Source organism: Peromyscus eremicus, chromosome 3 (genome assembly GCF_949786415.1).
Source record: "Peromyscus eremicus chromosome 3, PerEre_H2_v1, whole genome shotgun sequence".
NCBI lineage: Eukaryota > Metazoa > Chordata > Mammalia > Rodentia > Cricetidae > Peromyscus > Peromyscus eremicus.
The window spans coordinates 52,829,580-52,901,073 of NC_081418.1; the positions used below are offsets into that span (position 1 = coordinate 52,829,580).

A 71,494-nucleotide genomic window follows, 5' to 3' on the forward strand; every position below is an offset into this window, starting at 1 on the left:
TGAATAACATGAACACTGTTTTGCCTTTTTGACACTTATTTTCTAGTAAGAAAAACAGATGTTAAATAAGTGTAATAAAGTGCAGCTCGATAACATACAAAAGAAAATATAAATGATCTAGAAACAAAATGAGCATGTTCTAATTTCCCTCTAGATCAGGGATTACACACACACACACACACACACACACACACACACACACACCAGATGTCTTTAAGCGGAGGACAATAAGATAAATAAAAAGTTACAAAGATTGAAGGAGAATGGGCACAGACAGTAAGAAAATCTGTAAAGTCACATCAAAAGGGAGAAGTACTACCCAGGAAATAAAAATTGTTCATTTGATGAATTACATTCAGAGGGAGAGAGATGTCCCCCAGCAGCTGTCACAGCTCAAGCCAGGAGCTGGCTTACCAAAGACCATCGTTGGAGGCAGAGGTTGCATTTGACAAACAAATTTTGGATCTAGTGTAGACTAGGGGCTGGAGAAGACCAGGACCATGTGCAAACAGAACAGGTAGAAAAATGATCCCGCCTCGCAGAAGTAAGATGCTGGTGGCCTATTTTAGAAGAATGGCAACCGTGTGAAGAGGGGAAACAGTTTTTCATTGCTTCTTTGAGTATTGACATGGGGTCTCACTGTATAGCCCAAGCTAGCTTTGAATGTACACGTCTCCTGTCCCTGCCACTCTCTACTGAGTTCTGGGACTATAGGTGTACACCATTACACTTTGCTTTGGAAGGGTATTTTCTAATGTTACAATGATATGAAGTTGGTCTATACAGTATATCTCATGAGAAAGAAAAAGAACTGCTTTTCTAATATATCATACTTTGATATTTTTAAGAGAAATGTGCTCATCCAAATGCTTGGTCACATTGAAGATATCTTTGGAAGTACACATAACAAAATTTTATTAGTAATTACCAGAGAGAAGATATATAAGGAACTGAGACAGAGGTAGAAAAATTCATTTTTGTGTTTAATTATAATTAGTTACTCTAAAGAAAAGTAATGGACTTTCTATCCATTGGTTTTGAAAGTGCTGGATATGAGAATTGAGACAGAGCATTAAGGATGATGCCCAGAGCTGTGGTTTAAGCAATCTGGCCTGTTATCCTTACACGTAACTTGGTTGAGAATACTGGTAGAGGAGAAGGTTTGGTAAGGAAGAAAAACTGCTCAGTTTAAGACATGTTGAGCTTGAGGTGTCTATAAAATACCCAAGTAGAGCAAGTCTAATAGTTGAGCATCTAAGTAGTTCCTGCCTGGAGCTCAGAAGACAGGGCAGGGCTGAAGATAGGCCCTTCTGAATCATGAGCTTGGCCATCTACTATGTGGTGATCTACAGTAGTAAGTGGGACTGCCTATGTAATGAGAAACAAAGAGCCCTGGTGAGCCAAAATTACTTTAGGGAGTGGTAAAACAAAAACACCCAGAGTGGTAGGAACGTGAAGAGTGTTGAATAGTCTGGTGTATTCTATAGAGTTAAAAAAAAAAAAAACTGAGATGATTAAGTGGCTTTACCTTCAGGGAGATAACAAGAGTGGAATCAGTAGCATGGAGAAGACCAGATCAAATCACAAAGGGTTGAGAAATCAGTGGAAGCCAGTAGATAATGGAATCAACTCTTAAGAAGTTTGGCTTTGATCGATAGGGCAGCTGTCAAAGGGAGAGGTGGTTTGGAAGGAGGGTGTTTAAAGAGTTCAGCGTGCTTCCTGGCAGAGGTGATGGAGGAGAGGTTACAGATGACACAATGAGAAGGGCCAGAAGATGCAGTGATAGCTCCCTCGCTGGCATCTGAGAACGCAAAAGAAACTGGATCTGGAACCATTTAGAACACTGATGGAGTTTAACTACACAGAAGATGGATGTGCTTCCACTGTGAAAGAGAATAAAACCGAGTCATGATGACTCGGCCCTGTATAGTTCCAGACCACCAAAGGTATGTGTACATATCTGTGATAGTTCACTGTTGGGCATACAGCTTTGACAATGTGTATTGGAATACACTTGTCTGAAATTTCCCAAATCTTACTTATACGTTCACTGTTTCCAACAGCACGCTCAGCTTTTCGACTGAGATGTTGATTGGAGTGAGATGAGACATAAGTGTTAGAGACAAGAAAGAGGCTATACATCGGCCTCTGTGATGGGTGCTCTGGATACTTGGCCCAAAGTTCCCTCCAGGTAGGAATGGTCAGATCAGCATTACTGCTGTTCACTTCACAGCACAGTATAAAAGTAAAGGGAGAAAGTTGTGGATCATGGCATCCTCAAGATAAAAACAGGAGCCTGTGTTTTCAGAATCAAGGATGATAACTTGCAGAGGATCACCTAAAGGATAGAGCAGAAAAGGTTCTATGGAAGAATTGATTGGACCATTCAAACAAAGGAAGATATGCTTCAGCTCTCGTAAAACATATCAGGATACAAGTGAGATGCAAACACCTCAGACTCGGAGACTCTGGAAAGAAGAATGCAGTACACTGATAAAAAACTATTCCATAAGTAAGAGCATGAAAAGAAATTAATATCCATAGACTTTGGGGAAAAACAAATCAAAACTACAATGAGAAAGCATTTCACACCCACTACCAGGATTTATAAAATGCTGAAGGCCATTATGGAGAACAGTATGATAATGTATCTAAAGAATTAAACTTGGGTTTGCCGAGTGATCCATCAGCTCAATTTCTAGGCATATAAACCCCACCAGCACCAATTAAAATCAGGGACCTCTATAGACATGCACACTCTCATTGTCATTGCAGCAACATTCACAATAACCAGAAGATAGGAAAACCCATAAATACACTTTGACAGACAGATGGATAAACAAGTGAGGTGTGTGTACAGTCAGTCTCAAAAAGAAACGCAATGCTGATACCTTTATAGAATAGAAGAAACCTTGAAATTATTATACAAAATGAAACAAGGCAAGCACAATGGGACTGGCCTTGTACAATTCCACTTAGATAAAGTGCCTACAATAAATTCCTAGGCAGGAAGTAAAATAATGGTTATTGAGGACTAAAGAGAAGCAACAGTGGAGAGGTATTGTTCAGTGGATAGGAGTTCCAGTGTCTGAAGATGAAAAACTTTTGTAGATGAATAGTAGTGATGCTTATACAATAGTCTGAATGTACTTTATAGTGAACATAGTTAAAACGACAATTTTTATGATATATACTTTTGACATAAGAAAAAAATTAAAGGAACTTTTCTTGCTGTAGTTTTCTACTTGGGATTTGCTTGCTAGTTGGGCAGAGAGTCCTAAGGAGGGTAAAGAAAAGGAGGGAATTTAGCATCATGATGGTTCTTTTCACATGAAGCGTTGTGCAACCAGGCAAGTCTCCTGGCTTACTGCTTTCTGTCTTCTGTTCAAGGCACAAGAAAGATCGTCCAGATGTTAATCAAAGATGTCAGTGTCCTCATTTCATGTCCTCAGTTGCCAGTTTCTCAAGATATGAGCCTTAGAGGAACCCAAAAGGTATGTACAATAGATGACCACTGCCCATCTCTACAAATGCTGAAATGTAAAGGGTGATATATTGCCCCTTAAAGAATATTTTATATATACCTTCCCACAACTCACAACCATTAGTCAGATTCTTGCAGAACCAGGTCTCTCCCTTTTTCTGTCCCTCTTCCTCCCTAACCCTCTCTCTTCCCACATCTTGGCCCACCTGGGGCTAGTTCTAAAGTAGCAGGATCCTCTTTAGAAATGGTAGATCTCCTCTCCATCCCCCTCACCAAGGTCTAGTCCAAGATTCAAATGTCCCAGGGTATTTCGACGGAGAATTTCCCAGCCACGGTGGCTACTGCTGCTTAGGGATGTAGTCCTAGACAGAGGAGGTGTTTGGAGGACCACAGAGCCTCTAGCTAAAGTGCCAGTCTCAGTCCCAGAAGGCTGTTTCTCAGATAGCTGCTCTTGCACCTCCTCTTTGTCTGAAGATTTGAAGGCTTCCACATAGCGAAGTACTCGGTAAGGATTCTGGTCATGGTGGTACTCGACCCTGGGAGGAAACAGAAAGGACTCATGATAGCTGAGGAAGGTGGGTCGTAGAGAGAAGCAGAGGTGAACACGGAGGAAATGGGATATTAGGAAATAGAAGGAGGGACCAGAACTAAAGCAAGAAGAGCATCTAGAATGGAGGGGCCAGAAGAGAATGGAGTGAAAGTTCACCTGATAATGAGGTGAGAGAAGTAGGAAGTCAACTATGAGAGTAATGGAATGCAGGCTGTGCTGTATGTAGCAACATGAGAGAGAAAAATAGATCTGCGTGTCATGAGGTTTCCAGTATCCAATTCAAGGCGTACCAGTGAGGGATGAAGAGAACCAGGTCAGGGGATAAGGGTTGTCCATGAAGGAAGAAGCTAGAGTCAAGGCCAAAGTATATTGGAAGTGAAGATAAGGAAGTAACATGAATAGACACAAGTTAAAAAAAAAAAAAAAAGGACAACCCATATCTACACCTGAGCGTTTACATGTCTGTACGCATACCATTTCACACACCACTGCCCCGTAGTAAACACAGCTGGCTATTGTTTTCTAACCCCCCACTGACACTTCACCTCCCCCACTCTCCCAACAACAGACTAATGCAATTCCATGACATTTCCTGGTTGCTCGCCATCTCAGAGATTGCACCTGCAGGTTTCACATACAAACTGTCACTCACCGTAAGAACCAGCGGTCCCCCAGGCCGTACTCGCAACCACAGATACCGGATCGAGGCCACAGGAAACGAGGCATTTTCCTCTCCAGCATCACTGTGGTGGCCACAACCTGGAAGGAGATGAGGTAGCAAAAGATCTGAGAAAGAGCCACAAAGGACAGAGAGACACCAAGGCCACCAAAAAAGGAAACAAAAACCAATCTGCTCAAGGAAGACCCTGGAGGCCAGTGGTAAGAGCCACCATTGATCCACATCTAAGCTTGTCCCAGAACCATGCTAACCTGTTTATCTCATCAAAACAGGACAGAGGATATTTTTAAATAGAACAATGAGTTCTATATTATTATTCATATTCACAGAAAGTGAGTCATTCAAAACTAATGTGATTTCCTTCCTACCTCTAGTAGGAAAGCTCAGACCAATGGCACTGACTTAAATAAAATTATCAAATAGAATCTGTATGATGTCAGAAATGAAACAAGGCAGCTCCAGTTCAGGGACTTCCTAACAAATTAAAAATCCATATCTTAAGAAGGAAAATGTTTGATTAATGTCTGTGTACTTGGCAAGGAAGTTACTAGTAGTATGTCCCATGTTCTGTCCTTTGTCCTGACCTCATTAGTTGGCTAGATGAAACAGACATCAAGCTTATCAAATGTGCCCATGACACAAGACTGGGAGGGATACGTAATACGTGGAGTGACCAAAGCAATATAAAATGATTGCACGAAGCGGAATGCCTCTCTAAAGCCAGCAACACAAAGAACTAACAGAACAAAATGAGAAGTGTTCTTACCTTACTTTTAAGGAATTTAGCTCATTCGTGTAACAAAGATCCAAGGGTGATGGTTGATTGTGAGCTTAGAGTGGCCACTTGTACCTCTGGTTGACAAACTGACTCCATTGCACATGTTATTGACAGTAAGTAATGTTTCTTCCATAAGAAGAAGAAGAAGAAGAAGAAGCCTCTTCTGGGACTTTACCGCTCCCACCACATCAGGAACTATTCTAGTATCAAACGGACTTGGGTAGAGTGTGCAGTCCAGATGGGTTGGGGACAGGAGATTATTGATGAAGGAGCTGTCAATTCCTAACATAGCCAGCTCTCTGTGACATGTCTTTCTACGCTCCCTCATTGTCTTGTCTTCTCTTGGTCCCTTCATTGTACCAGGTTCTCTCCCACCTTCCTTCCAATCATTTTGTTCTCTTCTCCTGGATAGCTAGCCCTCTTTCCTCTGAAATGAGTCCTCATGGTTATTCTTCATTTAGCCTCCCTTGACCCTTTCGCTCTGGCCACAGAGCCTATTTTTTTTTTTTTCTAGATTACGATCTAACCACTTTCAGACACTTGGTTAGAGCAGATGGGGCTGCACAGTTAGTTGGTTCTTCCTAACAGACTGGAGAAGAGGGGACCTCACCTTCTTACTGCCACTTCGGCCTCCACTATCCAGCACTTGACCTTGTCTTAAGTTCAAAAATAAGCCTTTCACCTAAACTTTGTTATAGTCCCATGGAACTTAGAATTGTCTGGGGCCAAACATGCTTTTAATCTTATTTTTTGAGATATAGAGAATTCAACCCCTAGCCTTGGACATACTAGGTATAATAGTTTGAATGTAATCATCCCCTATAAGCTTATAGGGAGTGGCATTATTCAGAGATGTGGCCTTGTTTGAGCAGATGTGGCCTTGTTGGAAAAAGTGTGTCGCGGTGGGGGTGGGCTTTTAGGTTTTCTTTGCTCAAGCGTCACTTAGTGTAACATTCAGATCACTTCCTGTTGTCTGTGGGTTAAGATATAAGACTCTCAGCTCCTTCCCTAGCACCATGTCTGCCCGCACACCACCATGCTGCATCATGATGATACAGGAATAAACCTCTGAAAACATAAGCCACCCCAGTGAAATGTTTTTCCTTTATAAGAGTTGCTATGGTCATGACAACCTTCACAACTCTTCACAGCAATAGAAACCTTAAGACACTTGGCAAGCAAGGTACTATGCAGCTACATCTCCAGCCCAAAGGCATTCTTTTAAAGCCTGCATTGTTGGACAATGTCAGAAGAGTCAGAGGGTGCAACTGTAATGGGACCTATAGAATTGTGAAAAAAAGTATACCCTGCCCCTATTCCCTCAGGTGCCTTCAGCTTCTTAGAAGCTGTCAGCATGGGGTGGTTTATCTTAGAATAGAGAGTCAGGCTGAATGGGTAGAACAGGGAAACTGATGGGATGTGTAAGGTAAAGACTGGATTCTAGACAGATATCCAAATCTAGTTTGATGTTTTAAACTTCCCAGTTATGAGGATCAGTTCATCCACCTCCAACTCCTTACAAAAAGCTGTTTGGGTTTGGTTTATTTCTCTTTGTGGTCATGCAACCTCATTTATATAGACTCTGATTTGTACCTCTCCACTATTCTCTTCAGCTAGCTAGTCCTACCCATCTTTAGTGTCTCTCTTAAACATTTCTCCCTCGATAAAAACATTTCCTCGTTTTCTACTTTAATTCCTCATTTGCATCTCTTCTTAGCATGACGTACTTCTCTGTAGCAATTTTGCTTCTATGAGTTTTCAGCTTCCTATGAAGTGATTTACTTAGTGTCTGTCTTTTCCAGAGCTTGGCACTTCAGCTGGAGGACCTCCTATGTCTGTGATGGCTGTGTTTGTGTCCCAGCTCCTAGACACTTCCCTGCATATAACAGGCTTTTGAGGAGTATTGCCACATACACACTATATAATTATCTGAAGAGTAAACATTGGTTATATTCAAATATTTATATAGTACTCATGTGGAAAGATATGTGCTCTCTGATACATAGGAGGAAAAGTCTGAAGTTGGAGAGTAGAATTACAGCAACATAGGGTTTAGTTCACTGTAATATGGATGCTTCTGATAATAAACTTTTCACAATATGGAAAACTCCTATTCTCTGAAACCTTACTCAAATCTACAAAATAATAAGGTCGTAATTAGACTAAAGAATATACTGAATGACTCTCACACAGATACATAATTATGCTGAAAAGCAGCTCAATTACTTATCAGTCTTTGGAACATAGCTCGTAACTCTAGTATTTGATTAGCTTATTGTGATACAAAGAAAAGATATAATAGGGATTTAGGGATTTATAGAATCTAACAGAAGAGAAGCTCTAAATTTATAAACTGCATTATATAAAAACAAAATATTCTTGTTCTCTGTGGATTCAGACTTGCAGATCCACATTTTACCTATAATAACTACCCAACTGCTTGCTTAGACCCTCCACTCCATCAACACATGCTTCAGGTTTGTATAACTGAAACAATAGCCTCGTGGGGCTGTCCTGGGACTCCACTAAGAGTGGTTCACAATGAACACATCCTACTGTAATGTTTCCCTTCGGTTCCTGCCCCTTTGCAAGAGCAACACAAATGGACTCACCTGTGCTCTCCAGAGCTCATCCCTCTCCTGGGCCACTCGCCAGTGAGTGTCCCCCATCATGGCAATGAACAAGTTGAGCATGAGCAGGGTGGCAATGATGGCGAAAGCAGAATAGGTGAGGTTGTACATGAAGGGCAGATCCACGCTGTAGTTGGCAGGGCCATCGATGTTGGTGAGGAAAAGCTCAAAGGTGCTGAACAGTGCTGTGGGGTAGTCGGAGAATTCCCCCAGACTGTCTGGGTTCTCTGTCTGGAAAATGATACAGAAGGCTGCTCCGCCCAGGAAGATGCAGATGGGGAATGAAATTGTCACAATAAGTATGGACTTAGTTACCATTAGTTCTGTTTCTGATCTATATATCTCCATCAGTTTATACACAAGTACATATGACTGTGTATCTACAATACAGTTACCTTAGAACTGGCTAAACCTAAGAATCCTGACTAAGTTCACTGTTTTGGGTAATGATAACACTCAGCCATTTATCACAAAGAATTGTATGTGTGCACATATGCACAATAAGTTGCCTAACAGATTATTACCTTTTGGAAAACCAAATATTTGAAAGGTAAGTCATTAAAAGAATGTATTGAATCTCCTATGACTTTGAAGAGCAGAGCACATGATAAGGCTAAAAGAAGAGCACTTTTTAATCTTCAAGACTTCCAGAAAACCACCCGTCACTCTAGGCGAGCTTTGACCATCATGGAAAAGCTGTCTCACTGGTGTGCACCCTACCACATGGCAGGCTATTCTGGATCCTTACAACAGCACAGGGCCCTTTAAATGGCTTCTTTCTGTATGGTACTGAAATATGTGACAAGGTAGTCCCAAGAGCATACAAAAGAGTCTGTATGAAACACTTGCTTCTTTAAGTAAAATCACAAGGGCAGGGTGATCATTTAGGGGATCAGAGATGTAGGACATCTTCAGGAAATAACTGCTGTTCTGCTAATTGCAGTCTGTATATGGGTAAGCAATTTATGGGCAAGTAAATTTAGGGTAGGGAGAAGGAAGAGAACTTGCATCGGGCCTCACAGGATAGAGTATTCCATACAGACTGCAAGTTTGATCCTTTCACACTTAAGATCCTAATATATATATATATTCTATCGTTTTGTAGGGAACCTCATTGAACAGAGAAACTTCTAGAGATACTGATAGGGTTCTGTAATGATGGGGCAGGGTTCTTCAGAGATCATTTTTCTTGTGCATCCTCTTCTCTAATGGGTGACAGACACAGAAGATTGAGTTAGAATTGCAAGTTTTTCATGAATCAGACCTGGGCCTTCTTCCTACGAGTGCAAACTCTTTTGTGCCTGCCAGTGCTCCCCCGATTCTCTCAGCTGGCTTCTCCTTCTTGTGCTGGACTTTCTCTGCTTCTTGGCACTCCCCATTGCACTTGTTTGTCTCCATTCTCTCGGTCTCTCACCACAGCTCTTCTTTGTCTGCATTCTCTGCCATGTCTCGGGCTCTCCAAATTCTTATTATGTACCTCCTTTCTATAATCCTTCCCTTTTCTCCATACTTTAAATGACTACATATAGAAAGAGGGCACTTTCTGTTCTATTGCATGCCTTCTATTTCTTCTTCTGAACTATAAACATAGCAGAGTTCAACATGGCCTTGTCCCTATTTGCCAAGATAGTATTTAAAGTATCTACAACTCTTCAGTGTTCGATGTCTCTCTTTCTCCAGTAGTCCTTTAAGGGGCTTGTGGCACAGTTAGCAAAAATGAATCTTGATGGCTCAGAACTCATGAGTCTACCTTCCAGGCCAACCTGGATGGTTCCTTTCTATGGACAAAGGTGTATTTTTAGACTCAATTTCCAATAGGAAATGAAAACAAAAAAAAACAAGTGAAAGTGTGAACTGAGACAAGAGTCATCTTACTGAAGATCTGCCTCTAACAGTCTAGAAGTAGTGCTGTTACCTGAGGCAAATCCCAGGATGACCATAGCCATCAGCCAGCAGAAGCGTAGTAGGTCTCCAAAAATCATCTACAGGAAACAAAGAAGAGGAAGAAAGATGGGGTGACTCTTTCTCCACTGTCTCTGAGCAGCTGTTGCTAACAGATCTGAATGTCCCCATGATGCCTCCAGCTTGGCTCTGAACAGCATTTCTCTTTTCAGCTTTCCCCACTTATGAAGGTCCTGTATCCTAATCAGAGGGAGGTTTGGGAAAGCACTGACCTTCTGAATCATGATTGTGAAGGGGCCCAGCATCTGGAATCCTCGGGCAAAGTACATGACACTACACCAGCCCAGCACCAGGGCCATGGATATGGGCACCGCCTCCCCATTCACACTGGTAAGCCTCATCACCATGGTCACCAGCACAAGGGAGGCATAGGTGATGCTGGAGTGAGAGCAGAAAGCAAAAAGTGAGGTACGAGCTGGGAATACTCTGGATCTACTGTAACATGATAGTGACTTGACTAGCCCCTATGGTGATATTTTATTTGTGCTGAAATGTGATTTTATTTGTATGTTAATAAATAAAGTTGCCTAGGGGTCAGAGCTAATAGCAAGCCATAGCAGAAGCCAGGCAGTGGTGGCACACACTTTTAATCCGATCACATGGCAGGCATATTCTGTGTGTTCAAGGACATAGCCAGCTTGGAGATACACGCCTTTAATCTCAATACCAACCACAGAGACCTGGAGGTCTGTATAGACAGGCAGTGACGAGGAGGTCATGTGGTTGGGTTTACAACCAATGAGAAGGCAGAATAGAAAGTCAATAAAAGACAAACACACAGGAAGTAGGTCTCTTTCTCAGGGGAAGGACGCCAGCAGCAATGGGTGGTAAGAAGGTGGTCTCAGCCTTTGGCTACTGCTCTCTGACCTCTGGGACTTTTAACACTGCATTTGGTTCTGTGTTTCTTATTTAATAAAACCATTTAGAAATACATCTACATTTGGCACCCAACATGGGGTTCGAACCCACGACCCTGAGATTAAGAGTCTTATGCTCTACCGACTGAGCTAGCCAGGCTCAGTCCATTTTGAATTACCCCACACATTCAGGCTAAGTCTTAACAGATAAAACATAAATCCAAAGATTCGAATCCACTGGGCAGAAATCTCAGGAGTGTTACATCCAGGTCATATCCAGGTCTCAGCAAAGGAACTGTACACCTGTAAGACTCTAGTAAGTGAAATCAGGGCCTGAAAGAAGAAGACACTCACATGATGACATGGAATGGTCCCCCAAGAACTGTCTGTCCAAAGTAGCGAGAGGCACCAACTCTGAAGATGTCTGGGATCTAGGAAAAGATGATAAAGCAAAAAGAAAATATAGACTGCAATTCAATAGGGGACCTAGGTAGATTGCTTTATCCCAGACTCCCCTGCTCCTCACCTCTAGAAGTAGAATAACCACAGCCCCAATGACTGTCACCAGCTCCCCCACTAGCCGGATATCATCCTGGTAAGTCACATATGCTTCCTACAAAAGGAAATCAGAACAAGAAATATTTCTTAATGTGAGGAGTTGTAACCTTTGGTGCCCACTGTCTAAAGCTGTCAAGTTGTGTCCAAGAGAAGGAAAAGCTCTTTTTATCACTATCAACGTCAGCCCACTGTAACTTCCACTCTGGCTAATTCTGGGACCAGGACGTGAGTTTACGTGTCCAAGGTTTTCTTATAATGTTATATGCTAATGACTTGATCTAGTCTGTGGCAATGCTGCCTCCTTTATATATGTTGTGAGTAACAATTTCCATATGTATTGAGCAACTGAGACAACATTTCAAAGCACCAAAATGACCAAATAAAATACTGGGCATGGTGGTACATGCCTGCAATCCAGAGATTGAGACAAAAAAACAGAGCACAAATGCAAGGCCAGCTTGGGCTACATAGTGAAACCTTGTCTAATGAAATGCCAGAAGAAAACAAACAAAACAACAAAGCATGCCAAATGGGTAAGAGAGATTAGGAAATGGTGATGGTGGTTTCTGCCATGGAACGAATCCAACTGCTCCAATCTCAATGTGACTTCCACTCACTTTTCACATATTGTAAGCATATCTCAGAATTCAGGGGCCACTATGGGCCCAAAACTTACTAGCTCTAATGAGACCTTGAAGCACTGAAGACATTTGATCATAAGGCTTCTCATCTGGAAGAGGAAAACTCTAATGCTTATTTCCTGTAGATAGTGTAAAGGTCACAGTAGGTGTTGCCTTTGGAGTGTACTTTAAAACATAAAAAGCCCTAGAAATATTTATTGTAGTTTTACTGATTTGGTAATACAGAGTAGGGTAGAAATGGGCCTAGATATGGATTTTGGTTTTCTGGAAAGAGCCTGATTATCCTGAGAAGTCAAGATATTCCTGGGGTCAAGGTGGGTTGAAGGCCATCCTATTTCAAGAGTATGCAGACTTGATAATGGAATTCTTCATAAATGATCCTTACCTACTGAGAATCCATGACCTCATTTGAATGAATGCAAGAAAGTTTTTGGACTGCTTTTTTCGGGGGGAAAATTCATGTACAGACAATTTCAGCATGGAATTATACATCTGAGTTGAGCAAGTTAAAGCAGTGTTGGGCCTGCCCCAGAGTTCTTTGTTTGCTGGTAACTTGGTTTGTTTGCTTTTTATCCTCAGCCCTTGCAACTATATGAATTCACTTTCTTCTCCACTGAAATTCAGTTCACAGAATATGTCCTTTTGCTATTGATTACGTCTATTGCAACTATCTCTTACAGCATACCATGCCAATTCGTTTTTAGACAGTGGGTAAGTGGACAAATAAACAGTAAACACATTAACTTTAGAAATAACTTTAAATGTAGAAATTAGACAAGTGAATCTGTTCTTGTACAAATTTTGTCAAATTTCCTTTTGAAATTTTGTATCTTGGTGAGTGGGTCTAGACCAGTGGTTCTTAACCTTCCTAATGCTGTGACCCTTAATATAATTCCTCATATTGTGGTGACCTCCAACTATAAAATTATTTTCATTGTAATTTTGCTACTGCTATGAATTGTAATGTAAATATCTGATATACAGGATGGTCTTACGTGGCCCCTGTGAAAGGGTCATTTGATCCCCCAAAGGGGTCATGATCCACAGTTTGAGAACCACTGGTCTAGGCAATGCCATCAACTTTTGCTTGTTTCCGTTAAGAAGAGATGCCCAAGCCTGGTGGTGGTGGCGCACGCCTTTAATCCCAGCACTCGGGAGGCAGAGCCAGGCGGATCTCTGTGAGTTCGAGGCCAGCCTGGGCTACCAAGTGAGTTCCAGGAAAGGCGCAAAGCTATACAGAGAAACCCTGTCTCGAAAAAAAAAAAAAAAAAAAAAGAAGAGATGCCCAACCAAGAATGGCAGTAAAAGTTTGTAATCCCAGCAACTGAGAGGTGGAGGCTGAAGGATTGTGAGTTCAAGGCCAAATCCCAGCAACGGAGAGGTAAATTCGGGAGAGTTGGGAGCTCAAGCCCATTGTTTGACTATGTAATAAATCTGAGTCCAGCACGGACAACCTGAGACCTTGTTTTGAAAGAAAGGGAGCAGGAGGTTGTGAGCACTATGCTCAAGACAGAAGATGGCACAGAGCTATGAAGATCAGGCGCCCCTAGAGGCCAATGAAGCAATGACAGCATCTATGTACTTACTTTAAATGAAAAACAAGAAACTTGTAGGCAAAACAGGTGACCGATCTCCCTTGCTGGGGCTCCCCACCCAACTCCATCAGCCCTTCTTTTCCCATTCAGCAGATTCCTTTACACGGAGACATTCCCCTGCACAAATTCACAGTCAGATAGGCATCCAGAAACTGCAAACTTTTGCTTATAAGCTGCAGGCATGATGTGGCTGCCCTTTCTCTCAGAGTCCCCTCCCTTAAACCAGGCTACAGAGTATAGGGTCTTCTGTGAGTCTGCTTCTTCCTGTTCTTCAAGACCAGTAAACAAAGGGGTTTTGTTGTCTTCCAAAAAACTCTATTCTCTCTGTCTCTGTCTCTGTCTCTGTCTCTCTCTCTCTCTCTTTCTGTATGTGTGTGAAATGTGTCATAATAATAATTGTTTTAGGCACTTAAAGCATTGGCCTTTGATTGAAGAGTTTCATACTGACGAAATTCTTTTTATTTAGAACGTTTATTTTTATGGCCTTAAGAAAATGGTATTGCTTTAAAAATGCAGAGACCTTAGTTTTTAATGATACATCTCTGATTTCTCAGGAAGTGATGAGACATCTCTTTACTCTTAATTATCATTACTCTTAACTAACTATCCTATGCTTCCCTAGAATTAAACTCAGACAAATAATGAATTTGCTTTTTTATGTTTCAGAATTTTATTCTTTAGGGATTGTACTCCAGATGTTCTGCCTAAATTAAGCATCTAATTCATAGTTCTTTAGATTTGTGGTTCTTAAAAAAAGGGTTGGGGATCAAGGTTGTGTTTGGTAAACTGTTAAAGCTACACAGTCACTCAGTCTCAACTCCTGTTTGTTCAGCCTCCCTGTTCTTTCGATGCCTCATTTTCTTTCATTTCACAGGACCTCATGCCTTCAGGCAAACATAGTGCTGTCCATCATCTTCTTCACCCTGCATCCCTGTATTCCACTCTCCTCCAAGCTTTGAGACTACTCTTTTGGAAATGTGAACATTATCACATGACTTTTCTTTCATGCCTTTCCTAGCTGTCCAGTGCTTTCAGGCTAAAAACATAGACGGTATGAGAGAATGTTACCTAAATACTTACCAGAGTAGAAAGTCACTACATAGTGTCTGGACAGGATTAACAAACAGACTTAAAAGCAGGGGATCCTCTGAGAAAGGGTAAAACCTGGTTGATCCCCCTGGAATGAGATATGAATGGGGAAGAGTGGCGGGCCAGGATGTAACTGCTATTTTGTTTGATTTGATTCTTTTTGTTTGTTATTTTTGATTTTGTTTTCTGAGACAAGGTCTTATCATGGTAGCCCTTGGCTGGCCTGGAACACATTGTGTAGACTGGGTTAGTCTCAAATTCACGGTGGTCTTTCTGCCTCTACCTCCTGGATGTTAGAATTCCAGGTGCGGTTGCCATCACACCCAGCACTGTTGTTTGATTTTTAAAATCGTGTGTATGTGTTCTTTTAATTAAAAGTGTCCATTGCGAGAGAAGAATCAAATGTAAAGCCTAGGTTGACTAACATGATTTACCAAAATCACTACTCTATCCTCTGTCTTGTGTTCTTATGCTGTGTGTGGACTAATGACATGCCAACGGTGTCCTGTTAACCAGGCCTTAAAACAGGATTTACTCTTCCCTTAAGAAACCTCTGACACCACATTTGTCTAGTTCACCCTTCCTTGTGCTTCAGGTTTCAGGTCAGGCCAACATTCGTCTGGGTTTCCTTCAATGCCTTTCTGCAGTGAGCTCAGATGTGTCCCCTGTGGGCACCTGGTGCTGCTCTGATTATAGACCTCAGCTAGGGCACCGAAGTGTCTGTGTTCCCCACATCTCTTAGAGCGCCCTGAGGACATTAGCATCTTATTCCTATTTTTTATTCACAGCTTACAACATTGTGAGTATTCATTTAGCAAGAAAGGCAAGAAGGAAGAGGGGCTGTGGAAACAGCAGAGAAACAGCGTTCCCTGGAAGCTGCAGGCTGAAGAGGGAAATAAATCAGTAAGTGGGGATAGAGAAATCTACTTGGAAGCAGACCAATTGAAAAGATGGTACCTGACTGGGTTCTTCTGAGACTACCAGAGTCCTTGCTCAAGGTCATCTGAAACATAAAAGACACTGCACTCCACTCCTCTAAAAATAAGTATTTCCCACAAATAACCAGAATTTAATGCATTTCCACATGGCTTAGAATTTTAGGAATTGTTAGCAGCATGGGAGCTGTGATAACCTGGGATTTAATTGTCAGTAACCAGATCCCTTGTCCCTCACACCCCATTGACAAGCTATCCTAATGAGCTGACTTTTCTGGATAAAATGCTCAGGAGAGGGCATAGCAGAGCTTGAGCCACCAGTGAGCTGGAAGGGCTTCACATGCACCGTGTGGAGAAAGGTGAACAGTAATGATCGTCCCAGAGCACAGGAACAGGTTGAAAATCCCAGTTCACACTTTTGATTTTCTCCTCCCACATCAGACCTACAAAGGGCCCCACTGGCAGTTAATGGAGGATTTCTCTGATTTTCTAAATTGAGCAGAGCTTCTTAAACAGGACTGTCAAGTGTTAATGGCAAGTGTTTACCACAACACAAAGGCCAAGTAGGATCCCAGGACAGTTTATGTCGACTCAACTCATTGTTTTTCTTTAAGAAGGCCTATAGGTTTCCATGGTTTGTATCCTGAAGTAAGGGCTGTTGGCCTTAGAAGAGTAGGATCCTGTTCCCAGGAAATGTCACCCACTCAGAGTTTATCACCCAGTCTCTGTATTTTCTCAGGAAGGTTGATTGGGAAATTTTCTTTCTCTTCCAAGAAGTCATTAGGTAACAGTGACCACTCCTTTGTGAGTTGTTCTTGTAAATGTTTTGCCCCCTACCTCCACTACATTTGTTTTACTTTGTTCTGATATGCTTCGATTTGTCATTTAATGTAGGATTTCACTATATAGCTCAGGCTGACCCAGAACTCACAATCTTGGCTCACCACGGCGAGTACCGGCCAACATCCTTTCCCTTTGCCCTTTGTCCATTTCCCAGAACCTCTGGTCAACTTCTTTCATCTTCAGCTCTGCATTTCACTATGTGGAACAGTGCAATTCACTGAGAAATTTAAACTGTAAGACAGCAGTATGTGTGTCTAAGGAACTACAGAAATTAGCCCCAGGAGATTAAGATCCATTTCAATATTTTGATCAGAGAATAAGGGCACTCAGGATGATGAAGACTCCACGTAACACAAAAAATTCCACCCAACACATAGTCTTCTTGCCCTGCATTCCACACATTTTCACAAAATCCTGTAGTGTACCTGAGCACCTCCAGAGAGGGCTTTGAGACCAATAACTCCCTCATCTTCCAAGTGTTCTGGGAACACTGAATAAAACTGATTTCTGTGTTGGTTTAAGAACAATTACCCATTCCCAAAGAAGTATGATTTACTCTATATCTAATAGGCTAGCTAATTACATAAATCATAGTGATGCTTATGAAAAGTGGAGAACAGGGAGTACCTCAGAAGCTGGGAGCGGGAGATATTCCATATCTGATAGGATGTGCTCACCTTTACAAGTATTTCTATATAAAAGGTGAGGGTGGTGGACCTGGGCTAGTTCAAAGCCTAGAGACACGGATTTCTCATGTGATGCATCTACAATGAAAAAAGGCTACGATATAGCATATGACTCTGGAGACAGAAATTGCCTATTTCTGCAGTTATAATTCACAGATCTAAGATGATGGACAACTGAAGCCTACTAACACCTACACTGCCTTTGCCAACCAAATGTCTCTGTCAAAGTGCTTAGTATCTTTTGGATTTGTAGCCACCACTGTTTCAATGGTGCTCATTTTATTTATGAGTGAGAGGAACATTAAATGATAAAATGCTTTGCTGTATAAAAAGTGATCTCCAAAGTCACATCATCCATACCCGGTAGCTTATGAAAAATGTAACATCATGATTCTATCCCAACTTTACTGCCAGAAACTTCAGGTGAGCTTAACAGGGTCTCCAAAGCTTGACAAGTGTGTTCAGGGTACACATCGAAGCACTTGATAGAAGTTATTTTTATCTCCCAGGATCCCTGTTTCTGTTCTTTCCTTCCTTGGCTTTAATTGGGATGCTTGTTCCCCAGGGAGCTGATTAGAAGCCTTGAACAAGGGATTGTACAGAATTGGAGATCAGATGGCTTTTCAAAGGGCTATGTGTCTAGGGTTGTCTGGAGCTTAAGATAGAGAAGGGCATATGGAATCATCACATTGACTATGCCAAATCAATGATTTAAAATAGATAGGAAACCATGTATAATTCCTAAAATTGTCCTCCCCCCTCATTCTCCACATTCATCACAAAGAAATGATGATTTTACCTTCATTAAATCTGATGCCAGCTCTTCCTTACCACCTCCCTATGAAATCACTATGCCAATTCACCATTTTCTCTTGCTTGGTAAACTATAATAGGCACCTGATTGGTATCTCCATAGTTTCTTAGTCATTTCTAGTCTTTTTTGTATCCTAGTATACTGTTTGGCATGAGGATTTTTATTAATGCTCATCATTACATCCAGCAGGGGTAGGAAAAGGCTATAATTGTAGCACTCAGAAGTCTGAGACAGGAGGACTGCCAAGAGTTTGAGGTATACCTAGCCTGTGTAGAGAGAAGCAGGGCACTCTGGCAGAGTTATTTTCATATTTAAAATTCCAAGCATCCTGCACATTCGAAGATGAAGATTAACCCCAAATATGTCCTGAAACACCCTGTAAAATTGGGGAAGATCTGCCTTCACAGCTTCGTCTATAGCATCTTGCTCAGTTCTCTGTATTTTAATCAGTCTTATTTCCCAGACATTGAAAAGACTTTCCCTGCCTTAGGCTCTGTGTATATGTGTTCTCCTTGCCCAAAATTCTCTTTTCATTTTGACCTAAGCTCAGGGCACAGGATTCTTTATAATCCTTTTCTGTCCCACAAAGGAACCAGGCTCCTGCTATGTGCTATCTTAACAATGTGTCCTTATTTTTTTTTACTTTGGGTAAAAATTTAGTGATGAGAAACTTTTAATCAAACATATTTATATGCCAGTTTGGTTAATGTACATCAGTCTATAAATTCTTAAGCAAGAATACTGTCAATATTGTGTTTTTCTCAGACCATGGTTGTTGAATTTCTAGTACCCATGCTAGTGTTTAGCATTATTTATTTCATGAATGAAGTATTTAAATAGTTCTAAGAAAAGGAAACAACAGCAAAGAAGAACTTGACAAAATCTTTTCTAAGAGTCAGAAGGGATAGGTAGACAGATAGATAGATAGATAGATAGATAGATAGATAGATAGATAAGCAGACAGATAGACAGGCAGACAGACAGATAGATGATAGATAGACAGACAGATGATAGATAGATAGATAGATAGATAGATAGATAGATAGATAAATAGATAGATAGATAGATAGATAGGCAGGTAGATGGGCAGATAGGCAGATAGATGGATAGATGGGTGATAGATAATCTTGCTATATAGTCCTGGCTAGAGTGGTACTCTGCATATAAAATCAAGCAAGCCACTTGAGTGCTAGGAAATGGGCATGCGAAAATAACTGTAACCATGCCCAGATGTAATGATGGGTGTTAGTCAATACTCTCATGACGAATAGTACACTAAAGACCAAAGTGACCCTGTGACTGGGAAGTTAAAAACAAACTTCCAGGTTGGAATCTGATAGTTCTCAATTCTACCTGAATATTAGTCACTTGAGTTTCTTTAAAAGACCAAGGCCAGGCCTCTACTTCATAAGTTCTGAAATTGTAGGTCTGGCTTGTAGCACAAGGACTTGTTTTTTTACTAGCTTCTGAAGCCTGTCACACATAATCTTGTTTACAATACACAGATCTAGAAAGTGACAAGATTGACTAGTGGTCACCCAACTATTTAACTTCAGTTAGTATTAAAATCCAAGAAGCCAAGCTGCCAAACCTTGAACTTCTCAATTATTTGAACTCTGTGGCTAAACAATAAAGCACATGGTCATTCTGACACCCCCAAATCTTAGTGGAACTAAATTAGCTCCATGTAAAATCCCACACATGAGGCTAGACTGTTTCATTAAGGTCCTGAATCCCAGTGGTTTCCATAGACCCTAAAAGATCCATAAAGGTAGTCTCAGGGTGACTGAGAGCCCTGTGTTCCCAGCACTATTAGTGTCATTGACTATTAAGTATTCATGTATTTGAGCAAAAGCTCCCTGAGGTAACTAATTGATCAACAATTGAATTCAAGTCTAGACAGCATATTTTTATACTTTTGTATTTCTGAGGCTTTCAAGTAATACATAAGTAGAAAAAAGAGAATTTCATATTGTTCAAGGAATTTGGTGCAATGTGAAAGCAGAATATTCCTAATTATGGTGATAAATTCTCACGTTATTCAAATTGACTTAGAAACAGAACATTCTAGAAACTCTGCGCCAAGACTTAAAGATTAACAGCAAAGAGTAGGCACCATTCACTGATGTACAATTGCTATCTAAATCCCTTATTTTGTATCCTTGACCTTCTTACTCCTTGCCCCATTGCCAAGAAAAGAATATTTAATAAGTCTTCCATTTTGTCCAGAATGACTGACTTAAGCAAAAAGGAAAAGAGTAAAGATGTTAAGAAGGAAGAAAGAAGGAACAAGGGAAACGAAAGAAGGATGGCTGCGGCACTTAGCTATAATTGTGCTATTTTCAGTCCGGAGGCAAAGGAAAGAGATCGTTCAAACATAATTTAGACTACCTGAGTCAAAGAAATGTGTTTATGCATAATTCATCCTGCCCCAATGAGAAAGACATGTGAGACTTAGTCGTACTTATTACTCAGCATCACCGAAGTGTAGGTAGGGCGGAACCTCATGTGTATCGCCAGTGTGTAATCTCTGTATTAGTGTGAGACAAAGGTTGAGGAAGAATACATGGGAGGACACAGGGGCAGAGATAATGGGAAAGTCTATCTACTCTGTTTGTTCATGGTTATATTTTCCCCATTACTAGTCACTTCCTTCAACCTCCTAATGACCATTAGTGTCGCTCTCTTTTCCTAAATGTCTCTTTGCTTCTATTTCGTCAGAACTTTCACGCCCAGATGGAGGCAAGGGAAAAAAATTTCCTCTGAGAACCTGTATATAGCTCTGATATTCTGGCAGTATCATCATTTACTTTGTGCTTTGTGATAAAATAATCTCTCTCCTCCCTCCTCCACTCTTCCTGCGTTGTCCACTCTTCCTCCCTCTCCCTCTCTCTCCGATCTCTTCCCGGTCTATCACTCTTTCTCTCCTCTCCTCTCTTCTCTCTCAGAATGAGTTTTACAGTTGAATAATACAGCATATTAAAATCAAGTTAATTATACATGTATCGTATATATGATACGTAGTACATATATATAGTAAGACCATAAATGTAACTCATTTATTTTATATATCATATGCTCTGTATATATACAAACACAAATGTGTCTATATGTGTGTGTGTGTGTGTGTGTCTATACATATGTGTGTATTGTGTATATATATATAAAAAAGAGATAAGTTGATGATATAGAAAAAGAGAGAAAATATAAAAAAAATAGAAATAAGAAAGGTAGAGTGTCTTCACCTGGTTTGGGGTTCTTGTCCCTGTTTGTGTATTACTTTTATCTAACCCAACAAATTCAATGTTTTGCTCCTTGATTACATGAAATTTATCTACTCTTTGGGACAAAATCACTCCTTTTCTTACCTGGGCTAAACTCTTCCTATGGTCTCTGTACAGACCAGTGGTCCTCAACTTTCCTAATGCTGTGACCCTTTAATACAGTTCCTCATATTGTGGTGACTCCCCAATCATAAAATTATTTTGTTGCTACTTAGTAACTGTAATTTTGCTACTGTTATGAATTGTAATGTAGATATTTGATATTCAAGATATCTGATATGTGACCCCTGTGAAAGCGTCATTCGACCAAGAATCACTGGTGTAGACCATAATCTCCAGCATCCAGCTCTTACTCAGCTTGCACAGTTCTTTCTTTTCTTTTTCCTTTTGTCCTATCTCTTTATCCTTTTGCAGACTGTTTTAAGATACCAGAACAAAAATTTCAGGGTTTCATAAATAAACCCCCCAAATGGTATTCTACTGGTTGGCCACATCTGTCCAAAGCTACTCATCAGAATCTATGCATTTTGTTACAACAAAAGGAGAGTTTTCTCTATTTGGCATCATTTTTAATCTATTCCACACCTTTGTTTTTTCTATCTTTACCTCCTCAGACCTCTTCATGACACCATAGAATGGCAAGTGCTGTATAGGTGATTTGTACTCAACTGCTGTCCCTTCTGAGTATCTTTCTACAGAGTCTCCAACAGAGATCTAGACAACCCACTATGAAGTGGAACTCCTTGGTAAATTACATGGAATTGCACAAATGTGTAAAGTTGGTAACACCAAACACTTATTAGAAAAGTTTTTTTGTGCGAAAATTTGTGGCTCCTTGGACAAACACTTTTACTGATGAGGCTCCATCTGTGGCCCCTATCTTCCTGTCTAATTCTGACATTAGTGACAAGGTGCTGGCAACTTCCTGGGCCCGTGGACAGTGTCTTTTTTTGGAAAGCATACATATGCTCTCTAACACCATCACCCCATGCCACCATTCCCTGTCATCCTGCTGTAGAAGAATTACCTGTAGTGTTTTCTGTTCCATGATGGTGTTATCTCGAGAATGTGTTCGGTTGGTGTCACGGAACTTGAGCGGGCGGTAAACACAGCATGTGGTGAAGCAGATCATGTAAAAGATGTACAGAGCGCCCAGGAGGCAGAAGTAAGGCTGCCCATACTTCTTCCACTTCAGGCTCACCAGCTCTTTCACTGGGGTCTGTTCTAGAATGTGGCGAGCCTGTCAGAAAGAGTACAGGGCAGAATGAACAACACGGTGAGCAGCGTTGAGTGTTGAACGGCCTTCCAGATGACAGGGCATCAGCCAGTCACTTGTCTCTTTGACAGGCAACTAGCAATTTCCATTGTATGCTAGGTTTTGCACTAGTGCTGTGGAGAAAGTATTTACAGCAGTGAACACAATGCGTACAGCAACAGTGAGGCTATAATAGATGATTAGTAGCCAGGTGACTGAAGGGACAGTTAGGCAAGACCATCCCACAAACAGCAGCAGTCACTAGGAAAAGAAGGTCTGAGAAGCCACTGCCCCTTTGTGGGTAAGATGTGCTTGGGACTAGGAGAGCATCTGTTGAGATTAGTGGATAGAAATTGCTTGGGAGAGATAAACAATAACAAAGATCACTGTGCAGATGCACTGCATACATCACAGTAGGGAGTTTGATTTGTTTTCTAAATGTAATAGAAAGCAATTGGGAATTCCAAGCATTAGTCCAATTTGCATTAGAAGCATGGTTAGACTGGCAAAAAGCAGAAGACGTCGGTAGGATGTGGCAATAGGTAAAGCCAGATGGGATGGTGCTCGGAGAGAAGCAAACAGCAAGGTGCAAACGAGAGAAGATCATGGGTGGGATGAAGCATCTGAAAAACCAGGAAGAGGCAAATGCCAAGTAAAGCAGAAAGGCTTCGGCAGAAAAACAAACCAATTTCCTTGAGGGTGGAGGTAGGAAGAAAGACAGTTTCCAGATATGCTCAACAATCTGGGCAGGAAGTTGAAGGAGCCCCCAACCAGAGAATCGATTTCTGCCATAAAACAGAAAAATCTTGTTCTTCAGATAAAACTAAGAGTGACAACTGCAAGAAATATAAGCAGGAGCAAGACAGGGGGTGTTAAGGAAAAGCAGCTGGTCCAGGCTGTGTGAAACCCATAGGAGAAGCTGGTCCAGACTGTGTGAAACCATAGGAGAAGCTGGTCCAGGCTGTGTGAAACCCATAAGAGAATGCAGGAGGTGATTAATATCTGATATCAAAGTGGGGGGTCGAAGGATCTTCATAGTCAGTGAGGGTTTGTAGTCCTAAGAAAACCTGCTCAAACTTTAGGTCTTTCCAGGATTGTTCCAGAACCACACAAAGTGGCTGTTCATTTTTTCTTCTGCTCATTAGTTATAATACTCTTTTGTGATTTGTGGCTCTATAAGGTTTCTTAGGAAATTGTCACAGAGCAGATAGTCAACAGAAACTCAGTTTTACCGGTATCTATAGGCTCCTGAAGACAGAGGCCTTTTCTCCACTCTAGACCCTTCCTTTCAGTCTGTTCAGTCCACTATGTCTCAATTGTCTTTGCATTGTTCCATCTCAGGAAAATTTGATGCAAAACTCAGGATTTTGTTGTTGTTTGTCTGGGGCTTCTCATTTGTTTTCTTCTTCCCAGTGACACATGACTTCCCCTAGAGGCCTCAAGGGGGACGGTACACTTCCTCTGCTCCTTCAACTTCCTGCTCTGGGTTGTCAAGCATGTCTGGAAACTCTTCCTCTCTCCACCCTCAAAGGTAAAAAAAATTCCTGCCTATGGCTCATCCCTCCTGCTTTATTTTGAATCTGCCTCTTCCCAGTTTTTCAGCTGCCTCATCGTCTTGTCCATTGTCTCCTCTCCTTTGCATTTTGCCTTAGATGTGTCTCATCACATACACGCTGAATGGCTCCCACTTCCATTTTGTGGCCCTTGTGCACAGTGTGTACCCCCATCATGGAACAAACCAAACTCTACTGCAATTTATGAGAACATCAAACCAAAACTGAAGAAACTGGCTGAAAAAATACATATTTTTGCCTCTCTCTGTCCCTTTGCTTCCTGCTTCCTTGTGTATTGTCTGGGACAAAGCAGGTACTTAATACCCTAATTGCTGGATGGAAGGGAGGGAGGAGGAAGGGAGGGAGGGGGGGGGAGGAAGGAAGGGAAGTGATTCCAAGTTAGAAAATTCTTCATCCAAAAGGTTAAAATAATATAAATAATCAGAGAGAGTAGAGCCCAGCAGGGGGAAAGTGGTCTCAGAAGATGAATGTTGGATGATATTTGTACCTATGGAAACTATTTTCTCCTACAGACAGTTCTCTATCTATTGCAAAGTGTGAAGTATCTTGGGATCAGAGTGTCTCAGCAGATAGAAAAGCAAGCAATTCCTCAACATGTGCTTCTCACATGAAGGTTCTGGACCTGTATGACATCTATACCTCTTTCTTCTTGGAGGAAACCACAAGCTCCAGGAAGGACAACTCCTCGCCCCAGGAATCAATCTCTGTGATGTCATAGAGGGAAGATGTTAGTGGCCCACAGGACCACTGGATATGCTTCCGTTTCTGCATCAGGTGTTGAAACATCTGGTGGAGCAAGCAAAGATTTAAGTAGTGAGTGTCTTAGCAGATGGTCTAGAGAACACCTATGGGCCATGTCAGTTACCCATGCTAGTGATGGGGTAGGAAGGGAAAGGTCATTAAAGACACCTTGGAACATGGGTCTCACCACAGTGTTGCCTTCCACCCCAGCCAGCTTGAAGGGGGTGAGTCCCTGGTTGTTGGGCACAAGTTCCAGGGACTTCAGGTGGTCTCCCCCATCATAGGACAGTAACAGGTTGTACATCTGGCAGGCAAAGGTTTTGTTGGGCTGCAAGATGAGTATGTGCAGTACTGTGTTTCCTGGGGAAGACAGAGGTTGCCATCAGGTTCCCTGATGACTCACTCCCCATCCCAGTGTTTCTCTCTCTCTCTCTCTCTCTCTCTCTCTCTCTCTCTCTCTCTCTCTCTCTCTCTCACACACACACACACACACACACACACACACACACACACACACAGCATCCAGTACTTTCTCTCATCCCCACTCTTACCCAGGGAGTCCTGGGCCCGGATGTCAGCTCCATGTTCAATGAGCAGCCTAACAATCTCCTCGCTGCCCACACAGGCAGCAAAGGACAAAGGGTGCTCTCCTGTGGACACAAAGAGATATGTGACAGGAGACAGCATGATCAGAAGAGGAGAGGGATAGTTGGCCTCCAAGCCTACAACTGCCTCCTCCTCCCCTATCTCAGCTTGTGGCTTGGGATCACTTGCCCAGCGGAACCCAAGGCAAAAATGCCGCAAAGTGTTGTGGAGGGAATTGGCCTCTAGAAGGACTGCCCCCTCCCACCTTCTCAAAAGATGGAACCAAGGAAAGGCTCTTCTTTAGCCTCCCCTCCTTTTGCCCAGCCCAGCTCTCCACCTGCCCTTTCTCTGAGCCTGGCCCTGGAACTCACCATAGTAGATGAGGTTGTGGGGACTGCGGTGGAAGGCGGAGCCTATAGCTCTGGCGGAGACACTGGCCCCTCTGGCAAGCAGGGCTCGGACCAGGTTCACATTCTGGTTCATGACTGCGATGTGTAGTGCAGTCTGACCTGGCCCAGAGAGAGCTGTGAGTCACAGTTCTGTCTAGGGCACAACACACCAGAACCTTTTGCAGAAGTTCCCTGAGAGCTTGTCACACAAACTTCTGTTGTAGACTACAGAGTAGTCAGGGACCAAGGACAGTTAATCCCTCAGCCTCCTAGATCAGTGTCTCTATCCTTCATTTATTGAGGGGTTGCTATACATATAATCAGTCTAGTGTTGCAGGGAGAATGGGGGGAGGAGAGAGAGAGAGAGAGAGAGAGAGAGAGAGAGAGAGAGAGAGAGAGAGAGAGAGAGAGAGAGAAAGAGAGAACTATGAACTATGGGGTTAATGGCCTGAGGGATTCTAAGAAAACTAAAGAGAAAGATGAAAAGACTAAAAGGGAGCCATGGAGGCTAAAAGCAAAGATCTAGGATCTTGTATTTATCCCAACTCATGAGGAACCTCCCTGAGCCCATCCTGCACAGGTACATTTTAGAAATGGTAGACCACCCACCTACATCTGTTTCAGCTTTGAATTATTGTGAAGCCTCCTCACCTACAAATGGCTCACACAATGTGGACTCTGTGACCAGGTATGGGGCAGCCTCCATCAGCATTACAGCAGCATCCAGGTTGTCATAGAGGGCTGCTACATGAAGCGCTGTCTCCCCGAGGGCTCCTGGAATGAAACAAGGCAAGAATACCAAACACTTGCCAATCTCTCTCAGGAAAGAGGCTCTTGACCCCAGAAGCACCTCAGCAGCCTCTCCAGGCAGCCCTTTCCAAAGCCACCTCTATCCCTCCACTCATGATCTTACTTACCTCTTTGTCGAAAGTCACAGTTCTGGTCAAGCTGAAGTTTCTTAAGCGTACACAGATCATTTTCCTTGGCTGCTCTGAGTAGTGGAGACTCCCTAATACTGGAGGAAGATAAGTAGAAGTCCATTAGGGACCATCACAGAGAAGCCATGATCAGAGGAGGCAGAGCCATTCCCTAATATGGTCACAACTCTCACAGTGCACAGAAATCAACTTTGTCACTCTCGAGTTCTTTGTTGGACTCCAGGGATGAGAGGACACTAGAGTAAGAGCTTATTTCCAGGCTACTCTGACTTTCGTTGTGGTTCCTCTAACTTCAATTCCTCCCAGAAAGTGAAGGCTTGTATGTGGCCTACATCTTAGCTGAAGTTGATAAATAAACAGGACAGTTCTTCATGTTGTTGAAGACGTTGGACTTAGGACACAGCTCTCAGATTATTCAAGCTGGGTTTAACCTGAAAGCCTCCTGCTATGGTCTAATCTTCCCTAGTACCAGAAGGTATCATGCAAGCTGCCAGGGGGCAAAAGCAGTCAACAGTCCTATCCAGCTGTGACATCTATGAACAGCAACATTGACCAGCATGGCAAGATATCCCTAAAGGAGTAATTGTGACCTGCCTATCTTTCAGTAACCAACAACTGTCTAATTAGACTTAAGTTCCAATGAACAGGAAGGAAGTCATGTCTGGTACTAGAAACATAGGCAACTACATAGGGCTCATGAGATCATGGATCTTAGAAGAGAACCTACTATCACCATTTTGCTAGACCAGCATAATTCTTAACAACTTTCTAATACTTATCCTTATACCCATAGGTAAGTATAGCTGTCAACTCTTGTTAAAGAAGACTTTTCTTACAACAAATAGAGACTGTCACAGAAAACCACAACTGGACACGATGCACAGGTCAGCAGAACATGGGGATACAAGCCCAGTGAATACATCTTCAACACAACTCCTGCTCAGAACCATAGCAGAAGAGAAGACAACAGATTGTAAGAACCAGAGGACCAGAAAGTCTGCTGTGAGACTGTGTCTCTGACAAATGGCTGTCTAAAAAGACCTCAACAGTTGCAGTATCAATAGACACGTTAACTTGGAGTAGAGAAAAATATCAGAGCCTTATCCCTAGACAAAGAACTATGGGCAATTAATGACTGCTGAGAGGAAGAAGCAGCCTGTCCCAGAGATAAGCTCCACAAATATTTGTTTAATACAACCTGGTTAACCTGAAATCATTTACACACAAACAATGAAAGTGTACTCAGCAAGCTGTATTCGTATTTTTGCAAATATGTGTGCTTATGTGTGTGTGTGTATGTGTGCGTGTGCGTGTGCGTGTGTGTGTGCGCGCGCGCGCATGTGTGTGTGTGTGTGTGTGTGTGTATGTGTGTAAAAACAATAACAAACAAAGAAAAAGGGGCCATTAATTTGAGGGGAGGGTGGGCTTGAGAAAGGCTGGAGGGAGGAGAGGGAGAAGAAAGAGTGAAGTGATTACATTTTAATGAAAAACATACTAAATAAAAATAATTAATAAATTAATTAGAAGTAAAACGTAAGAGATAGTTCCTGAGGAAGGAGAGTCTGGAGCCTGCAGTGGATTTCAAAGTATCCTTGTAGAAAATTAAAAAAGGACCCCAGGCAGGCCTCGTGGACTTCATCTAAGCCACATAAGTATGTCAGGAGCCTGAAAGGCAGACAAGGGGACATTTACATTTATGTCAGTCCCCCAGGTTCCTGGGCCAGCTAGACCTACTCTCCGTAGCCAAGGGGAGTTTGGTGACCAGACACTGAAGGACTTGGACTAGCCTTAGACCTTGCAAATCCTGGGAAATCCGTCACCTAGATTTAATGGCTGTTGAAAGCTGAGCTCTGGATTCCTGCGTCGGTCCCCACTCATGTTCTCACCACTACTTTGGGTTATTTAAATGCACTTCTCAGCTGGGAGTAGAGTGTTGGGGGTGCCCATAGGCCATGCCTTCCTCCTGTACTTAAACCTTAGACCTAAGACTCTGGATATTTTGTTTTCACCTAAAGAGGAATGAGCAGTGCGATTCTCAGCTGCTTGAGATGGTCCCACAAATGCCCCTAGGCTAGTCTTTGCTTTTGACTTTGCCTGGATATACATGGAATAGGAGATAAAGCCGGCCAATCCCAATCTTCCTAGACAACATATTTTAGGCTCTAGAGGAAAACATGGGTCGGGCAATTCGGGGGGTCGTAGGGAAATCAGAGGAGACAGACTGCTGGCTATTTCTCTTTGATTTCTCTCAGTCCCTGATTCTTCTTTTCTGGCGTCTCCAGGGAAAAGGAACTTCACAGTAAAGAATCGTTTTATCCTGCATAATGCTCTTTAAGGAGAGACTTACAGAGCCAGAGGTCAGACCCTACCCTAGCTCACCTAAGTTCTTGGTCCCAGTTGAGCCTTGTGGCCTTGACCAGCCCAGAGTGTCTAGGTGGATTCCTGAGTTTACCCTTTGTCTCAAGGCTGTGGTATAAAGCTCTGTCCATCCTAACCCTTGATCCCACTGCACCTTTGCTGAGGAAAGGTCCAGAAGTCAAATGAACTCAAAGACTTCCCTAGTCTCACTCTAGTTCAAGGAACAGAGAAGCCAAAGTTCCCATTGCACAACCTAGCGAGGAGCTCTGTACATAAGCAGAGTACCCGTGGAAGGACTCGGTAAGAAAGATAAATGCAAGACTCCATGTTCACGATCATCAAAACTTTCAAGACTGGGCAAACTGGACACTGAGCCAAGCATGAGGCTCTTCTGAAGCGCTGGCAGGCATTCTTTGTCAGCTCATTCCGAGTTCTAGCCAGCTCTTAAGGGGAAGCAAATCCCACAAATACCGATGCAGAAGCTCACCTGAGGGAGGATCTCTAGTCCCTTGCTGGACAGCTTTTCCTACTTCTGGACCTTGGAGCTTATTCCTGGAATGATCTATCTGGAGATGGATCAGCAACCCTGGACTAAGGGCCTTCAGTTATCTCCCTGATCTCTGGCAAGCCTGACACATTAAAAGGTAGAATTGAACTCAGCACACCAATCTCACCTGAGCTGCCTTGCTCGGCTGGTCACCTCCAGGCATGACACAAATAAACCCCTCCTCCCCCTCTCCCAGACAATCAGCTTTCATTCTTCCTGATGACAACTCCTTCATCATTCTGTCATCAATTCCTCTAAACAAAGGCTACTTCAAAACCTGTAAGATTTGATCTCTTCCCCTCAAAACCTACTCCTAGCAACCTTCTCTTGCTTGGCTTCCCCACCAATCCTTCTGTCTTCTTCAGCTTTTGCATCCATATTCAAGATCTCTCTCTCTCTCTCTCTCTCTCTCTATATATATATATATATATATATATATATATATATATATATATATATATATATATATATATATATAATGCCATATTTTCTATTGCCACTACCATGGGCTAGCTGGAGTATTATGCCAGCTAGCCTGGAAGGGGTAAATAATAGGCAAGGGTCTGACACTGAGTTTGAGTGCTTTCTCAGGGGAACAGGCTGTGCACCAAAGGACTCAAGAATCTATGGTGGTTGAGTACCCTCAGGAACCCTACCTCTTCTGTTGTAGCATGTGAAGCTGATCCAAGTGCTGATCCCAGTCTTGTTCTCTGACCCACCAGCTGAGAAGTTTCTGGAGTTGGATCCAAGGCCTTTTTGCCCCCATGTCTTCTTGCAAGCACTTGCAACTTGTGCAAGTCTGATGGAAGGAGCCAGTCTAGGATGACAGCAGCTGAAGAGGCTAGTCCGCTGGGTGAAGACCTAGGTCGATATATCTCCTGGGTGGCTGTCGGGTGTGAGTGTGTTGCATGTGCACTGAAGAATTAGCTACCTTCTGGGAGAAGGGGAGGAGACCTTCACATAATTGAGCCTGGGGGCACAAAGCAGCCTGGAGTAGGGAGGGGGAAGGGGAGGAACCTTCTTGGTTCTTGGCAGTAGTGGGCTGGGCAGCTGAGACTGGGAGAGGCTGAGGGGTTGGGCCAAGGAATTTGAAGATAATCTTGAAGGTGAAACAGGTACTCTGGGATGCAGAGCTTAGAAGACTCCTAGGGGCTTCTGTGTGACTCCTGATGGTGAAGAGCGGGAATTGAAAATGATTAGAGTATAGAGAAATCATGAGAAACATTTTAGGAGTGAGATAGCAGGTGTAGGTTATAATAAGGCAGCGTTACTTTATTAAACAGTATCTTGCATTGGCTTTCTTAAGATTTTTAATGAGACATGTTGGTATTGTTGAATGTACTCCTTCAAAGGACCTGTGAGGTCAGTGGAAATAAGGCAAGAGTTGCTTTTGAATGAGAAGATACTGTACTGAGAGAGAGTGTTCTGTCTCAATCCCTGGGCTTGAGACAGAACTGAAACAGGCTTTGAAGTTGGGATCTTAGCTCCCAATTCATTGCTCTCCAGGCCTTTCTGCTTCTTGGGAAACTTTATATATATATATATATATATATATATATATATATATATATATATACATATATACATATATATATAAACACTTTTATTATCCGATATTAACTCATAGTTTGGAAAATTTGATAATATCCATCTACATAAATATCTGAAATATTCAATAATCTGCTAAAATTTAATTTTAAAGAGCAAATATAGGGCTGGAGAGTTGGATTGGAAGCTAAGAATGTGTCCCAGAATCCACTTTTAAGAGACTCGGGAAAGATACGAGAGACTTGAGTGGGATATACTTGAGATCTTCCCATAGAGAACATTGGGACCTTGGGACTGCCTCTTTTTGACATAAGCAAGAAAGCTCTGATCCAGAGAGCAAAATAACCTCTAGAACAGGGCAAGGATGGAAAGGAAAAGAAATACGGAGAGGAAGAGGACGTGCCTGAGACACAGAGAAACTGTTTTTACCCAGGGAGTAGGGAGGGTCACCTTGTGGGGTATTTTTATGCCTCACTGGGGGTTGGGGCAGTGTGGGTGCTAATGGTCTCTGAAACCTGTGGACTTCCAGCCTAAGGAGATGGAGGGAGCGATAAGATTGAGGTGGGGGTTATAGATGTGCCGATAAGTAGAGGGGGAGCTGGTCAAGAATGGTGCACTTGGCAAGGAATTACTAAGCCCATAAAGCTAATCCTTGAGGGGGTGGGGGGAGGGGCTGTGGTGGAGGAGTCTGGCTCAATCAGGGACACACAGAGCAGGTGCAGTCACCAAGGACATTGGCCATAGGTCCCTGAAGGAAGAGAAGGAGCAACCACCCATAGGTCTTCAATCTTTTATTGCCTCTCTTGCCCGAACTAGGTTCTTCAGGTGGAGGGGTATGAATAAGGAAGCTGGGTGGGGGCCAAGTTGTCCGTTGTCCCATCACCATCCATCTCAGTAGGTGAAACAGAGTTTTGAATCTTTCCCTCCTTTGGCTTTTCTCTCCACCACGCCTTCCCTCTGATAATAGCCTATATTGTCACGTTGCCGTCCTTTCTTGTCTCCGTTTTCTACTCAGTGCCCCTGCAGCTTTCTGCATCGATCACCACTGCAGCCTCTCTTCCAGATAGCGCCTTCCCCAGCCATTGTACCCCCAGCATGGCAGCCGCATTTTAGTGGCAGGCTCGCCACCTAATTGTTGAGGCCAGGGGATGTTTCCCACCTGCTCACAAGTATCTAGGAGAAGGAAATGAGCGCTACAGCTGAACACCACGTTAACAGCAGTTATCATTAGATGGTGGAATTGTTAGGGATTTTTGTTCCTGTGTGCTTTTGAGTGTTTTATACTTTGTAAGAAGAGAAAAATGAGGGAATTAGTGGCTCCTGCCTGACTCACTTCTTCCGAAGCTGAGTGTCAGGCAGGTGAATTGGTAAAGAGGTAGAAGTCATTGATAATGAGCCCAAGTTGGTTCTTTCCACTCCAAGCTGCCCCTCCCACTATTGCCCTCCTCATTCATGTCTCCAGAGCTGTAGGTTTCTCTGCATACCAGGGAACTAAGAAGCTCCTCCTCCAAAATAGCCAGGAGGAGATTCGTGATTTTACTTTTTTCCATTCATTCATCATTCACTGGATCTGCAGGTCAATGGGTACGAGGTTGGGGTAAGTAAGGTCACTGCATTTTTACACCTTTATGCCACCACCATAAAGTGCCCTTCTATATCACTCCCCAGTCTCCTGTCACCTGGTTTGGAGCTCAAGGAAGTAAGAGCTAGAGTCTGGCAGGCTCCATGTGAGTGTACCTGCTAGCATGGGTTCCCTTCATGGGAAAGGAATTTCATCTCTCATCTTATCTTCTCATTTCTCCAATTCTTTCTTGTACAAAAGTATATGTTCATGTATATCCCCTGACACCTGTGTTTGCGTGTAAGAAAGAGTGATATGAATGGGCCTTCCCTGTCCTTGTACCCAGTTGGCTGCTCATGGCCCATGTCTGTTTTTCTTTTTCCAAGAAAGACCTTCATACTGTATTCCCAACCCAGCACCCCTGAGTCCTCTCTGCCAGCTAGCCGACAGGTCTGACTTGTGGAGGGAGCAGGCACAGGTGCAGGTCCTCTCCTCTCCAATTCCATTATTTGGGGTCTTTGACTCCTTGCCATGCTGCCTTCTCTCTATAGACTCTCACCCCTCAACCAAGCAAGCAGCTGCCAGATACTCTTGAAACAGCTTCTCTATGTCTGAGAGTACAAGAAGATATGAAATAAAAGAAGGTATTTCAGCCTGGGTATACAACAGGACAAAGTCCAAGAATAAAGAATAATAAAGGAAAGAGTAAAAAGGAGTACCCTCTACTCACAGACAAGATAATCAACTCTTTGCATCTATTTCTTTATGTGTTCATTTGGTTTTGTTTTTCCATTTGTTTGTAGTACTGGAGATTGAACCCAAGCTCTTGTCCACATCAGGCATTTTGCCACTGAGCTACTACATCTTCAGTACTTTTAAAAGTGAACTTTTATGAGACAGGGTCTTGCCAAGTTTCCCAAACTTAACTGAAGTCACTCTGTAACACAGGCAGGCCTTGAACTTGTGATTTTTCTATTGCTCCCTCCCCTCTAGAGTAACTGGAAGTACAGGACTGTATGCCCAGCTCTCAGTCTCTATCACTATGCAACCCTATACACTGTGCATCAAATTCTATCTGTCTCCATCTCTCTGTCTGTCTGTCTTCCATGGTGTCTGTACTTTCTCATCCTTCCTCTATGCCCTAGTTCTTATCCCCCAGTTTTTAATAGGCTTCAAGTTTCATGCAGAGCACAAGGCACATGTTTGGACTTGAGGATACTGGTGTGTAGAAAGTCATTAGCCTCATCTGTGGCAACCACTTTGCATAGAGAAAAGCTACATGGAATTATAGGCAGGTATCACAGTTAGACTCAGAAGCACTAATGGAGAATCCTACTTTGCCCACTGATGGCTGTGATCTTGCATGGGAGATGCATTTTCCCAGTGAACCTGCCTTTTCATCTAAGTAGTGACTATGAGAATGTTGTTGCTTTGGAGTACACACAGCTATGCACATCCAATGGTGTAATAGATGTGATGATACTTGGAAAGTTCTAGAGCCCTTGTGGGCTGTGATCTACAAGGTGACTCATATGGCCATTTTTGAAACATCTGCCATTTCCCACCCTTCTGGAATGGTATAATGATCTAGAATGTGGGTTAGGGCCATGGCAGTGATGTCACAGAACACATAGAGTCAGAGGTCCTATGGAAGAGAAGGAGGAAAAGCGATGCTGGCAAGGGGTAAGGGCTGAGACAGGGACACGGTGGTGCTGGGACCTGGGGAGTGGGGCCCGAGGCAGCATGGGAGAGAAGGTCTATGACTTCTCTGGGCTCCCAGCTCCACAGGGCAACATTCCTGACAGCTGTCCTGCTGCTGCTACAAGTGAAGGGGGTGAAGAGTCTGAAGGGCAGCACCAGCCTGGATGAGGACAGGAGTCAGAGAGAGAAGACGGTCTCTGCAGGTAGGTAGTGCAGAGAAAGGGTGTACGGGGATCAGGGTGGAAGTAAAGGTACACTTGGGTTGAATTCAGGCTCTAGCGGCTGATTAAGTTAGGATCAACTGGGATGTCTTTGGTTTTCATGAGATAACTTATGTTCTCTATCACCATAAGTATGTAATAATAATAGCTGCAGATAAAAATGTCTGGCTTTAGAAAGACTCTTAGGCCACAGCATGGACTAGCTGCAATTGTCCAAAGCTGCTGAGGAAGTAGAAAGAGTGTTTGCCTAGAGAGGAGTCTTTGCCTTCAAGCCTGAAGATGGGCCTCACTCCCCAAACAGTGTAACACTTTGGAGGAGGGAACCTGTACAAGGAGTGAAGGTTGTGTGTGTTGAGATGGAGCTATGGTTGAAGTGAGATCTGAAAAACCTTCTAGTTAGAGTGTTTGCTTTCTATTCAAGGCCAATGTTATGACTGGCAATTGGCCCTCACTTGTCTCTCCATCCTTGACCTCCGACCCATTCTGGTGCCGACCAGGACTGAGATTGGGGGTTGCCCCTCTTTCATGTTCCAGACCAGGGCCAAGAGCAGTACGAAGAACACTTTGTGGCTTCATCAGTGGGTGAGCTGTGGCAGGTGATGGATATGGCCCAGCAAGAAGACATGATCGCCCAGGCAACAACTATCCGGGACCACCTCTTCGATCTAGCCTTCTGCTTCAACCTGGCCAGCATCATGATTTTTTTATGAGAGACTTTGTGGTGGAAGCAGTAGTCTGGGTCCTGCATGAGGACTTTGAAGTCTACTTCCCCTTCGTGATCGCTTACTGACCTCCTCTCCCAGATGCCTCCTCAAAATGCACACCCAACTCCCCAGTTTTGAGAAGCACCTGGCCTTAGGGTGCAGCAACACAGCTTTCCCAACTCTCATTGCCACTACCCGATTGCCACCCCAACCCAGAATGTTACTTCCCAGGGCCAAAGACACCAGACCCACACCCTTCTAACTCCTCAGCTTTGTCTGAAACAACAGCTTAGAGGGAGGAGGCAGTGACAATAAAATAGCAATAGCCATAAAATCCTGAAAACAATTGTGAGCAACTTTCTGCAGCTTAAGTTCTCTTCTCTCACTGGTCTGTTGAATTGCCTGGCCTTTCGCCCACTTAGTGACCTTCAGACCCATCAGCTCACCAACTGCTTTTCCAGTGTCCATGAAGCTTTTCTCGCTACTTTTCCCTCTTATCCTTCCTGACTTCTAGGAATAGAACATAGCAGGAAAGAAGTATGAAGAGATGAGCGAATGGTTTGGGGAGATGTCTCTCGGGGTAAATAATTGCTGTGCAAGTGTAAGGAACTGGGTTTAGATGCCCAGAACTCACTTAAAGCTAGATGTAGTCATCACATAAGTAACCTCAGCACTCTACAGTGCGACAGACACAGATGGGAGGTGGAGGCAGGAGAGTCCCTGTGAGCTCGCTGGTGGAGCAGCCAGCCTGGTATACACACCGGCATATACACCTGTCTCCAAACAAGGAAGAAGGCAAGGACTGATAGCCAAAGTTGTCCTCTGACCTCCACATATGAGCTGTAGCACACATATAGCCACAGTATACACACACATACACACACACACACACACACACACACACACACACACACACACACACACTGAAAAAGAGAGATAGCAAAAGCTAAATACATGCTTTTAATTTTAGAACAACAACAAAAAACAAAGGCATTTGTTCTGACTTCAAGGATGGGGCCAGGTGTATGCCATGCCTGTACATCTCAGTCTCTTTGGTAGTCAAGTTACCAGAGTTTGCAGTGGGCAAAGGGGTTCAGAAGGGTACCACGTGGACAATGAAAGTGTTTGGCAAAGGCTGGGGTGTTGCTGAGGGGTCCATGGATTCGAAGGCTGGGAGGGCTGTGAGTGTCCTGAGGGTCTTGTAAGCTCAGCTCTCTACACATCACCTGAGGAGAAAGATGGTCAAAGAAGGGTAAGGGGGGAGAGAAAGTCTCACAGGGTGACAGGGACAGGTTGGATATAAGGACTAGGAGATCACTATAAAGAACACAGAGAAGAAGGAGCAGGGTGCTCAGGAACCACGTGGAGAACTTCTGTGGAAATCATTCAATATGGCACTAGCTGCATAGGAAGAAACTTGGCTGTATGATGCTACCATTTATAAGGGACTAAAGTCGGGTTTAATGGAGTTTTATAAGGGAGTCATTGCCGTGTTGAAGAATTGTGGGCCATGCTGTTGACAGAGCATAAAGTCCTAAAAGGAGTGATACTGGTTGGAAACTAACCCCAGGACTGAGGTCTCTGAGTAGTGTGCTCATATGTCCAGCCTGCTGTTGGTTCCTTTTAAAATAGTCTGTATTTCTAAAGTGTGAGAAGAGAAGGGAACAACATGTTTGTCTTATAGGGGAACTTGGAAGTGGAGAGTCTTTTTCTTTTGGGGATAGGGTGGGAAGCCAGCTGCTGAATTTGATTAAAGAACCTGTAATCAACTAAAGGATAGTTCTGAAGGGACAAATGAGAAATGTTAAAAAGTGGGGATCCATGACGATGGACTTGTGAGTATGGAACAGGGTAGCATGGGGCAAACATCCCTTTAGCCTTGGGGTCCTGAACTGATATGAAGCAAGTGTAGAAAGAAATGGTAGCTGTTCACCTGGGCATAGCTTCGGAAGAAGAGCTGATAAGGGCTGAGGTCCTGGTTGGGCAGGGTCATCTCTCCACGGTGCTCTACTATCCTCTTGCTGTATGCCTAGATATGGGTATGGGAGAGAAATTTCTTTTAGGCTTCAGATCTATAGGCATTCAGAAGTCAGATCCCAGATATATAGCAGCACCCTAACAAGTTCCTAAGCCTTCTTATCTAACTGTGTACTGATGTACTTGTCTGAGGCAAGAAGGGTACTTACCAAAAGACCTACAGTTGTTCTAGAAGGTGGGGGATCTACAGGGTAGGAAGGGGGTCCCAAGTTGTTGTCTGTTCAGTGGGAATGTGAAGGGCAGAAAGCTTTGCAACTATGTTTTCATGAGGGATAGTAGAAAGAAAACCGAAGAACAGGGACCTTGGCATACCTGAAATGCAATGGCCAGGCCTCCTATATCTCCAGCATTTTCCAGGAGTGTGTGAGAACCATTGAAGGGGGACATATTGGGTAAGGGGAAGGCAGCATAATGGTGCTCCAGGCATAGAAGTGCTTCCTGTAGGACATGGGTGTCACAGGCTGGGCAGCCCCCAGGGAGTACTGTTGAAAATGGAAGAAGAGAAGGAATTGGTGAAGATCAATGGACCATGAGGGATACCACAGACTGACCTGGCTCCCAGGAACTCTCAGACTGTCCCTCCTGAAGCCTTTGAATAACCCTCCCCTTCCCCCAGGCCCCTTTGATATTCTCCCTAGTGATCCCTGTGGCCCTGCCTCCCAATGACTCATCACTCACAGAGCTGATAGAAGATATGCAACAGCTCATGGGCCATGATGCTGCCGGCAGCGCCAAAGTTCACGGCTCTAAAGAGAAAAAGTCTCACTGTACTTGTAGAAACCTTAGAAAGTATTTATGCCAATTTTCCAACTCCAAGTCTCATCCATCCTAACAGCTATTAATCCCTCTTGAGATCCCCCACCAAAAGACTCACCTTCAGAGAATGGTCCATACCTGGGGTAGCCAGGGTGGAAGAATGGAGGCTGGAGAAGGCCAGCTGGGAAGACCACCACGTGGTCAGATACTGAATAGTAGGCCTTGACTCCCCAGGGAGATTCGGTCCATCTGTGTGAAGAGTACATGCAAACACAGTTCCGTCATTTACTGTCTTTGCACGGCGCTCATGCAGTCTCTCCCAACCATCGTCATGGGCTTTGTGACTGTTGTCACTGTTCTTAGCCCATCTCTGGGATGCAGTGTCTGTTCTCATACCTGTGGTGGGGAAAAGGCTGCAAGAAGTGCCGAACTTTCCTGCCCTGGAGGGATCGTTCACAGCTCAGGAAAGACTGAAGGAAACTGGGACCAAGTTGTATCTGAGAATGAGGCAGCAGATCATTTTGATGCACTGACGTGAATACAAATGAATGGAGCTGGGCACATGTAAACCTGAACATGGAAGCCCTGACATACATGCAATCATATTTAAAACCACCCTGTGCTACTACCTCACATTGGTACAAAGTTTACATGCATCATCATGCAGATAAACAGACACATCACAGAATGCATGTGTGTACACACATGCATGTGCGCATAACAGCCCTAGACAGTTGCAGTTTTTTTGCCTGGAAAATTGCCCCTCCAGCACCAGGGCAAAGAAGAGGCTGGCTCAGAATTGCCCATGGAAAATGGATTGCTTTTCAGACTCAGCTGGGTCAGGAAGTTGGAAGTTAAGGACATAAGGACACTAAAAGAAACAAGACTCACATCACTATATTCCTCTTTGGCCAGATCTGGCATCAAGGCCCGTTTGGGGGCCCCCATCTCCACCTGCAGCTTGGTGAGCTGGAAAGAGACACAAAGTTTGTAAGCATCCGGCATTCCCTCAGAAACCCTCAAGAGCCATTAACACTGTCACCCACATAGATGCTCTGTGCCCTTTTCTTCTCCTCCATTCCCATTTCTTGATCCAGTGATCAACTATCTCTTAAATAGTCCCCAAATGACCTGTACTCCTGATCTTACCTTGTTCAGGGCCTCTTTCAGGGTCTTCTCACTTATCCAGGAAAGTTTTTTGAGGCGTAGGATGACAGCATCCTTGATCTCAGCAAATAATTCCATGGCCTATGGTGATGAGGTCAGGAAAAGGAAAATGGTATTAGGACCATTCTGAGCCCTGGTCCTGCTGCAGCCTGTAAAGAGATCTTGGCCCAAAAGAGCCTACTGTGCTCCAGAAGCTGGCAGAGAACGAGAAAGAGCTCACAAGAGGGTCTGTTTCCCAGAGTATGACAAATATCCAGGGCCTGAAGGTCTGTGGGTCCACAAAGGCAGTGCCGAGCACATAGGACAACATAATGAGTTGACTGCTCCCCAAAAGGAGCCATAATAACAGTACCTTGCTATTGGGATATCTGAGATTGATGGGTGCTTTCTTTGGGGGACAGACAACTTTCTCAGAAAGCAAAGGGCATGGGAAGCTACTGTTTCCGCCTCTGCTTTCCAGACCTTTGTGTTCATACTCTCCCACTGAAGACATGCTTCCTATCTTCTGCATTCCTTGGCTTCTCAGCAGATTGGAGTCTTTATAGCCATACAGCTGGAACCATACACCTCATTTCTCAAATGCTCACTATTCTTATGTACGTTCTTTCTTGATGGAAGGAATTGGGTGACAATATCAGACATGACTCTGGCTTCAGACAGACTGAGTTCAAATCCTGACTGCTACCTAGAGTCTCCATGACATTAAGCAACTTGTTCAACTACCCTTGGCTCATTTCCCTCTCCTATTAAATCAGGAAATAATTTCAATTAAAAAACATTACACATAAAATGCTTGAGTCCCCTTCTCACAGAGTCCCCCACTTATTCAGAAGTTACTCATTTGCTCTCTGTGAGATTACATCATCCTGATCTCATAGTCTATCATGTGTTGTTCAAAACTCCTAGACAAACAGGGAGGAGCCTTAAAGGTCAAGGAGTTTGATTTTCCCCCCTTTTTTATGCTTGAAGAAACACAATACCAGGAAAGTCCAGTGAGGTGTTCAAGTTAATTCATGTTGTGAATACTTGTGTCCTGTGGCTAAACTGGACTTGTCCAAGAGACTGAGCAGGTCTCTGGGTTCCTTCTCAGTTGAATTTCTTTTCTGCCTGATGCCTGCCTTGCACACCACAGAGAAGGGCACACTCCATAGAATCAGGGCGAGGTGTGTTGAGTGGGAAAGGTGGAGGGCTGCAGACAGGGGAAAGCTCTCACATACAGCGCTTCGGATGCTGGGGCCGAAGGCTTCCCGAACAAACAGAGCTGCCAGGGTAGGCTCAAAGAATTTGCCTGTTTCTTCCACACACTTCATCCATCGTGGGGAGGCTGGCTGCAAAAACATACTGGAGTGAGTGAGACCTGCTCAGGCCTCTGTTTTCATCACATCCCAACACCAATCTTGCATAGACCTTCATCTCGCAGGATACTCCCTTTGATGGTTTTTTTAAATTTTTATTTCCCAGGAATGGGGAGATGACTCAGGCATTAGAGTGCCAACTACACAAATATAAGGACTTGATTCCAGGACCTCAGAACCCACATAAAAAGTGAGGTATGGAGGTTCATGCCTAGGGTGGAAATGAGAAAAACAGACCCCTGAAACTGATTGGCTGCCATCCAGTCTATCTGAATCAATGAAATTTAGGTTCAGTGAGAGATACTGCCTCAAAAACTAAAGGTGGAGATGGATAAAAGATGTCAACCTCAGGCCTCTATATGCACACACAAGTACATATACAATAATACATGTATGCATACACTACACATGTAGAAGACAATAGCACACACACACAAACACACACACACACACACACAGAGAGAGAGAGAGAGAGAGAGAGAGAGAGAGAGAGAGAGAGAGAGAGAGATTTTTATTTATCATTTTATCTGGCAATACCCACTGTTGCTCAGCAGAAAGAGGCTTCCCATCTCCCTCAGGACCCATGCTTGTTGTCTATTGGTGTGAAAGCAAGGCCCTTGGGAGGTATCTCTCTGAGGAGTAAAGAGTAGTGCTAATGGAATTCCAGTGGAATTTAGAATAAACAGTGTGCTTTTAAGGACTTACATCACCTGATCTTTAAATCTGAGAGGAAAGTAGAGCAGATATTGCTTTTGTTTGTACATCTGGTCTACCTGAAGTACCTGGATTTAAGTTAATAGCTCACTTTGGTAAATGCTGGAAACTGTGTTTAAGGGCAGTATTGTAGTGGTCTTTAAGGAAAAATTTAGTTTACAGACAGGTTTCATTGGCGCTTGGAGTAACTTATGTTGAAATTACTCTCCCCTGTGGAAGGGAGAAGGAGTATCCAATGCTGTTATTCACCTGGGCCCCCACCCACCACAGAAATGGGCTAGGAGTTGCACCACACACTCCTCCCTCCCAGACTCCCATTTCTAAACTGTAAACTGAAGAGAGAAACTCCTTTTCTCTACACAACCCATGCCCAGTCTCAAAATGTGTGTATTATATTGCAGAATCCTATAGATCAGTAAACCTGGGCTTTTAGGTGATAACACTGTTTACTTCTAGAAGAGGTGAAAACAAAATGCCAAGTAACAAGAACATTACTCAAACTAGAATCCTAGCTGTCTCTCTAGACAAGGAAGGGTACTACAGTGTTACAGAAAATGTGGAAATCGAGGAGGGAGAAATCTCTGGAATATAAAGGATGGAAGAATTACTTCAAATGCAAGATAATCAACCTCAGTGGATTCATTTCAGGGCAGTGAAAATTGTTGCATATATCTCCTATAAACCATGAATGATAATAATATAAAGAAATGATAGAAGTCAAGAAAGATCACAAGAGTATGTAAGGACTTCTAGATAAAATTCTCTAATGAATTATTAAATGAATGATTTTGAAGGCATGGAAAATAATGTGTAACTATTAAAGGGCAGAATAGGATCACTGAGGACCAAAAATGTCAAAATAATAAAAATGTATCTATTTGAAAGGCTCATTAAATGGGGTACAAGACAGACTAGGAGCTACACAAAGAGATAGCCTTCTAAAAGCACAGATAAGGGTCCTGAAATAACATAACAGAGTCCCATATCAGAAGCACAGGACACAGATGGGCTGCACTAAACTGGAGAGTGAACCCATCAGAAATGAGCACTACTGAAGAAGGTTGGTCCAGGACTGCTTGCATATCTATTAGAATGCCACCTGCTAATTTTTCAACATAAATTACTCCAAGCGCCAATGAAACCTGTCTGTAAACTAAATTTTTCCTTAAAGACCACTACAATACTGCCCTTAAACACAGTTTCGAGCATTTACCAATGTGAGCTATTAACTTAAATCCAGGTACTTCAGGTAGACCAGATGTACAAACAAAAGCAATATCTGCTCTACTTTCCTCTCAGATTTAAAGATCAGGTGATGTAAGTCCTTAAAAGCACACTGTTTATTCTAAATTCCACTGGAATTCCATTAGCACTGCTCTTTAAATTCTATTGCCACTCCGGTGACATTATCTCAATATCAGGAAAAGATCTGGTTAAATCACAAATCATGTCCTAGTAAATGAGATGAAGAAATAGATGTAGCATGATGGTGCAATGTGAGTGGACTCCTGTCTGGTTGAACCATAACCAAACGCCATGAGAATGACTCACAGCTAATTTGACCTTTTCTGACCCGCCTACCAATAATCATAACTGCTCTTTCTTTTGCATTCCTTTTCTTCATTTTATGTTTTGCTTTTCTTCCTAACACCACCCAGCAGAAACAGTTTATTATCTCTCTTTTTCCTGAACTATGAATACACAAGGGCAGGGATGCTTGTCTGTTTAGTTCACTGTTACATAACAGGTGCCTAGAGAAGCATTTTTTTTTAAATAATTGGTACTCAACAAATATTGTCACATACCCCACATGCCATGAATGGTGGCACACATCTGTAATCCTACAGTAGAAGGGCTGAGGCAGGAGGATTAGAAGTTCTAAGCCATCGTGGGGATGTGGTAAGACCCTGTCTCAAAAAAAAAATGGAAAAACAACAAAATATCACATAAATGAATAGATGAATCGGTAGCTGAATAAAGCCTGACCTAATGCTTTGCTAACAAGATATTAATAGTAGTCTGGATTAAGAAATATCGAGTAGCCGGGCGGTGGTGGCGCACGCCTTTAATCCCAGCACTTGGGAGGCAGAGCCAGGCGGATCTCTGTGAGTTCGAGGACAGCCTGGGCTACCAAGTGAGTTCCAGGAGAGGCGCAAAGCTACACAGAGAAACCCTGTCTCGAAAAACCAAAAAAAAAAAGAAATATCGAGTAAAATTGCAGATGACCCAAGATCCAAGAAAAAAGGTAACTGAAATGACTTGTTTAAACAAAATTTTAAATTGTCTACATAAATTCGGATGTTAGGCTGAATATAAATAGTTCAGATATGACACTTACTGAGATTTCAAACTAAGAACATACATTAGAATTTCTCAGAGGAGTCAGAGGTCTTCAATTAATAATCATTGTCTGGAACTAAAAATCAAACCCAGAATCTGGTATTGCCCCTGACTCCATGTTACCTCTTAACACACAAGCCAGGAAATTCCATTGCTTATCTTGAAACATGTTCTTCTAAAATATAAATCAGATTAAATTCATGAAAAGAAAAGCAAGCATCCTGCCAGACCCCTTGCTCTCTGATTTCCACCTCAATGTTATCCTATTTGCGGATCCAGTTCTCAACTACCAAGAGTAAACTTCAGCGGTAGCACTGGCCACAGCCTTGGCTGCAAAGCCCCATTGTTTCTTTTCAGCCAGGGGCATGAGGAGGACCCTACACTCTAGACCAATTTTTAACCAGTCTGCTTCATGAATTGCTCCTGTGAGATAAGGTCGGGAAATGTCTTCTTTTCTCTAAACATTGCTTCAGTTCCACCTGCTACTAAGGGATCCTGTTGATATCCAAACCCTCTCCAATCACCCTGCTTTAGGAGCCACCAAAGGTATGCATTGTCCAAACGGTGTTCTTTAGGAGCACAGCTCTGTCTTCTGTGCCACTAGGATAGTCAAGTGTTAGTAACATAAACTATATGGAACATAAAGCCAAATATACTTAGCTGTCTTGCCCTTTATAGAAGAGTTTCCTAACCCAATGCTGTAGCACCCACATGTTTCTCAATCTTGCCCATTGTGTTAAAAATACAGTTTCATGCGCCAACCAGATTTGTTTTGGAGTCTGTTTCTTCATTTAAGAGCAACGCAATCTTGGGGGAGTTATTTGTCATTCTCACACCTGTTTCTGACCTGAGAAATGGGAACTAAAAACCTCAGAGCATTTCTGGGAAGGTTAAATATAATCATCTCTAGTGAGTGGTGTTCACGGATGCCTGACTGTAACTTTAAGAGTCAGATGCTATCAACATTATCACTCTGTGTCACTTTTTGTACTGTCCAGAAAGTCGAAGCAGCTTCTCCAAAGTCGTCATATTACTGTGTGTTGGCAGAACATGATACATATTTTGCAGTTATATACCCCCAATGAAAGTATGGTGATTACAGGATCTGTAAGCCTTCCACATTCTTTAAGCATGAATCTCTGTGTTGACATGTTTATAACTTCCAAGACATGACCTCATGCCAGAGTACTGGCATTTACAGGAAGCTATTTTTGCCAGGAAGTTTGCATTTGGTGTTATGCTCCACTTGATCTGATCAAGAGATAGGCTTCTGGTGAATCTGTCCCACACTGAGAGACCATCCTAAAGGAGAGTGATCTAAGGCATTGAAGAAGCAAACTAACCTTGAAGCCGGACAGCCAGAGATGATCTAACTTATTACTATAGTCAGGTTCCCTCAGAGTCAATGATTCATCTCTAAACATAAAATGAACTGGGTGTATTGTTATACACCTTTAATCCCAGCACTTGGGAGGCAGAGGCAGGCAAATCTCTATGAGTATGAGGCCAACCTGGTCTACAGAGTGAGCTCCAGGACAGCCAGAACTGCATAGTAAGACTCTGTCTTTAAAAAAATAAATAAATAAAAACATAGAATGATATTTATGTTAACTCATAAAAAACTGAGGATTAAGCCAATAAAGGAAATTATCTAGGCTTTCATAAACCATAAACAATCAACAGCTACATTTCAGTCTCTATGAGAACATTTTTCCCTTTAAAATTTTAAGGAGACGGGGCGAGGGAGAGAGAGAGAGAGAGAGAGAGAGAGAGAGAGAGAGAGAGAGAGAGAGAGAGAATAGGCATTAATTGCCATGGTGCATAAGTAGAGTCCAGAAGACAACCTCAGGTGCCAATCCCGAATTTTCCACTTTGTTTGAGACTGGGTTTCTTTGTTTTGCCATTGTATACACCAGGCTACCAGGCCCTGAATGTCCAGGAGTTCTCCTGTCTCCATCCCATCTTGCCACAGAAACACTGGGATTATAGACACCACTACTGCAATTTACATCAAACTGGGTATTCAAACTCATATCCTCACCCTCGAGTGGCAAGTATTTTAGCTATTGAGCCATCTCCCCAGAATTCAGCAAATATTTTGAAGGACTTTTTTGAGGTAGAGAAACGGCCCACAAATTAACAAGAAAAAAAGGTTATTTTCCCTCAAGACTGTAAACTGAGACCTTCACTGAGATAAGGATGTATCCAGTGCTCTAGACATCTCCACTTGCATTTGAAATGATCTGACATAGGATGTCAAGGAACTCTCTGAGGGCAGATCTGTGCATCTCAGATAACATATCTAACTGGTTGATTGGTTCTACACACTTCCTATACACCTTTCTCCTCAGATATGGGGAGATCTGACCAACCAAGTACATTTGTAACCAAAAAAATAAAATAAAATCTCATTGGATCAGAGATGAACTCTTTGATACACATTTAGAAACCAAACATGGAATCTTCTAGCTGGCTACTGTGTGCCAAATATCATTCATTACAATAAATCTTAAACTTTAGGTCCAGGTCTTCAAACCATAGAGTTCAGGGGTTCAGGAAAACAGCACATTGTTCAAGAGTTATGGCAAAGGAATGGTCCTTCTTTATTTCACTTTTATATTGAAATTCTAATGTTCAGCTAAATGCCACAGAAGTAACCAGGTGGTATCTTGGTTCTAAAGAGACACTCTGTCTTCCAATCCTGCTTAATTCCACATGGTGGGAATTCTCTTCCTGTGCCTTTTTACCTCTGGAAATATATCAATATTTTCCCCAATATAGAAAGTACATCACCTTCTCTCCTTACCAGGGGTGGTTGCTCTTTCAGTTCCCATAGTTTCTGTCTCAGTTCTCTGCGTGCTTCCCTGAATTTACTGTCCAGGGCTGGGGAAAGGGTATCTACCAGCCCCAAGATCATGTAGCTCTGTATCAGGTCCCTGTGGAGAAAAAATTCTCAACCTAAAACCAAAGCTTCTCAACATGCCCCAATGAAGAATCCCTTCAATAAATCACCTTGGTATACCTGTATGCAGCCCTGTCCTCTATATTTACAAAGACCAACTGCCATATATGCCCAAACATCAAGAACAGTCTTTCTTGATTTGGCTTTGGGGGTGACAGAGGAAGCAAGTTCAGAAGTTGCCTTCTGAAGTTACAAGGAGAGAAGGACTTGATTCATCTATTTCCACAACCAGGAAACCTCAGCTCATCTGAGGATAGATGGCTAAGTACAGCAAAGCTGGGTTGTGGCTTGCCTTGGTCCTGCTGGCAGCTCTCTTTTCAGGCACACTTATAAAACTGCAGAAGCCACATGATTGCTGCTTTGCCTCCCCTGTAAAGGGTTTCTAGACAATATCACCCCTGAGATGCTATACAGAAGGGCTTGGGTTTGTGCCTTTCAAAGTCAGGCTTTCAGGCATTACCTATAGTGCAGGAGTTCCTTAAAGGTGGATGTTACGTTCCTGGCAGACACCTCATCTTCTTTCACCTCTACATCCTTCATTTCATGTGTCACATGGTCCTCCCACCCCAAAGCTTTACATAATTCTTGTTTTTTATGTTTACTTTTCTACCACCCACTCTACCCTTCTCTGTCCCCCTATGTGGCTGGTGCCTCTCACTCAGGGTGTCCCTGATACCTATGTGTCCTCACTCTCCTTCCATGCCCAATATCTGTCCAGCTCCACCTGGGCGAACCTGTTTGCCAGCAGCTCCTCTTCTACCAGTTGTGACATGTTTCTCAAGTAGTCTAGGTCACGGACCACAAGGGTCTGGGCGGGACTCAAAGACATTGGTGTGAACATGGCTTGTAAGCAGGACAACCAGTCGATGGCAGGGGCCATTTCCTTAGAGAAAGGACACAAGGTTGAAGAGAAGGAAAGGACAACAAAAGGCACAGGATGGGAGAGGGAATGGGGCGGGAGGGGCTGTGCTAGAGGAAGGATTGGAGGATTTTCCCGTAACTGGAGCTATGGAAGAACGGAAATGAAAGGAAGTAAGGGGCCAGTAAGAGGGTTCAGTGGTCAATGGCACTTGTCACCGAGCCTGACCACTTGAGTTCAGTCTCTCCAGCCCATATGATGGAAAGGCAAGAATCCAACTCTTGAAAACTGTTACCTGGCTTCCATATTCACACCTTGGCATATTCATGCCCAGCACTCCACATAATAAATAAATAAACACACGCATTTTTTAAGTAAAGAAATTAAGGGTACAAGGAGGAAGAAGATAAAACAGAGAAAGGTTTTGAGAGACCATCAAGCACCAAGTCCTCAGGCCCTCAGTTCTAGGCACCTGCAGTTCACCAATAGTAACCACTTGGAAGAGCTTGTCTTGGGCCTGCTGCTGCTCTAGTGGCCTCAGAAACTGGAAGAGCCGTGAAGTAAAGGAGATGAACCAGGCAGCATGCTGTTGCACTTTCTGGGGATCGCCTCCCAGCAAAGTTCCCAGGCGATTCAGGTAAGTCAGCTGTTCCCGCAGGATCTAGAAGACAAGGCAAACTTAGTCTCAGAAGCCAGAAGCAGCCTTTTGCCTGGGGGCAGAGCGGGTGTGTTGTGTGGAATCTTACCTGGGCATAGATTTTCTGTTCCTGCTCTTTCTGGAGAAGAATGTCAAACTCCGGCTGGTCTATCTGGACACAAGAGAGACTGGAGAGAAGTAGGAGCAAAGGGGATGGAGAGGGAAGGCGTGGGAAGGCAGGGGAGGTACCATGGAAGATGGGGAAATGAGAATAAAGAAATGAGAGAGAGGAAAGACTACACAAAGAAAGACAGGAACCATGGGGAAAGTCTATGCATGCAAACATTGAGCTTCTCAGCAACTGAGGAACACACAGATTTGTTTGCAGGAAGCTACTCTTTGTGCCACTGTAGATCTAGAGTCAAGGATGTGAGACACCCATGTCAGGTGCACTAATTAAGAAGTACTCACATTCAGTAACAAGATGCACATTTTAATACATGCTTTTAAAACAAAATTAATGCAGAAAATCCATCATGAATAAAACATCATAACTTTGCTTATAATGAATTTTTAAAGATAAATTCTTCAATGTTAGGAGCTTGAAGCATGGTTCTACAGTACTTGCTTATCACCGAATTCCACACACTATTTTATTCTATTTGTAAAGTAGAATTGTTTTTCAAAGAACCATAATAGTTTTGATCAATTTTGAAAGAAATTATTTTTAGAATTGAAAATTTGATAGTGTGTTCACATAGATTTTGCATTAATTTATATTTTAAAAGTATTCAGATTTATATTGATACTATATGTAGGCGATCTGTTCAACTTTGCACTCCAGTCAAGTGCCCAGGCCCCAGTGTTCTTTGATTCACAAACTATTTGTGTTCATGCACTCCTTCCTCTCTTCTAGTTTCAGTGTCCCACTCCCACTCTGACCTCTACACTTTTCCTGCATCTTGAAAATAATCTTTTACTTGACCCTTTTATTGAATTTTATGTCCAAAGTTTAGAGAGGAAAAAGCATCTTTGCCCGTTGTTACAATTTCTTTACTGTCCTCCTGAACTCCAACTACAATCTGTCTAGTCTTAGAAAAATTTTTGTGACTAGCTTCAAGTTTTCAATGGTGTCTTCCAGTTCTCTACTCTGTATGTGAGAGAATCTCTCGAATTCATAGTTCCTTTCTGTAGTTCCTCCCTTTTGCCTTCTGATCCCACACATGGTGGTCCATCTTCTACCTCCATGATCCCTTGCACTTTTCCATTCCTCCTGCTTAACCATCCCATGGGCTCCTCTGCAGTCTATTCCTTCTACCTAAGCTTAGTCAAGAGACTATCCAGACTGGAGCTGATTCTGTGACTCAGTATTTCCTGCATCTCCTCCTTTTATTTTCAACCTTGGAAAATCTCTGGGACCATTAACAATGTGTTGAAATTGACCATGTTCTCATGCTCAGCTCTTAGTTTTCATTTTTGCTGTTATTCACCAAACTCAAATATGTTAAGTTAGAATCCTCAGCTTCTTCAGGTTGCCTCCAAAGCTGGTTATTCTCTAGCTCTACACAAATCCATGGTGATATCTGAAAGAATTCAGAAGCTCCTCTTTTTACCATATGCTAATAGTTATTCATTCTTAACTGGGCCAACAATAATTTCTGGCCCAATCTCATATTTTTATTCACACCCAATCTCCAGGCCAATCTCTCATTGACCTTGTGCAGAAGCCCCACCACCCCAAATACTTCCTTAGCTCAGAAGTTTCCTGTAACCCTTTGATGGTGTCGTTTAGTTTCATTCTTTTCTTGAATAATTAGCCATACCCCAAGACTCTGTTGACATCCTCCTCTCTAAATCTGTCCTTAACCATTTCAGATCTTAACTAATCCCACCAAACCATAACAGCTAGATGCACAAATCCACATGTTAAAGCAGAATCTTGGAATACCTTATAATGATGGTCATGAATTCTTGAATAATCACCTTGTACAAAGCTGTGGGATTCAGTGACAAATATAGACCACTCCAATGTTTACCACAGCAGTGATAGCTCTGTTATTTATTTATTTACAAACTCAACAAACACCTAGTATGGCCACTAGTTGCTGAGAAGAACTCTAGTCTGTTGAGGCCACATTCTTTCAGAGTAGTCAATGCTGAGAGCATTTAATGGGTGACAGAGGGACTTGACCCAAATCTTAACTAGTGAGTTGGAAAGAATTACTGAAAGAAGAGGCTCTTAAAGCTAACATCTGAAACATGTAGGAGTCTTCTAGCATTGTTACAGGCAAGAAAGCAGCATATGCAAAGAGAAGAGGAATATTTTTGGCATTACATGTGAGTCAGCAGAGCGTAGAGTCTAAGGGGGAGACGGAATGTAACAGAAGATAAGCGTAGGGGTCAGATCACAAACTTGCAATGCTTTGCTGAAGATTAGGGGCCGTATCTTGATGACTGGGTGATCTATTAAAATGACAAGCTCTTAGCTCTTAAATTTAGAAAGGTGCCTTAGGGGAAAATAAAGAGTAAATAAGAGAAAGGCAGTTCTGAAGAACGAATGAAGAGGTCCCGCAGAAATCCTTATTTCCAATAAAGAAGTCTGAAAGTACTCCACTCTTCTCAGAGCTGGCCCTGCAACACCTTTTCCCAGTCTCACCTAGTCTCACCTGATCCGTGTAGTACTAATTTTCCCTTAAGATAGGGCTGTTCCCTACTTGGCACATATGTCTTATCTCCCAGCCTGAGATCTCTTGTCGAAGCAATGATAGCCTGGAGTTAGAGACAGGCTCAGGTGCAACTGTGGTTTTGCCAGTTTATCCCTCACCTGAATAACTGGTATGTGTGGAGGGCTTGGATGAGGTTGCAGATGGGCCCTGAAGAATGGGAAGTGGCCATACTGACTCATCAGAAGCCTCAGAGTTCGGTTAAAGTCTAAGGAAGTCCAGTTGCCAGAGATGTGCCAGCCTCCAAGCTTGGAAGAAAAGAGACAGAACTGAATTTAGGGACCCGTGAGAGCTAGACCCAAATGTGTTCATCTTTCCTTTCCTCACAGCCCTAGCTCTGGGTTTCTGAGCCCTTTGTTCCCTCTGGCTTCTACTTCTTTCTCTACCTTCGCTCTAAGTCTCAATTCTTCAGGGAGTATTTCCAGTTCTATCTTCCTCCTAGAACTTGGAATCCCTAAGAAAGAGACCTGCATTCTAGAAAATCATGGCAAGCCCTCAAGCACTCATTGGTCATGTGAATTACTCAGAAACAGTGACACCCCAATTTTTCTCACCTCTTCAATAATTTGTTGGAGGGGACCTACTCCTTCAGCCTCAATGGCATCTGTGTGCATACAGGAGTTATAAAATTGGAAGGCTTTCTCCTCCCCAGATCCTAGGTGCCAAGACCCTGGGGTCTCTAGAAAGAAAACATGGGGACATTGAATGAGTAGATACTGGTACAGGGACAAACAGGAGATGGAAACTTTATAGGAATGTTCAGGAAACTTCCCCGCAGTGATAGAGAAGAGGATCAAGCTTGGTTAAGTGAGGAGAGCTCCCAGTTTTTAACAGCTCAGCTTGACCCCAGGATTAGAGCAAAGAGATGGAGTGAAGATGAAAAATGATGACCATAGAGGAAATACAGAAAGGAAAGAGGTGGAAGAAACAAAAAGATGAAGAATAAGCAGGATGGGAGTACAGGAGAATGTTGGGTAGAAGTGGAGGAGCAAGCCGGAGGTTTTGCAGAATTTAGAGCTATCAAGATCACTTGAGACTCAGTTGTCTGCTTGCCCAGAGAGTCTGCCATCCTGTGTCCTCACCCAATAGTCTCCACAGTTGGCTCTTGTTCTCTTCTGTAAGAGTCTGAAAAGAGTTGCTGGTCCCATTGCCTTTTTCACAGACAAAGCGGAAAAAGTCAGTGCAGGGGTCTACACTGCTGTTTCCAGAGGCCAGGTAACGGGCCAGGAGATCCAAACACACTGGCGTCTCACAATGGCCTGTGAAACAAAAGCTCAGAGCTAGAAAAGAAGAGCGAACTGAACAAGGGCTCCCCCAAGGGGCTGGCAAAGAACTTCTAGTGAGAAACAAAGGAGGGCCCGAGTTAAGAAGGAAATTGTCTGCCTGGCGGCCTGCTGTGAGATTCAGGGTGAAAGCATCTAGATTCTCAGGAACCATGAGAGTAGGGGCAAGTAAGTCATGGGGCAGGAGTCTCAGGGATCAGGACCAGAGCATATGAGGGAGGGATGCCTAGGTCACGGGTGTTTCAGAATCTTCCTTACGAGGACCACAATTCCGGAAGATGTACACCCAGAGCACAGAGGAACCAAGGACCAGGCCACAGAGCAGGACAGCTATCAACACCCTTCTGCCTCTTGTCCACTGTCTGCTCCATTCAGTGGGAAGCCCTTCTTCTGGAGAACTCTAGTGGGGGAAACAAACAAGACAAACAAGTTTGGGAGGGACAGAGATGATAAGATGATGAGAACTGGGGGCAGGGGGTAGTGTTAGTGTCCCTTTGTACAGGGGTAATTCCGCTTATTCTCTCTAAGATCCGGCTTTCTTTAGACCTCTAGTACATGAGACAGTAATTCTGTGCACAAAGGAATCAAACAGGGTTTGTAGGACTTTAGAGATAGAAGAGATGACTCCAGTGTCATAGCAGAGGCCACTTACCTCCTGGCTCCAGGGAGGTCCCATTCTACTCTCCTGGCTCTGTTCCATGAGCCCTTCCACACTTCTGTCCTTCTCCTCCTAACGTGAGTGGAGGATCGAGGGTGAGAGAGAAGCTGGTTTGGAAAAGAAGGACGTGTCAAAGACAGGTTTGTCAAGCCACACAGACACTCGCCCTCCCCACATGCTCGTCTCAAGAAAGTCCCCAGAACAAACCTCTTCCCTGGGTGTTCAACTTCCCCACCTCCTTGCCCTCATCACCGGCCTTGCCTTTCCCTTTTTCTATTCGGAAAGCTTCATATTCCCTCCTCTTCAGTGTGTGTTGAGGGGACAGGATATTTGCACAAAGCCACCTTAACCCCCACCCTAGGCTCTGTCTCCAGAAGCTGGATGTTTCTCCAGGACACTTGCCATCTGTCTCTGCTTCTCTCTGGCTCCCAGGATCCTCCCTGGTTCTGCTCCAGGTGCTGTATCTAAAGCCAGCTTACTGGAAATGGTATCCCTTTAGCCCCCACTCCAGTCCCTGCGGCCCTGGAGAAGGGGCACCCCTTCCACTCTATCCCTCTGTCCCCAAATGTGTACTGTTGGCCTCTGGGTGGAGCCTGCTTATCAGAGAGGGAACACTCAGGCCTCACCTCCTCCTTTATCTCAGCTTTTCGGGGGGAGGGGGGGGGAGAGGCATCTCCACTCAGCAAGCAATCTTGCACTTGGCTTGCTCCTTCTGTTGGGGTCTGTAACTTTGTTCACCCTGTCTCTTTATTTCCAGAGTATCCTTTCCTCCTCTACTTTCTTTCCTGATTGAAATCTCCCGGAGTCTTTCATTCCCAAGGCAAATGCCACTTGCCAGGGAGGCCTCCCAGCCCCAAGCCCGTTCACCACTGTTCCCAAGCATGCTTCACTGCTTTTCCGTGTGAGCCATGGCCCTGCTGGCTGTGGTCAGAGCCACACATTAAAAAGATCACCCAGCTAGCAGACCCCAATCTGCTAATTATTAGCTCTGTAACAATAAACTAGCCTCTTGCACTCTCAGGAAGGTAAGCAAGTTTTATCACCTGGAAAATGAAGGTAATAGTTTCTCATGCCCGCCTCCTGGGGTTCCATACTTGCTATAAAAGAATGAAGTCCTTTTGAGTCTCTTTCTTTACTCTGCACTGTGTTATGGTGAAGATTTGTCTCTTCATCTCCTTATTGGTTGAAAATATTTTGTGGCAGACACGGTATTCCTTTTCCTTCATAATCTCTCAAGATGTGTCATAAATATGTAGTAGGAATGGATGGAATGTCAAGCCCAAACCCTCCTTCCCACATCACCCTGGGACCTCATCAGCAGTCTCAGCAATGCAAGCGTGTGTCTATTCCCTGTATCCTCTTCGTAGGTAAAATGTGGTGTATTAGGATGGCCAAGATAACGGCATGAAAGGAAAACTTCCTACTTGGATCTTCAGTTTGGAATCATTGAGAGGGACATGGAGGCAGCAGGGTGGCTGTGCAATTTGAAAAGTAAAGCAAAGCTAGTGTGACATTTGGACCATGATGTAGCACCAAGGAAGTCGTGGAGAAAGGTCCAGACTTCATGCAATAGAAAGCAAGATATTGGGAACAATGAGTCCATTGGGAAAGGTGTGATAAAATAAAATAATGTCTGAGAAAGTACGATGTGGTGCTGAAGATTTGGATGGACTGAATAAGAAACACAGAAGACAGTGGCTATGCTGGCAGTGTGCTATGATGAAGTAAGGTCTGGCCCAGGCTGATGGCAAATGGAAGGAACACACAGAAGCGATTCCTGTGTAGGAATATGGTCATGGAATCTGATGTCAGGGTAAGGAGGTTGTAAAAAGGTCACAAACAGACTTCAGTGTGGTCTTGGATGGCTAGGAGAATGGTGAGGTCAGGAATGGAAGTGGAATTTTGGTTAAGGGTAGGAATGAGGATCAGGCTACGGGAAAATTGTTACTTGAGGATGTCAAAAGAGTTTGGGGCCCAGCAGGATGGCTCAGTAGGTAAAGCTCGTGTGTGCAAACCTGACAATCTAAATTTAATGCCCAGAAGGAGAGAAGTGACTCCCAAAGGTTGTTGGCTGGAGAAATAGCTCACTGGTTAGGAGAATGTACTTTCAGAGCCCCTGACTTCAGTTCCCAGCACCCACATGGCTCACAACTCCCTATAACTCCGGCACCAGGGAATCTGACACTTCCTTGTAGCCTCCACAGGCACCTGCACTCACATGGTGGCACACATGCACATACACACACACACACACACACACACACACACACACACCTTCACAAATGTAAAAGGGTCTATTCAGCTCCGCTGCACACCAAAGGTGTATTCCTTTCTTGGGAAGTCTGATGCTCTCTATCCATGAGCACTCATATTTTCACTATATTCGCTTTCTCCCTTTTTGCTCCCAGCCAATGTCTTTAGTTGGCAATTCTCTAGGAAAATGATTCACGGGGACAGTTCAGATTAGATGAGTGTCAGCTGGTGTCCCTCCGCTGCGGCATGATGCTGACACACGCGAGTGACTTGAAGAAGCAGTATGCTGTGTGACACCAGCCCTGTGGACAGCCTCCCCAGCCTGAACTTAGCCTCTCTCCTTGTTGGTGCAATTGAGTCCAGTAATCATGATGGTTTGGTAGCTATGACGATGGGAAGTGGTTTCAACCCTCCCTACCAAGATGCTCCCGATGGTGAAAGAACCACTGTTCCTGAAGCTGCCTCAGGAGCGAGGCCTCCTTATCTGCTGTGTCCTGCTCTGGGTGACTCATCACCACCACAGCCATGCCCAACACATGTGCAGAGCAGCTTACTCATGGAGCTGGGCAATGGGAGAGAACCGAGTACCTCATGTAGCAGCCCTGTTTTTCTCTGTGGACACTGCAGCCCAGCTGCTCTAATTCCTCTCTAACATTGATTCTAATGCCAAGATCTTTTTCCTGATGCCATATCAGCAGAAAGTAGCAATCATGATGGCAATAGTGTCTGCCATCCACAGACCACATTCTGTGAATGAAGTATGTGAGGAATAATCCAACCATACATATTTTTCCTATTCGTGTTCATAGCAATTCTATGGGAGGAGATAATAATTATTGATAACTCCATTTTTCAGATGAAAGTGGGGGTATACGGCAGTATGGTAAGCTTGTACATTGTTATAAAATTAACAATTAATTAGGACTGGGAATGAACCAAAGCCTTAACAATTGAGCCTCTCTGGCATTAAATTTGTTTTAGTGAATTTTTTAAGTCAAAATTTAGTTGCTTTTCATTTTTAAACTGTCCTTCATTGCCTTGAATTATTATGCATTGATTGAGGGTTGGAGTGGTGATCTGTTATTCTCCAAAACTTTGTTTTCCATGCTCGTGGTCTAACCCAGGGCATACAATATGCTAGGCAAGTTCTCCAATACTAATCTACATCCATAGCCACATTCTTCAAATTCTTCTGTTTTTATACTTATTTGTGTGTATAGTAGATGTGAATGTTCATATATGTATGTATTTTGCACATGTGTGCAAATGTGTTGAGGCCATAGGTCAATAGCATGTGTCTTTCTCTCCTGGACTCCCCTTGGCTTTGAGACTGAGTCTGGAGTTTACCAGTTAACAACACTAGCTGGCCGTTGAGCTCTGTGGAGCTTCCTATCTTTGCTTCTCCTGAGCTCAGATTATAGACCCACGCCACCATACTCTGTTTTTTTTATGTGTTCTGGGGACTGTAACTCAGATGTTTATACTAGTGCAAAAAGTCATCTTTTGTCTTTTAATCTCAATTGTGATCTCTAGTTCTCAAATACATCCTCCATTGAAGGAGTGATTATAAAGTTCTAAACCTGTATGCAGGGACCTGGGTCTCCTTGTCTTCTCACCAAAGTCCTCAGCACTGCTTGACGTGTCAGCACTGATTACACTGGTCCATTCAGAACTGGGTATAATTCACCTTCATGAGTAGCTTCTCAGTTGTCAGTGTAATCAGGTGATCTCAAAATCGCCACTGGTGTGTACATCTGAGTACCATGGTATGTACATAAATGTCCTTCACTTTTGAAACCCTAAGTACTACAAACTACAGCTGATTATGGGTCAGCAGCAAACGCACTGTATTCAGAAGGTGAAATTGAAAACCCAGGAAGATAACTTGAGTATCTTAATGTTTGTGTGTGTGAGTGTGTGTGTGTGTGTGTGTGTGTGTGTGTGTATGCTTTGAGACAGGGTCTCACTTATGTAGCTCCGGATGGGCAGAAAGTGTTCTGTGAAATCATTTCCCTGTTAAAACAGTAGACTGTTTTTTTTAATATTTTAATTTTCATGTGCATTTTTCTTTCATAGCTGTATTATCAGAGAAATATTACATTTAAGCATCCCTATTTAATTAAATGAGTAAGTAAATTTAAAATATAGTAAGCCAGGTTTGCTAGTACATGTGTGCCTTTAGTCACAGCACTCGGGTGATGAAGACAGGAAAATTGTGAGTTCAAGGCCAGCTTACTCTAGTGAGTCTCTGTCGCCCCATATGTATGTGTGTGTGTGTGTGTACATATATGTATATATGCATATGTGTATATGTGTGTACATAGGTACATGTTTAGATATATGTATATGCATCAATATATAGTACATAACATACTCTTGAACATTCAGTTTTACTTTCTGAAGACTATGTGCACACACACACACACACACACACACACACACACACACAGAGGGGTGGTGAGTGGTGGGGAGAGTTTGTTCTTTGATTCGCCAAAACCTTATTAAAGGCACTACTCAAAAGAGGAAGATCTGCTGTCCAGAGATACAGAGACACGTCTCAGAAGGCAGATCCTCGTCCTATTCTGTTATTGCATCCATGCTGCCATTCTTTCTTTCCAATCCAGTAGCTAAAACAGTATGCTGGATACAGGAAGCTCTAGTAACTTGTGTCAATTCAACTTATGCTTCCTCAACAAGAGTTCGCACAAGACTTTGCTAAACCCCCTGTCTTAGTCAGCCCTCACCATGATAATGATTTGAAATAACTACCCCAGTTCAATGGTACAAAGCAAGCATCCCCTCACATGTTCAAAGCCTTGTGTGCTAACTCACACTCTTCTGAGCCCTGCTGTGTTCTGTGCTACTGGCTGTATTCAGAGGGGTATAAATCCAGAGCACCAGCTCACACAGGTTTATCTCACATGTGCTTTTCTAGGCTAAGCTTCTGAGGTACAGGGCTGAGACTCAGCAGGTCATGTCTTCCCATAAAGACTCACCATAGTAAAGACTACAGATCAAGCATGTAAAACTTTTATAGCTAATGGTTCACTATGTCTGTTAACACTCCACGGGCCAAATGCAAAGTCAATAGGCCAGAATTGTACTTTGCTCATAGCAAGAGGGCAAGGCAAAAGGATATTTGACAATTAATGAATCTGTGCCATCATACTCATTTTATTGAAGGTCTCAGAAACTCTCTAGCGAGGATAAGGGAATTTAGTCATCATGTTTAACATCATCATAATAATTGATTCTTATAGAAAACAAAGAAATGAAATGCCAAGAAGCAGACAGGATCACCCTTTTATGAGGGAAATGTTGAGAAATGCACTGTCTGATGAACAGGGAGCCTCTTTCATGTGCTCTAGTCCTGAAGTACATCTCAGAGTGCATGATAGCATGCAGGCCCTCATCTCTAAATCTTTAAACTGTTTGACCCACTCATGGTCAAAATGCTGTTAGCTCTTACACAGAATAGTTTTTCTAAGACTTTTATAATTTTTTTTATTTTAAAAATTTAAGTATATGACGTGTGCATATGATGTGTGAGTAATGTGTGTATATGTATGTGTACATGATTGTGCATGTGTGTGCCATAGCATGTGTGCAGAGGTCAGAGGACATTCTTGTGTGTTGATCTTCACCCTCCACCTTGTTTGAGACATGCTTCCTTGTTGTTCACTGCATCGTACACCGGACTAGCTGGTCCACACTTTTCGAGGGATTCTCCTGTCTCTACTTACCATTTCACTGTGGGCATGCTGGGATTACAGTCATGTGCACCACATCACTCTTTTTGACGTGTTTTCTGCAACCCCAAACTCCAGTCCTCATGTACGCATAGCAAGTACTCTGTCCACAAGCCATCTCCCCAGCAACATTTTAATATTGACCTTTGATGGCGCTGTTTGTTCTGGAACCGATTCTGATCCTTGCTTTTGCCCCCTCTTTTACACCTTCAGTGCATGTCTCAGCCACTCACTAATATGAAACATGAACTCAGACCGAGTTGCGTTACACAGTTTGGTTTGCATGCACTTAGATCCTTCACTTCTGGAAGACCAAGATAAAACCCTATATTCACCCTCATTATCACAAGTCTATTATTTTCTTTATAGTTTTAATTAATTGATGAATTAATGAATTTCTGAGGCAAGATCTTGCTATGCATTCCAGCCTAGCCTTTAGCTCTCAATCTTGCTGCCATGGCCTTTTGGATGCTGAGATTACGGGAATAGGATGTTATTCCCAGCTTAATTTGATTTATTTGAATATTTTAACTTTGCAAATTTTATATATTGCATTTTGAGCATTCCCATCCCCCCCTCCACTATCCCCTCCCAGATCTACACTCCAATTCCATGCCCACCCAACTTTGTCCTCATCTAAAAAGCTTTTAAACCCATTGAGTTTCTTTATGCGTCCTATATGTATTTAGGTATGTGGACATCCATGGAACTTGTATGTCTTAGCAAGGGTCACAGACTTAAAGAAAACCAGCTTTTCTGTTCCAACAGCTATTAATTAGTTGCCAGTAGCTCCTTAGTCAAGGATGGGATCTTGTGCTCACCTCCCCAGTCCATGCTGGGATTTTATCTGGCTTGAGCATTCACAGGTCTTATCCATGCTGTTACAACCTCTGTGAATTCATATGTGCAGTTTCTGTATTTTGTCTGAAAATGTTGTTTCCCTGTCCTCCTCCACTGCCTCTGACTCTTAATGCGTTTCAACCTCCTCTTCTGCAATGATCCCTGTGTCCTGGGGGAATGGGGTGTGATATAGATGTCCCGTCTAGGGCTGAGAATTCCACAGTTTCTAACTCTCTGCACATTAACCAGTTGTGAGTCTCGGTGTTAATCACCATAAACTGAAAAAAGAACCTTCTCTGATGAGCTTTGGGAGTTGGCAACCAATACAGATTGTAATCATTTATTGTGAATAAAATGTTTAGAAGTATCTGTACATTGGGAAATAGTTGGATCAGGCAGATTGACATATATAGTTCCTCATGCCTTCATCATGTTTTATGGTGAACATGCCCAAAATCTGCCCACTTGGCAATTTTCAAGGTTGTAATTCATTGTATTAACTGTAGTCACTATGTCACACACTAGAACACACTCTTGAACTTATTTCTCTAATCTAAAACTGTATATCCTTAGAAAAGTATCTCTTCAGTTCCCTGTTTTCTATTCCATTTGCTGGCAGTCACCATCGAATTCTCTTCTTTTCGTGGCTTTAGTGTCTCCCAATCACAGGCACTTTGTCATTATCTGTCTTAGTTATTTTACTTAGCACAATATTCTCCAAGTTCGTCCATATTTTCCCAAAGGACAGGGCTTCTTTCTTTTTCAAAGTTAATAGTATTTTTTTGGAAACAAACACATTTTCTATATCCAGTATTGGATTTATGCAATATCCTGACTAATGAGACTTGTACCGCAGACATGGGGTGCAGACATCTCTTTGACGTACTGGTTTAGGTTCCTATGTACATACCCATGCATTGCTCTATCATTTAAAAGCTCTGTTTTCTGAGGTTTTGAGGATCCTCTAAACCAGCAGTTCTCAACATATGGGTTGCAAAACCTTTGGCAGTCGCATATCAGATATCCTGCATATCAGATATTTGCATTACAATTCATAACACTAGCAAAATTACGGTTATGAAGTACCAACAAAATAATTTTATGGTTGAGGGTTGGTCACCACAACATGAGGAACGGTATTAAAGGGCCACAGCATTAGGAAAGTTGAGAACCACTGCAAAATGTTTTTCATAATTGTTGTACTGATATACATTTTCACCAACAGTATACAAGTGTTTCTGTGCATTCTCACTAACATATTTTATCTTTCATCATTTTCTGTATCTGTGTTTGTGTGTGTGTGCTAATCAGTACGCATGTACATGTTTATAGGTGCATATGGATGCCGGAAGGTCAGTGCCAGATGTCAGTACTCAGAACCCAATACCTTGGATTTTTGGCTTGGGAATTTTTCAAGATTTGGCTCGGTCGCTCTCTCTTTTTTTAAACCAATGTATCCTTTGTCAATTTCATACTTGTAGGTACCCTATTTTAGTCAAGGTTACCTGCCTATCCTTTTGAATCTCCCTCCCACCTCCACCAACTCTTTCTCTTCCAACCAAGCCCCTATCCCATTTTTGCGTCTTTTTGCCTCGTGTTTGTTTTGTGGTCCCTTGGGTTTAACCGGGGCCATCCCTGTGGCCATGGGTGTGGAGCTATCTACTGGAACATAAGGGACTCACCAGTAATTGTGTCACTGAGGTCAATGCATTCTCCCCACAGCAACTACAGACTGTTAATAGCTCCTCTGGGTGGGGCTGGACCCCATGGACTGATCCCCCAACAATAACTGAATGTTTATGGGATTTTAGACCTTGTGAAGACAACCAGTTAATTGTAACTTATGTGAGTTCATAAGTGTCACAACTTTGTCATAGCCATAAGACAATATTTCAAAATCCTCTCCCTATTGTCAGTATCTTGCATTCTTTCAGGATGTTCCCTGAGCCTTGGAGGTGGTGATATGATTGCCCTGTTTAAGGCTGAGTGTTCAACAGTCACTTGTTTTCAATGTCTCAACTAGCCATTACTCTATTCATTAACTAGTTTACGGTGCAAAGAGAAATTTCCTTGTTCAAGGCTGAGGGCAGCAATAGTCTATGGATATAGATATATTTAGGAGGCTATTTTAAAATATGCCCTTTTCGCAAAACAGAAGTAATAAGTTCGCGCTTAGTGCTTGTGACTTCCACAGCAACGGCCATTTGACCAGGTCCCCAGTCAAATTAGATCTAATCAGAAATTTGTCATGCCATTATTGCAATTGTAAGCAAAGGTCCAAAGCTTAGGAAGACCACCATTAGCTTTTCTCTCCAAGCTGTTTGCACAGTGTCTTCCATCACTATTAAAAACTAGGCACAAGTAAGAAGACTCCAGGTCAGTTCTGTATTGCTTATCTGCATTCTCCAATTAGCAAAAAGGTCTTATCATCCATTTCTTGTGGGTAATCAAGCAGTGGTTATAACTTACATAGTTCAGGGAACCTCTGGGACCTTCCAGGGCAACAACTCCTAGGAACATATCCTGTATATGGTCTTGGAATCTTTAGTAGCCTACAACCTCTGGAATTAACATTATCCACCCACATATGGTACCTCTGCTCAAACTCTTTGATAATTGTGATTTTTTTTTAATTAGCTTATGAGGTAGTAGATTTCAATGTGGCTTCCTCATATATCCTTGGTTTTGGTTAACAATTCCCCATACTTTGTCTTGATTCTTTTTTTTTTTTTTAATTCTTTTTTTTTTTTTTTTTCGAGACAGGGTTTCTCTGTGTAGTTTTGCGCCTTTCCTGGAACTCACTTGGTAGTCCAGGCTGGCCTCGAACTCACAGAGATCCACCTGACTCTGCCTCCCGAGTGCTGGGATTAAAGGCGTGAGCCACCACCGCCCGGCTATACTTTGTCTTGAGACAAAATCTCTCACTATCCTGGATCTTACCTTACAGACAAGACTAGCTAGTCGGTGAGCCACAGGAATCTGCCTGTCTCTGCCTCTCCAATGCTGGTATGATAAGAATGTGCCACCACATCTGGTGTGTTGATGGTGGTGGTGGTTGGTTGGTTGTTTTTCTGAGGACCCTGGGAATGCAACTCAGGTTCCTCATGCTTGATCTTCCTGATAGTAGTTATTCCAATAAGTGAGGGGTGATATGTCATTAATTTTCATTTTCATTTTTTCTGACAATCAGGAATGTTGAAAATTTGTGGCCATTTATATGCCATACTTTCAGAAATGTCTTTTCTAATTATGTGCTCATTTTAATTGGGTTATGTGGTTTGTTACCATTTACTTCTTAAGAGAGTTCCCTATGTGTTTTGGGTTTTAATTGTGTGTGAGATATATTGGCTTATTCTATAGTTTGTTTCTTCGTTGATTGTTTTCTTGACTGCGCAGGAACATTTTAGCTTGATATTATCCCATTAGCTTATTTTTGCTTTTGTTGGCTCTGTTTTGGATTTCATATCTGGACCACAAATACATAGAATGTGTTAATGCAGAGAGGGGTAGATAACATTCCAAGTGAGCCCTGAACAAAGATTGCAAGGGATGGAGACACTTTACGGGAAATGGCTGAACTAACTAGAAATCTAGGCTGAGGTTAACTACTAAGTGATTGGCAAGAAGTATTGATTTCAGTAAATGGAATTAGAAGCCAGTTATGGTTGCACATGTCAATAATCCCCAGCAATTACGAGGCTGAAGCAGGAGGATTATGAGTTTGAGGTTAGCCTGCACTAAATAGTAAGTTCTAGACCATCCTGGTCCACACAATAAGACTCTGTTTCAAAAATAAAAGTAAATAAAATAGAAATGCAATAACATTGGTGTGGGTGGCAAGGAAATTAGCCCAAAGAGGCAGCATCTAATATTAGTGCAGTGACGAGTTTGTATAGCAGACTAGAAGCTATGTTTGGTCTATTGGGAATCAAAAATCACACTTGTGCCTGGTCTGATTTCTGAGGTTAGACTCTTTTACCCAGCAGTACTTGTTAGCTACTGACTGTTGGCATATAACCAGAGATTTTTTTTTCTGATGACAGAGAATTGACAAGGACTGCATCTTAGACTTCATTATAAGGTTAGGAAACCCACTGTTGCTTATGATGTTAAAAAATATAAGCCCTTAATTGCCCCATGGCAAAGGAATGGCTAAATAAACAATGATGAATTTTTACATTTCCAAACAAAACATAATAAATTAATAAATATTATAAGTAATTGAACCCAGCCACAAATGTATGAATACTGTACGATTCCACTTACACAACAGACAGACAAATCCACACAAACAAAACACAGACAGTGGTTTCCAGTGGCTGGGGGAAGGAAAGCATGAGAGTTAACATTTAATGAGAGGCAAGTTTAGACTTGAACAAGTGAATAACCTCTGCAAATGGATGGTGAGGGTTGCCCAGAAATGTGGACACATTTGTCATAATGTTATGTTTATTTAGTTACAACTGAAAATTTAAAGGACATTTTTAAAGAAAATGAAGACCACAGTCATTTTCTGACTCTGGAAACTACGACCTTTACTCTCCCTTTTCCTTGATCTCTCCACACTTGGGAGGTGGTGGGGAGTGGTAGGGAGAGGTGTTAATATTTTTGAGAAAAGTTCTCAAATATGTAGCCAGTCTAGCCTTAAATTCATTATCCTCAGGCTTCAACTTCCTGGTATTGAGATCTCTCTCTCTGTCTCTCTCTCTGTCTCTCTCTCTGTGTCTCTCTGTCTCTCTCTCTCTGTCTCTCTATCTCTGTCTCTCTGTCTCTCTGTCTTTCTCTCACACATACACACACACACAGAGAGAGAGAGAGAGAGAGAGAGAGAGAGAGAGAGAGAGAGAGAGAGAGAGAGAGAATGGGCCTCCTGATTTATGACTTTCTAACTCCTAAGCCCTTTTTTGGAAATTATTTTGAGGTTGCCTTGGCATTCTTTTTTTACCCCTTCTGCTCTTTACAGCAGGTCAAATCAGGAGTGTCTCTACTACCATATCTGCCCTGTGACCTAACCTTTTCTGGACTTCTGCATCAGTTTTGGTACTCTCATTCTTCATTAATGTGCTTATATAATACATTTGTACTCAGTAAACGTGTTCAGTGGCTCTAACATTATGAGCGGGGATTTTAAATGCAGGAAACCTGTGCTATTATTCATTAAATCCAGGGAAATTCTCTTCATTTTTCCACTCTTAATTTCCTCATCTGTTAAATACTAATCACACCTTCTTTAATATGATTGACACAAGGATTGGAGTAATGTGTGCTTTGTCCATTACTTGACATATTATAAGCAAACAACAGATGACAGATATCTTCACCCTCATGTGTTTGCTCACGTTGTATCAGAGTCTCCAAGAGCAATGAAAAAGGTCAGACCACCTATCCAGCAGAGGATGAGAGCTTGTGAACCTTGCCTGTCCAATCTTGATTTGCCTCGTTTCTCAGTAAGATGTAAAATAAGAATTCATTGAAAGTTAAAGATCAGTGAATGTGGACTTCCGTGGTTTTCCTTTTTCTCACCTTGATAAATTATCCTTCCATCTCACTTTAAGTCCAATTAGAAGGTCCAGAGAACTTGAAATGCAAGGATCAATGATCAACTTGAAAATCATAAGGACTTAGATGGTACTGGATACCCACCCTGAAATGTGGCTTCACAAACACCATATTAGATATAAGTTACACTTTCATAGATACACATTTTCTATCCTTCTTGTCTTCTGTACATCCTGTAGAAAAGAGTTGGCTATGCACAATATTCAAATATATATGCTGAAGAGCTTCCTGACAGGAGAAAGATGAGGCAGGAAAAGTCTGGGCATACATCCTTAAATAAAAATTAAGGCAGGATCATTAGAGCAAGCCAAGAAAATACAATCCAATTCAGAAGACTTTATCTATAGATTCCCAGGGAAAGCAACTCCAAATAACTCACAAGAGCATCCCACAAGATGGAGAGAACTTGAGGACATTTAGTCTCTTTCAGAGAGCTCTTACATCAGACCAAATATAAAACCTGTTCTATCTGGTACTTCTCCTTTCTCAAGGTCTAACTGGAAGGAACCAAAGTAGCTGCTCCAAGTTAGAGAACAGCTAATAAATAAAGGAAGAGATGTTGAGTGTGACTTATATTTCTCACTATGGTCTCCATGCCCAAGGTGAGTATGAACTCCAAAAGAAAAGCACTTTGGAAGGAGATAACTATCCAGTGTTTGGGTAGTAGATTTAAATGTCTTTTTATTACTTGTAAATGACTAGAGAACATCTTATTGCCTAAAGTAGCTGGAAAAGCTACTGAACTCGCTTGAGATTTCACTCAGAGTGAGGAACAAGCTGACAGAGCAGGTTTTGCAGGAACAGTTGCATGAAAGAATAAAATCAATTCTGCCAGCACCCTGTTGGATCTCGCCCCATTACTAAACCAGTCTCATCCACCACATGACTAAGGACAAGGAATTCAATGCCTTTATTTCATCATGAGAGAAAATAAGAGGACTCTACTTAAGCATTACATAAATTAACTTCCTTATTAGCACAAATATCAAACATCTAATACCGCTTGGTCTACTTAATTTTCAGTATATGGTCTTTGTTGTTTACAGTATTATAGACAAAAATTTTCCACTTAGAAAATAAAACGATAGGACAAATTTAATAGTCATCCTTTATGACTTCTTTAAAGAACACAGGAACTACTGACCAAGCCGGGAGAGAGTGCATTAGTTCTTTATTCCTCATAATAAATAATCACCAATATTTTGGTGTTTGGCTAGAAAGGCTTGGCTATCTTAGAACTGGATGTGGGTGCTAAGAATTGAACCCACCTCATTCTTGTTAATTGGACTCCCAGAGATCCACCTGGGGCCTAGTCATGGATCTCTGCATCCAGATCCCTCAGTAGTTGGATGAGGTTTCTAGCACGACAATTAGGGTGTTTGGCCATCCCATCACCAGAGTAGGTCCGTTCGGACTGTCTCTCGACCATTGCCAGCAGTCTGTTGTGGGGGTATCTTTGTGGATTTCTGTGGGCCTCTCTAGCACTTTGTTTCTTCCTATTCTCATGTGGTCTTCATTTACCATGGTCTCCTATTCCTTGTTCTCCCTCTCTGTTGTTGATCCAGCTGGGATCTCCCACTCACCCAAGCTCTCTTTCCCTTGACCCTCGCCCTTCACTACCCCCACTCATATATGAGCGAGAATTGTTGAGACCAAGGTCGGATAAAGCACAGAGACAAATAGCCAAACAAACGGAAACACATGAAATATGAACCAATGGCTGAGGGGTCACCAACTGGATCAGGCCCTCTGAGTGGGTGAGACAGTTGATTGGCCTGATCTGTTTGGGAGGCATCCAGGCAGTGGCACCGGGTCCTGTGCTCACTGCATGAGTCGGCTGTTTGAAACCTGGGGCCTATGCAGGGTCCCTTGGATCGGCCTGGGAGGAGGGGACTGGACCTACCTGGACTGAGTCCACCAGGTTGATCTCAGTCTGTGGGGAAGGCTTTGCCCTGGAGGAGATTGGAATGGGGGGCGGGCTGGGGGGAAGGTGAGGGGGGGAGGGGGGAGAACAAGGGAATCTGTGGCTGATATGTAGAACTGAATTGTATTGCAAAATAAAAATTAAAAAAAAAAAAAAAGAACCCAGATCCTCTGGAAGAACAGTCAGAGTTCTTAACCACGGAACCATCTCTTCAGCCTCAATAACAATCTACAACTTTGATACTAACCCTCCATGTGTAAGTTTTCTCTTCTGTGGATTGTTATATTGACTGTAGATAGCATATTAGTTCTGTTCATTGAAGTATATGTTTTCATATGACAGGCTGACGTAGAGCTGGCCATTCCAGGACAGTCTCGCTGTGTGTGACAGCTGAGATTTTTGCCTGAAGCACATCTTATCACATTCAGCAGGCTAGCTGAGTCAGTGTTCATGGCAGCTAGATTCTAAGAGAACAGTAGTGGATGCTGCAAGACTCTGCAGGCCTAGACTTGGGAGTCATATAACATCAACTTCTGGGAGGAGATGGAACCTTTATAAGGTAGGGCCTAATTAGATGTCTTCAGGTTAAATAAGGGTGTATCCTTGAAGGTGTATTTGGACCCTGACCCAACCTTCTGTTTTCACTTACCAGCTGCCATGACATGAACAGTTTCCTCTGTCACGTGTTACTGCCATGATGTAATGCTTCACTGCTATCCCAGAAGCTATAGGACCAACTGACTAAGTAGACAGAAACTGAGTCCAAATACATATTTTCTCTTTTTAACTTGATTGTGTCAAGTATTTTGTTAAAGTAACAGAAACCTGACTAACAAATGAAACACAATGCCATATAATATAGACTGAAAAAGAAAAGGTTAAGAAATTAACATACAGACAGGCAAATGACAGGCATGGAGTATTTGTGAAAATATATGGATGTGTTTAGGACTGCTTCATAACCCAGATCATTAAGAGTCATTCAAAGCTAAACAGAAAGCTCTCATTTCTCTTGTATATAACTTCTCAGATTCTTAATAATGATGTTTTCATCTGGACATAGCATAATTGAGGTAGACAGTGCTACCATCCCATGATACCCTGCAGCAGCTGTGGCAATGGTAATATCCTTGCAAACACCTCTGTCAATGACAAGAATCTACTTATGGGGAAAGGAAAAAGGGTGAGGGCAAGGACAGGAAATTTGAGGTTTTGCTCAGTTGACATCACAGTTATTCACAAGCTGCAATGAGGCAGGGAAACATTTGAACTTCATGAAAAATTCTATTAGAAAGAAAAATGGCTTGTGATTTTCATTTTTATAAAATCTCTGTAAACTATATCTGAAGTAAACAGAAGACACTCAAAGGTAGAGAGAAGAAGTCAGTGACAATGGACTCTAGGGTACAGTGTGGTGACTTCTCTGTCCTATAACTCAGATGTGTTCAGACAGTACAGACATCCATAACTACAACTGATACAGACATCCTCAAAGAAGAAATTCATTCTCTCAGTGAAAGAGTCAAAAGAGGAAGAGCCTAGTACGATGTAAAAACTTACAATAATGGCTACACACCCTGGAGAGCACAGTCAGCCAACCCAGCCAAGGTAAGTGAAGACCCTACACTTCCTTTGAAAGGGTATAAGACACTCAAACTGTCACCTGATATGCATATATAGAGGTGGAATCAGAGGAGTCAAGTAGGGATTGCCATTGCCATGTGACTAAGAGACCCTTCCTGTCATAGGGCGACCAGTAGAGAGTCAGGACATTCATCATCAATAACTAGTAGAAGGACAAACTTCTCTTCAGAAATAGTGTCAGTGGAGGCCAGATAGAATGCACTGAGGAGTCACTCCTAACTCTCCCACATGAGAAAGTATCAGTAGCACCCTACTAGCATCCAACTATAGTGAAGAGTCTCAAATGGAGTTGTGAAGTCTGAACTTCTACCTGTAACTACTAATACAAAGAAACCACTCAATTGAAACAGAGAGAAAATAGGGAGAGAAGAGCAGAGCCTCAAATGAATGATAACTGAAGACTCCCCAAATTTTATCAAAGATGTACACCTACACATTTAAGAAACTTAGAAAATCCCAGAGAGATAAATTTTTAAAGATCTACATTAAAACATATCATAGGAGGCTAGAGAGATAGCCCAGTGGTTAAGAACACTGGTTGCTCTTCCAGAGGATCTGGGTTCAATTCCCAGTACCCACATGGCAGCTCAAACCTACTGTAACTCCAGTCCTGGAATATCTGACGCCCTCCTCTGACCTTCATGGGCCCCAGGTATGCACATGGTGCACAAAATATGTACGGGGAAAACACCTATTCACGTAAAATTAATTAATTAATTAATTAATTAATTAATTATCTATATTTAACTTCTGAAAACAAGAAAGTTCTATAACAATGAAAAAATCTCAAATCAATAAGAGAGAAACCTCATGTGGAGGAAAGGGAGACTTAAAATTCAAACTATGGTGGATTTCTCATAAGAAAATGCTGCAAAGCAGGAAGAATTTGAACAATATTTTTCAAGTGCTGAAACCCATAATTCTATTAAAAAATGTTGGGAATGAAGGAAAAGCCAGGACATCTCAGATGTCTGAGCAAGACTAAGGGAATATATTGACAGTAGAGTAACCGTAAAACACTGGTAAAGAAAACTCCCCCAACACAAAGGAAATAAGAAGCTTTGGAAAACCAAAATGACAGAATACAGTATGCAGAAATCTTGGTAAACACAACAGCGAATTTTGGTATGGTATTTGATGACTTAAATTTGATGGTGAAAACTAAAGTCTAATTGGATTCTATATGCATATCAATTGCAGCCTCCCTCCCTCCTCTCCTTCCACTTCCTCCTCCCACCTCCCCTCTGCCCCCCAATCCACCCCTCCTCCACATTCATTCAGAAAAGGGCAGGCCTCCTCCAGGGCATCAGCAAAATGTGGCCTGTCAAGCTGCCATAAGACCAAGCACTTCCTCCTGTATTAAGGCCTGGAAAGGCAATCCAGCACGAGGAATAAGTTCCCAAGAGCCAACCAAAGCACCAGGGACACCCCCTGCTCCCATTACCAGGAGTCCCACAAATAGACCAAGCTACACAACTGTCTCATATATGCAAAGGGCCTAGGTCAGCCCCATGCAGGCTCCCTGGTTGTTGGTTCAGACTTTGCATACAGAGAGTTTTTAAAGACCATTATATTAAAAATAAGGAAGGTAGGGCCCTTCGGAGATGACTCAGCGGGGAGCAGTACTTACTGCCAAGCCTGATGACCTAACTTGGATCCCTAAGACCTAAATGATGGAAGGAGAGCATCAGCTCCTACAAATTGTCCTCTGAGCTCCACACATTCAACATAGCATAAGCACACATGTGTGCATGTACACATATGTACATACATGCCATAAACAAACAAATAACTAAAAACAATAAGGAAGACGATAGAATGGTTATGATTAGTTATTATATGTAATAATAATATAGATGAACCATCAAAGAACAATAAGATCTAAGCTAAAAATATGTATATAAAAATTTCAAATAATAAAAATAAAATTTTAAATTGATAAAAACAGATAAAATAAGATTTGAAACATGCTCAAATAACTCACAGAAAGTCATGAAAAATGAGAAGAAAAACACACAACCAAAAATAAATATTACACTTTAATATACTAACAGTTATATTCTAATTCTAATAAATAGTGTAATAAGCTAAGTATAAGAGAGATTGATAGAGTAGATTACAAATATCATACACTAATATGATATTGAAATTTATTTAAAATGTGATGATATAGGAAGGTTAAAATTAAAGGCTGGGGAAAGATACATACTACAAGTGTTAATAAACAGAAAATGAGCATAGTCATATTAATAACATAGAAAATTCAGATCAAAGGGACTGACAAAAAACAAAAACTACCTTCTGACATCTTGTTTCAAAAAATACAAAACGTAAACTGAGACTCAGTTTTCTTCAAATGTGATCACCAATAGGCTGTCCATGTTCCAGGAGATGTAGGAGATGGCCCTACACTTATTCAGGCTACAGTGGATAACCCTACACCCACCCGTGTTCCAGTGACTGATCCTACACCCATGCACATTACTGGTAGCATTAAGTGGACTCAGTTTTTAAAATTATTTTTTTA

At 42.6% G+C, this 71,494-nt stretch overlaps 3 protein-coding genes across 3 annotated transcripts; 1 reads left to right on the forward strand and 2 right to left on the reverse strand.

Annotated features, from left to right (window-relative positions):
• Window positions 1–3,401: 3,401 nt before the first annotated feature.
• Trpv5 (transient receptor potential cation channel subfamily V member 5) lies at window positions 3,402–30,538 on the reverse strand. Its single transcript, XM_059257646.1, has 15 exons — window positions 30,429–30,538; window positions 26,847–26,944; window positions 26,581–26,703; window positions 25,912–26,049; window positions 25,507–25,605; window positions 25,143–25,315; window positions 24,854–25,000; window positions 22,413–22,625; window positions 11,467–11,553; window positions 11,295–11,371; window positions 10,296–10,461; window positions 10,037–10,103; window positions 8,104–8,372; window positions 4,687–4,793; window positions 3,402–4,020 (listed from the first exon to the last, which is right to left on the reverse strand). The coding sequence occupies exons 1-15, from the start codon at window positions 30,536–30,538 to the stop codon at window positions 3,723–3,725; spliced, it is 2,172 nt and encodes a 723-aa protein (XP_059113629.1). The 3' UTR covers window positions 3,402–3,722.
• Window positions 30,539–34,420: 3,882 nt separating this feature from the next.
• Window positions 34,421–35,841, forward strand: Llcfc1 (LLLL and CFNLAS motif containing 1). Its single transcript, XM_059256584.1, has 3 exons — window positions 34,421–34,564; window positions 34,662–34,785; window positions 35,338–35,841. The coding sequence occupies exons 1-3, from the start codon at window positions 34,529–34,531 to the stop codon at window positions 35,511–35,513; spliced, it is 336 nt and encodes a 111-aa protein (XP_059112567.1). The 5' UTR covers window positions 34,421–34,528; the 3' UTR covers window positions 35,514–35,841.
• A 625-nt stretch (window positions 35,842–36,466) lies between these two features.
• Kel (Kell metallo-endopeptidase (Kell blood group)) lies at window positions 36,467–53,016 on the reverse strand. Its single transcript, XM_059257026.1, has 18 exons — window positions 52,993–53,016; window positions 52,599–52,740; window positions 52,140–52,316; window positions 51,612–51,736; window positions 51,159–51,305; window positions 48,444–48,506; window positions 48,170–48,358; window positions 47,573–47,721; window positions 46,683–46,812; window positions 40,685–40,795; window positions 39,450–39,548; window positions 39,192–39,269; window positions 38,697–38,797; window positions 38,439–38,549; window positions 38,223–38,290; window positions 37,857–38,026; window positions 37,441–37,536; window positions 36,467–36,733 (listed from the first exon to the last, which is right to left on the reverse strand). Exons 1-18 carry the CDS (start codon window positions 53,014–53,016, stop codon window positions 36,572–36,574), a joined length of 2,142 nt encoding a protein of 713 aa, XP_059113009.1. The 3' UTR covers window positions 36,467–36,571.
• Between the last annotated feature and the right edge of the window lie 18,478 nt (window positions 53,017–71,494).

Excerpts from the sequence above, each read along its gene's own strand:
- Trpv5 (XM_059257646.1), bottom strand. The coding sequence starts at position 30,538 with ATGGGGGCAAAAAGGCCTTGGATCCAACTCCAGAAACTTCTCAGCTGG. Across the intron at positions 11,554-22,412 it reads TGGAACAGAAAACACTACAG|GAAGCATATGTGACTTACCA; the intron begins GTAATTCTTCTA and ends TTCCTTTTGTAG. Across the intron at positions 10,462-11,294 it reads GGACCATTCCATGTCATCAT|CATCACCTATGCCTCCCTTG; the intron begins GTGAGTGTCTTC and ends CTCTCACTCCAG.
- Llcfc1 (XM_059256584.1), top strand. The coding sequence starts at position 34,529 with ATGGAAGAGAAGGAGGAAAAGCGATGCTGGCAAGGG. Across the intron at positions 34,565-34,661 it reads AAAAGCGATGCTGGCAAGGG|CTCCACAGGGCAACATTCCT; the intron begins GTAAGGGCTGAG and ends CTGGGCTCCCAG. Across the intron at positions 34,786-35,337 it reads AGAGAAGACGGTCTCTGCAG|ACCAGGGCCAAGAGCAGTAC; the intron begins GTAGGTAGTGCA and ends TTCATGTTCCAG.
- Kel (XM_059257026.1), bottom strand. The coding sequence starts at position 53,016 with ATGGGACCTCCCTGGAGCCAGGAG. Across the intron at positions 48,359-48,443 it reads AACAGAAAATCTATGCCCAG|ATCCTGCGGGAACAGCTGAC; the intron begins GTAAGATTCCAC and ends CTTGTCTTCTAG. Across the intron at positions 39,270-39,449 it reads TGAAAGAGGCCCTGAACAAG|CTCACCAAGCTGCAGGTGGA; the intron begins GTAAGATCAGGA and ends GTCTCTTTCCAG.